We start from the raw sequence: 64052 nt of genomic DNA on the forward strand, positions 1-64052 counted from the left end.
TGAAGAATTTTCAAAGGTTGCACTGGTAAGAGAAGAACCCAGAATCCATTGTACCTGTTCTCCACAGAGCTGAAAGGTACTTTGAAGGTCGTTCAATCCAACCTCTTTACTTTTTGCATACAGAAGCTGAGAGCAGAGTGGAAGCCTCAGAGTAACCTCTCTGCCATCCTTTGCTCAAGATGGAAAGAGAACCAATGTGTGTCCTTCGGGAGAAGACCTTTTTTCTTTGGCCATGGAATAGTTGATGCAGCACACATCAGTACCCCTCTTTATGGGGGTACAGAGTAGATAAGGACAAGTGATGCGCTGAATTGATCTGGGGGCAGAGATTGCATTGCTATGCCAGTCATGGGAGCAGCTGGATAAAATTAACCAGAAATGGAAGTCTGCTGAAATTGACATGATGCATAAAGTAAAAAGAGAGAGAGAGAGAGAGAGAGAGAGAGAGAGAGAGATAAAGAAGGAATACAGTAGAGGGAGGAAGAGAAAGATATGAGGGGAGGGGAGAGAGAGAGAGAATGAGATAGAGAAATTAGGGCACCTAGCATACCTGAAGCATAGGAAAGCAAATGAGTGAACTTGGGAGCAGCAATATGAAAATGGGCCATGAGATGATGTCCCTTCACTGACGTCCTTGAGACCACTGTGACTAAGGGCTACACTATGATTAAGTCCAGGACTATGAGTTACAGCAGTTCTCAGAGTGTGGTCTGAAGACCCCTGTGGGTCCTTGAGACTCTTTCGGAGGGTCTACAATGTCAAAACTATTTTCAAATAGTTAGATGTTTTAATTTCTCATGCAGTAAATATCAATAGATATAAACTACACAAACAAAAGCTCTCTGGGAGCTCAATAATTTTCAAGAATGTAAAGTTTGAGAACTACAGAGCTAAGATAACTCCATTAAACACTAAGGGAGAGAAGATTACTATCAGTTGGAACTGTTTCTTTTATTTGTTTCTGTGTTTCTCTGTTAAAAGTTTTGTCAGTTTGTAGATAAGCATTGTAGAGCATCAGAACCCTTAGAAAAAGACATGAACCACACCTGAATATACCTAGGAGCTGAACTCTGGATGAGTTCTGAACCATTAAAGATTAAGAGAAAAGCCAGCTCAAAAATTGAAACAAGTTCAAGGGAACTCAGACCTTGAACCACAGATTACACAAATGAGGAAACTGAGGCCCAAAAAAATGAAGTGATGTACTGAAGAGACAGGAGGTAGCTAAAACAGATCGAAGATCCAGATCTTATGACTCTGAGTCCAATTACTCTTCCTATGATATCACACTAGAGCCAAATTGTCAACCACAGCTGGTAAATCCATCCAGTGTCTCCTGATCCTAGGAACTTCCTTTGTGTGTTTATTCATACAATTATTTGTTGTTTAGTCATGTCCTATTCTTGGTGACCCCATTTGGTGTTTTCTTGGCAAAGATACTGAAGTTGTTTGCCATTTCCTTCTCCAGCTCATTTGGCAGAGAAGGAAACTGAGGCAAAAAGAGTTAAGTGACTTACCAGTCAGACAGCTGACTGTGTCTGAGGTCATAGTTGAACTCAGGTCTTCCTGACTCCAAGCCCAACACCACTCTATCCACTGCACCACCAGGTGTGGCCTCCTCCATAAAGCCTTCCTTATCTTCCTTGCTAAAAGTGTTCTTCCCCTTCTAAAGTTTTCCTATAACACATCTGGATCTTTTCCCCAACACCAATTATTTCCCTAACACCAATTATCTGTGTACATGTTGTGGTGTCCTTTGCTACTGGCTAAGTAGGTTCATCGAAGGTAGAAAGTATAATTATTTTATTTGTATATCCCTAATGTCTAGTGCTGCACCCCTGTATGTAATAGATGTTTATAGTTAAAATTTATGAACTATGTGTGTGGGGAGCTGCAAAGTGGGTGTTTAGATGTATGTTTCTGAGACAACAGTGACCTCTGCTGTCCACGCTCACTGCACAGGTTGATTCCATAAATTCTGTTGTGATTGGCTCTTCCTATCTTCTCCTCCTATTAGTAACTGGAAGATTCTTCCTGAGGGTAGCTAAAATTTCTTTTGTAAACTCTCTCAATTCCTTCTTAGTTCTCAATTGGTGGTGGATATCAGCAAATCCATGGTCTGAAGAGATAACATTTAGAGAATTTAGGACCCAGTTTCCTTCACCCAGCCAAAACTCCCTCTAACTGTGCTCTGTGAATACTATCTTGTTCATTTTCCCTATATGACTGGGGAGATCTTTACTGGGTAGCAGAGGTATGCTGAATGAACTAGGATGTTTCCAAGCTTCTTATGCAGTAAGCTTTCTCTCTTCTCCCAGACCTTATTACACTCACTCAGCTAAGAGAACCCTAGCCTGTCAAAGACATTTCTTCTTAACAAAATATCTGATTGTTCCAAATACATTGCAGATGGCACACCTTTGGTCCCTGATAAGAGTTCCCTGTGGGAAGATTGCTGGCTGGTGATTAGACCTATTTTGCCCCGTGGGTTATCATAGCAACCAGGAGGTGGGGGTGGGCAGCAGCTATTTTCCTTGGTTAGTAACCCAAATGCTCCAATGGGCAGGTGGTTAAAGTTTAATCAGCCACTGGTAGGAAAGGGGAATTGGGGGTGCCACCTTTACTCTTCCATTTGGAACAGTGTGGAGTGGGACTGTGTAACTCTGTGTCATTAGTGAGGGGAGCTATGATGACTTTGCATGAGAATTGCTCCTGGAATGGTAGCCAACTATGGAGCCCACAGCTGGTACTGGTACTAGGCATCCCTCAGGTAACTCTCAACATCCTGTCCCTGGTCTCCAATGGGGTGGTCATCATAGTCATCTTGGCATCCCGTGATCTCCACCATCCCATCTTCATGCTCTTTGGTAACCTGGCCTTGTCGGACCTTTTGTCCAGCTCATCTGGCCTCTGGATCTCCCTGCTATTCCTGGCCCATCCAGACAATACCATTCGTGGTTCCCGTGATCTGCTGATACCATATGCTCTTTATGCCACCTCAATCTTTTCCACCATCTACAACCTGGTCAGTATTGGCATGGAGCGGTACCTGATGGTGGTGGGTGGGGGACTGAGGGCTCCAGCTAGGGTGTCCAAGAGAAAAGCAGTGACTGTGGTCTTGGCTAACTGGGCCCTTGCAGTCACTCTGGGTTCACTACCTCTGCTATCCTGGAATGTCCTGGACAGTGGTTGCCAGCCTTCGGAACTTTATGGTCCCTTCTGTATAAACTACCTAATCTTCATCACCATCCCTCACTGTGTGGTGGCCTTGGCTCTGCCCCTTTTCAGCTACCTGAACATTGTGTTGGTGCTGAGGAAGCAGGAGGCTGCCATGGAGAGTCATGGAGGAGGGGGGTCAAGATTAGCTGAGGTTCCAGTGGTCCGGACCAGCATTGCTATCTGGCTGCTGACTCTGGCTTCCTACGCTCCTTTCTTTGCTGGTGTTCTGGTGGATGTAGCTGCCTGGCATTGCCCTGAGGATTTATATCCTGGCTTCTTTGTGTTCCGAAATGTGACTGCCATTATGATCACCCTCAATGCCCTAGGGAACCCTGTGCTCTACACTCTCAAGGTTAAGAGTCTGAGCAGCAAGTTTCTTCTCCTGTTCTCTAGGCGCTCTCCCATCAACCAGATACAAATGCAAGACATTAGGGATGTTAGGCACATTAAACCCTGATGATTATTCCCTCTTCCAAAACTGGATATTGCCAGGAACAGAAGGGGGTGGGCATCATCTATACTAGATTCATTCTGAGGCAGGGGATTAAGAAAGGGAGGAGATTCCAAATTGTATATAATGCAGAGGGGACATTCTTCAATTATCTTGGTAGGATTTAATAATCACAACTAATCTTTCTCATAGTGGGGGTGAGTTAGGGATCTATGTGCTTCTTCTCCTTGCTATTGAGAAGTCCATTTTGGCCGTGTAGGCAGCAGGGACAGGGGTTAATTTGGATATAAAATGGAAAGGATTTGAGTCACTTAGGAGAAATCAGGTTGTCTCATCATTTTGGTGGCTGCTCCATACTCATTCAAATAAAAGCCTGCAGTGTGTGCATGACTGAGATGGACAGGGAGCCCTCAGGATTATTGACATAGTGGACTGAATTCAAGGTCACTTTAACGTTTTGATGGAGAATATGAAGACAGAAGGAGACAATAGTGGAAGGGATTTTTCCACATATACTAGATGTCTCCTAGATGACCTCTCCTTGCCTCTGCTTCCAGGCAGAGAACACTGGACATAGTTCAGCACTCGAGGGGCTGGACAGCTCCCATCTTACTAGTTGGGCTGGAGGAGTTGCAGGCTTGAGTCCTGAAGTAAACAGAGCCAGCGGCCTGAGGTACCTCACACTTCTGCAGTATTCCTCTCCACTCCCAGTGCTTTTGGGAAGGGACTGTGAGGGAAAGGGGGGGGGGGAAGGGTGTCTCCAGGAATTGAATGTGGGAGAGAAGGAGAGAGGGCAAGGGAAGTCTGATTCTCCAGGCCAGATGCCTTCCCTTTTGTTTGTTCTCTCTAGACCTCACCTTAGTATTTTTCGCTCACTCTCCCAAGAATAAATTTATCTCCTCTTGATACAGTTGCTCAGCACACTCCTTCTATGAGTTCCAGGAGCTATTTTCTCAACTTGAGTAGGTTCCTGGCACTACAGCCAGAAAGCACCTGAGATAAAGATGAAGAGAACATAACCCAAATCTGATTTCTCTGGGCCAATGTGGACCCTGGGAATTTACAGTGAAGACCACCAATTGTATTTTCCTGGTGGGAAGATGAAGGTTAGATTTGGTGGTGCCTTCAGTCAAAAGAGTAGAGCTGAATACTAGTCTCTAAGGTATTTTGTCTTGATGTCCCCAGTCCTACTATTCCCTCCCCACCCCATCTCCCACATCCATCTACCAGGGATTTCTGTCCTTGATTGGGGTGGGGGAGGGCACTGGAACTCAGGGACATGCTTAAGAGGCAAATCACTCTTTCCACTCACTCCTATGTATGCCTGTATTTATTTATTTTTGGACTTGATCTGTGACTTCATTGGTGTAGGGAGGTCCTGATGAGGAACCTTCATGTAAGCAGATTGGCACCTTCTTGGCACTTATAGTCTTAGCTTCATGAGGGACTTTGAAGGGTTAAATGAATTGCCCCTTGTATCAGAGGCAGGATGTGGACTCAGATCTCAGTCCAGTTTTCTAGCCACAACATCTAGTTAAAACAGGTCACAGGCAAGTCAGGACATCTGTGATGTCATTGGTCCTCTCTGATCATACAGGACAACAACAGGACAATGTTGAATGGCTTTTAGCCACAAAAGAGGAGCCACCCAAGGGGAAGTGAGTGGGATGGAGAATACTAGAATTCCTAGAGGGAAAGGATTTTGGAGACTGTCTAGTTTAAATCCCTTCTTTTTACAGAAGATGAAACTGAGTCCCAGTGAGGACCTAGCTCTTTAAAAATGATATTTTCAGCCTATTATGACGATGAGTGAGGCTCTAGGCATCCCACTAAAGTTCTTGGGCAGTAAATAGCAGAACCAGGGTTCAAATTCAGGTTCAGCTTGGCACAGTCAGTGTGACTTTGATTATAACAAAGGAACAGTCTTTCTTTTAGGTTTTTAGTGACTGGTTTCGTTTGTTTTTAAAAAAAGTCAGTGGAGGCCTTCACCTCATTCTTTCCAATCTATTGACCTCTCTGATACCTTCCAAATTCTGGAAGCCTAGGGATCTACTAAGTGCCAACAGGTGGAGAATACAATAGTCCCCATTTGTAAAGTAAGGATCAGGAGGGATGGGTGGGGCATGAGAGTTAAGTGGCCTGAGCACTGCATAGGAACAGACTTGACAGCAGAAGAGAAAGTAGCTACCCAAGTATTTACAGCATTTATTCTGCACAACAGAGATCATTATCTCCAGCAGATGGTGAGTGTTCCCTTGGATAACTTTCTTTTCTTCCAGGAAAAAAAAAATCACCAAGCCTCTGTCTTCTGCTCTAGTCATAGGAGCACTCTTAGTTCCTGCCTTCCAGCCTCTCTTGGAGATTGGACAGAAGAGGGGCTATGGAAATGTAGAGGTGCCACCATAAGCAAATAACACAGAAGGAAAGACCCAAGTCTTTCCTTGCCCACCTTCATTCCTCCTCCCTCCAGGTTTGAGTCCTTCACCTCAGTTTTCTCAGAGATGGTTGAAGAGAAGGGACTTACGGGAGCTGTCACCAATTCAAGAAGGGAAGGTCCATTTTGGGTGGCCTGTGTGACAGTCAGGGTCCCACTCTAAATCTTGGCTCTTCTCTAACTGGCACACCCAAGCAATGAAAGCCCAAGGAGTGTTTTTTTTCCCAGGCTGGATGTACTTGTTTTAGTTTCACAATCCCAGAGGGCTCTCTCAAACATCTCTCTAATATGCCCCCTTCCCTTCTCTGACACTACCACCATTCTAGTGTTGCCCCTCATCAGCTCCCCTCAATTATTGCAATAGATGACTTGTGGGTTTGCCTTCCTCAAGCCTTTCCCCAGTCTAATCCATCCTCCATTCAGTCACTAAGTCATTAAAGTGATTTTCTTATAGCACAGGTCTAATCATGTATATATTTGTTTGCACGGCTCTCCCTTAGATTGTAAGCTCCTTGAGGGCAGGGGCAGTATTTTATTTCTTTTTGTATCCCAAGTACAGCACTGGGCACATAGTGAATACTTAATAAATGCTTATTGATTGATTGGAGAGGGAGAGACAAAACTCAGTCTCGTGTAAAGACATATGAAATGAATATATAAATCATCCTTGAACCTAGTCCAAGGATGCTCTTCCACCAAAGACGAGGGGAGGAAGCTTAGAGCTGCCCTGATCCCTTGGCTGTGTTCTTTCAAAGTATGTGCTTTTGGAAAAATCTAGATCATAGGATTTAAGAGATGGAAGGGACCTTAGAAATTTAATCCAACTCTTCATTTTAGAAATGATCCTTCCACAACGCTCTCCAGAAACTCATCATCCAGTCAGATGATTACAGCTGTGAAACACCGTCTTGGTACCCCGTGTCCTTGGGACACCCCTCTCTGACTGGAGGAGGTGAAGGGTGAACATAGGAGACCTCCCAGTTTCTCCATTTAAGGAGGGAGGGGGTCCAGGGCAGTCACCTCATTTCGCTCCCTTCAATCATGCCCTGGGGCCAGGTACCCTAGCCCTTCCCCCCTTTCCGGCTTCCATTAGACCGTGAGCTCCTTGAAGGGCAGGTTTTCTTTTGTTTTTCTTTATGTCCCCAGCTCTTAGCACAATGCCCGGCACACTGTAGGCACTTAATAGATACTTAATGACCTTCCCTATAGCCCATCTCAAGATCCTACGAAACCTATTAGGTCTCTCAGTGATCCACAAAACTCCGGAGGGATTTGCGTACTTTTTTTTTGCCTTTTTGGAGGGCAGTTGGGGTTAAGTAACTTGCCCAAGGTTACAAGGCTAGTTTTTTTTTGTGTGTGTGGGTGTTAAGCGTCTGAAGTCGGAACCGAACTTGGGGACTCCTGACTCCAGGGCCGGAACTTTACTCACTGGGCCACCTTGAGGTCTTCTAAAGAACCACGTGATCGAATTTCCTTCTACCCGGCCCACCCCCGTGCAAGATCGAATACTTGGAGCTATACTATCTGGGTCTATTAGGTGGATGTAGCGGGCATCGATTCGTTTGGGCTAGCTCTGGCCTTGTCTGCGCCCGGATTGGAGAATATGGAAGAAACAGATCACGCACTTCCGGGTTCTCTCGCGATATACACACCTTGGGGGGCGTGGCGCGGAAGTCCGGCACGCGTTTGCGGCCGAATCCCGGCGGCGGCTATGGCTTCGCGAGGAATGCCAGGTGTGTGTACCGTGTGCGAAGAGGCTCCAAAGTACCGCTGTCCCGCCTGCCGCGTCCCTTAGTACGTGAGGTCTCGAGGTCTCGTTGGGGAGAGGGGAGAGGAGTGGGGAGGCCCTCGTGGGTTGTGGGCAGGGACCTGGGTGGTTCGGGGGAGGCGGCGGCAGTGCCGGGTCCTATCCCCAGAGGAGCTCACGCGGAGGAAGAGGCGCCCTCCCTCCCTCCCTAACCTGCCTCTCCCTGGTTCTCTTGCAGCTGCTCAGTGCCCTGCTACAAGAAGCATAAAGGTAGGGAGGGGTGCGACCCCCCAGCAGACCCCGTGACCTCGCCCTGCAGCCCCGCCCCCACCCTGTTCCTCTCCTATTCTTTCTCTGGCCCTCGCCGTTATCTCAGGTCGCTTCTTTTCCTTAATTCCTCCCCTGCTCTGTCTGCCCATTCCTGTTCCCTCCACCCTCTCCGCTCCCGCCTTTCCCTCTCCCATCATCTCCTGTGAAGTCTCCTTCGTCATCCCTCCCCTCTCCTGTCTCTCTTCCCTTCTCGCCCTGTATCTTCCATTCTCTCCTGTCCCCTTAGACTTTCTTCTTCGCTATTCTTTCATCCTGTCTGTAGCTTTTTTTCCCCATTCTTTATTCCATCTCTGTCCCTTTTCTGCCTTCCTTATTTCTTTCCTTCCTTTCCTCATTGTCCCAAAATCACAGAATCAGTGTCTTTTGCTGCCTCTCTCGTTTTGAACTGTAAATAAGTGAAGGCTGTCGTTCATTCCCTTTCTGTTCTTTTTCCTTCTCCTTCAAGCCATCCAGGCTCATGCTTTCATGGGGTTTGCCTTCTTTGTAAAGAGACTTTGGTGTTTTTAATTTTTCCAGAGCAATGCGTCTCCAAACCCTCTCCTGTTGTGAAAAATGGAGACTCAGATACACATCTCATGAAAATAAAGATCTTGGAGGACAAAGGTGAGTGATTTTTTTGGAATGGTACAACTGGAAGGCTTAAGGACTCAAGGGAAAATTTGACAGGAAGAAGATAAAAAGAGTAAGTAGAGGAGAGAATAACAAGCATTTATAAGATAAAATTGTGCCACGTTTTTGTGGCAGGGAAAACTTTTCAGGCAGTGCACAGACTGGATCAGGAGCATCCAGTGTGAGGAAGCAGACCTGTACCTGGGCTTTAGAGAAGACAAGAAATGTGTAAAAAAAAAACTAGAGACATAGAAAGGAGCCAAGTTATGAAGAACTCTAATTCCAGCTAGAGGACCTGATATGTGATCCTGGAAGTACTAGGGGGCTACAAGAATTTGAGGGGGGGGAGTGACATAGATCTATGCTTTAGGAAAACCACTTTGGTGGTGGATGGAATAGCATGGGGTGAGACATGGGGAGGGGAGACCAAATAGGAGGCTTTTGCAATAGAATAATGGAGACCTGAATTTGCTTTTATTCAGAGGGGAATGAAGGCAGGACAGAGAATTGAGAGAGACAAGGCTGTAGGATGAGATGGGATCAGGATCATTGGTCAACATAGTTTTCAAAAGTATGAGAGAAAACTTTAATTCTGAAATGCTGTGGAAAGCAGAAAAGGGCAGAAAAATATTCAGATAGAGGAGAGGAGTTGAGGAAGCTCACATCTGATGTTTTAAGTAGTAGGTAGTAAGGTCACCTGCTGGGAAAGAAAAGGATAAAGGGTTTGGGGGGGTGTTTGAGGAGAGAGGTTTGGTAGACTTATTGTAGTAGTCATATAGTAGATGGTAGCAGGATAAAGAGTATTAGTAGTGGAGATGCCCTGGCCTAGATACGGGACTGTGTCCATTCAGCTATCTGGGCCTGGAGAAATCAGTTGAGAGTAATTCCCAAGGGTTCAGAATTGGTAAGGTTTGGCCAAAGGTCCTGGGTAGTGATGGATTCAGGGGTTTCAGAGAGTGAAGATTGGCTGACATTTTTCTTCCCTTTCAGTTAAGGAATTGATGAAGGGTCCCATGGTATATTAGATGCCCTGTGCCCAAAGCAAGGGGTTGTGAGAGAATTGTGGGAACTAAGTGAACCATACTAGTCTGTGACCCAATTCTAGTTCTAGCTTAGTATCTTTTCTCTTTAGTTATTGGGGTCTAGTCCAATTTATGTTTAGTGAGAAAGTTTTGTTTAGTTATGGGAATTGTGAGAAAACTTTATTGCATTGTTTGAAGCAAGCCCTGCATGGCTAGGAGGCTGGACCACACCTCTACTTGTTTTTTTTTCTTCTTATTATTAAGCAATTGGGGTTAAGTAACTTGCTCAAGGTTACACGGCCAGTTATTTCTGGGTGTGGTGCTGAGTGTCTGAGCCCGGGATTCGGTCTCCAGGTCGTCCCAACACTGGAGCCGGTGCTCTTACTCGCTGAGCCACCTGGCCGCCCCTTACACCTCTACTTGTTGCTTAGAACCCTTAAGTAAGGACCTGTCATGCTGACCAGAAACCCAGTCAGATTCAAAGATTGATGTAGGGAGTTTTCTTGCAATTATTCATCTCAAGCAACTCATGTCTTGTCTGAAAACTGACCCAATACCGGTCAGTCGGTTACTGTTTCTTTATTCCCTTGATTGAATCCAGACATTTGTGGGGAGGGGGGAATGGGACATTTTTTTTCTGATTTTGGGGAATTACACCTGTTTGCTTTCCCCCTCCCAACTTGAAAAGCCCCTAATCTTTCCTCCAATTAGAAGTCAGAATACTAATCTCGTATCTTGGTTTATATCCTATTGTTTGCTTTATTGCACAAAAAATTGTCTCCTCCTATATATGGGATCAAGTGCCAAAGCTGAGGACGCCTGGTTCTGATTAATTTGTTGTGTACCTGGCATGCATTGCTTACTAAACTGATATGCTCAGAAGCTTGAACTCTTTTCCCTCAGTTATTTCAGGTTTCACTTGACACAGGTGGCAGACATAAAGATGGAGAGTTCAATTAAGTGTTTATTGAGCACCTACAGAACACACCTGGAGCTCAATGTTATAAGTGCTTCAGTGGGACACACAAAGTTCAGGCCTCTCCCAGGAGGATAGCAGGAATCGTAGGGTGGGCGTTCTTGCTAGGTTGTCCCTCTAGGAAATTTGTCCTGATCCTCTAAGCTGGGTATTCCCTTCTTCCTCCTCAGAATTTCCTGAGGGCATACATTTGCATATTCCTTTGCTCTTTTCACACTTTACCTTGCATTCATTGAATTGTTCTATCTATCTGTTTGGATTGTAAGTTCCTAGAAGGCAAAGACTTTTCTCATCCCTCCAACTTCTAGCATAGCGACTTATACCTATACTTGAGAAATGTTTATCTGTTGAATATGTTGCATTGCTGACTCAGTAAATATATACTGATGTTGTTGGCTGGAATGCAGTAATGTTAGCTTAAAATTTTCTTTCTTCCTCTTTTTAAGAATTGCTGGGAATAGTATCCAAAATATGACTGTTGGTGGGGATGGAGCTGGATTTGAGTAGAAATTCAGGGAGAAATACGCTTGAATGTCACAAGATACCTTCCACCCATAGAACTTCATGAGGCTGAGTACTTTGGGTTCATAGATTTGTAATGTTTGTTCACTGTCCATGAGCCCCCTTGGAGTCATAGGATCATAGAGTTAGAGCTGCAATGGACCTCAGAGGCCATTAAACTAATATTGTTTAATTTGCTTTTGAGAAAACTAAGGCCCAGGGAGTTGATTGTGAGATTGTACGGGTAGTAGCTATCAGAGGTAGGATTTGAACCTACGTCCTCTGAGTTCCACTATTCTTTGCAGGAACCTTCTTTTGATAATTGCAAGTGGCTTTGAATGTTTCCATCTGTTTATCTGGGGGGAAAACTGAACAAATAACAAACATGTTTGTTCTTAGGTAATGATTGGTCAGTGGCTGATATTCTGGACAGTGATGATGAAAAGGACAGAGTCTCTATTCAGAAGCTGAAGGATCTGGGTAAGTCCATGTCATATATCACAATAATCTTGTGTGTGGTTTTGTAATCTGATGGGCCTATAGCATAGATGTTTGCATGTGTTAAGCCAAAGCATGACTAATATCTATGAACACAGAACAATTATTGACAGATTGCTTAATTAGGCTCCTCTTTATAGCTCTCTTGTAAAAAGCAACTGTTTGTTATAATTACATACAGACCCTGTGGCTTCCTGAGAAATTTCCAAAATATATTGCCAGAGTAGCTCCCAGTGAGAAATGACTTTCCGTAGTACATTGGAATGGACACTGCCTATTTGTGTGACATTGGATGAATTACTAAATCTGATCTCAGGTACCTCATCTGTGAAGTGACGGCGTTAGAACATCTAGATGGCCTCTGAGGTCCCTTCTGGCTCTGTGATCAGTGATCCTGGCAGAATATACTTGTGACATTCAAGTGTATGTCTCCCTGAATTTCTATGATCACTAAAGGGACGAAGACCTTGGTTTATTAAGCAAGTGTATGCTAGGCGTGTCAGAACCCAATTTAGTTCAGTGAATCGTAAATTATAATGCTTAGCATATATCTCAAACACCTGTGGGTTCCCCCTCCCCCAAAAAATCAGTGAGTGGGGTGGCTAGGTGGTGGTGCAGTGAATAGAGCACTGGCCCTGGAGTAAGGAGGATCTGAGTTCAAATCTGGCTGCTGTGTGACCTTGGGCAAGTCACTTAATCCCAATTGCCCTATCCTCCCCCCTCAAAAAAAGCAAAAAAAAAAAAACATCAGTGAGGATACTACCCCTCCCCCTTTGTTCTCTCACACATTCTCTCTAGTTTATTTTTAACATGGGGTACTGGTTCACAGCAATAAATTCCAAATCAGACTTAAAAGTTCTATACCACCTCCCCGGTCCCCCATCTCTCCCCTTAGCCAGTGGAACACAAGCATTCAGATTCAGTCCTGCCCTAAAGATAACAAGTTTCTATTCACATTTAGCGTTTGTGGGTTTGGTGAGGCAGGATAATGTTGGAGGAAGTCCAACTCCTTCACTTCAGTAATAATGACCAAGTACCTTCACCCCCAGCAACTGTCACATAGTGTTACCTTCCTTTCTTCCTTACCTCACAACTGTAAGGAGGCCTTGGAAATGAAGTAATTTGTAAGGTGTGTAAGGTCTTGTAAGTTGTTAAGCCTGCTTGGGCACACCTGGCCCCAGCACTGAGAAAAGACTGTTTTTTCTGGAGATTGAAAAGGGCTATATCTGCAATAATAATTGCTTGCTAAATAATACTTGCTAAATGCCAAAAAAGGAGTGAGAATTGGCTGCTGAAATGGTAGAAGTTGTGATAGAGAACAACTTTAAAAATTTTTTTTGCTTGATACCCAGGTGCTTTAAAAAATTTTTTTATTAAAAAAATTACCTTTTATTTTTTTACAGACACTGAAAACAAGATCCTTACTTTAAAATTATCCCATTAGTCTTGATGTTTTAATTTTTGTCTTGTGGATGTTGCTTCTGATATTGATGGTTAATCTTGGGACATCTGGTTTCAACTTCTATGTGAATGTTGTAATAGGGGACAGGAGGCCAGGTGGTAGCCATGTGTGATTAAAACTTTATTCCTAGTAAAAACTGCGTATTTTCTTACATTTGAATCCTTGAGATTCCAATGGATGGGGTAGTGCTTGCAACTCTATTGTGTTTTTCTTTGACGTTCATTCTGGTCTGTTTTTCAAGGGGACTCTAAGGAATTAAGGAACTTACTGACTAATCCCCACCTCCGACAGTTGCTGGTCAGCATTGACCAGGCAGAAGACAAAGAGACCCTCATGAAAAGCCATATGCAAGAGCCCTTATTTGTGGAGTTTGCTGACTGCTGTCTTGGAATTGTTGACTCTCCTGAGAAAGAAAACACTTTGGATGTAGAGGGGTGAATTGTACTTGCTATGAGCTCCTGCAAACATGGAGAAGAAACTGGGCAGCATTTTGGAAAGAGGAAACCAGAGGTCGGTCCCATCACTTGGGGTTAGAGTGGAGGCTGGATCACAGGCTGCTTCAGGACCTGATGGACAGAGATGTCCCTAGGGTAGGGGCTCAGCTGGCTCTAGTCCCAGCTGACCTGGGACTCTCCAGCCTCTACTTTTCATCTTGCCAGTGAACACAGTGTGCTGAAGCCCAAAAGAGGTAACTTATTTGGTGGAAAAGAAAGACTATTTAATAGTAGACTAGTTCTGTAGAAAGTTTTATTTGTTCATGGTACACATCAAAACCTAGAAGAGGGGTTTGGCAAAGTTTTCCTCTCCTACACATCTGAGTTAAAAACATCATCAGCTTGGCCCAGCTTGTTCCTGGATGCAATTAGTAATGCCTTTTAAATAAAATGGACAGTTATTGATTTTAGTGCAAGCTGTTTTCATTTTCCCCAGATCTTTGGTATAGGACAAGCTAATCATTTGAAGTAACTTTAAATAGTGTCAACATAAGACTATTATTTAGACTTTATCAAGTAATAAGTCTTGCCCTGATTTAGGCCACATTCCCACCACCTTCACCCAGCACGATTTGCAGAGCTGAGTGGCCAAGTTCTAACTTGACTCAACAGGAGTAAAGGACATACATAAGCATTGTAGGCTTAAGGAGGTAGGGATAGCCCCAGTCCTTATGAATCCTGCTGCACTGTGCCTGGGAAGTATGAGCCTGAAGGCCAAACTGCCCAAGGCCCTCATCACTGCCAGGGCAGCTTAAAAGCTAGGCTCAGAGGGAGGTATAATCAAGGTCCCTGGAAGGGATTAGAATACTGTGTTTCACAAAGGCCGAGTCCCAGAGGAAACAAAGTGCAGTGCACGGAGACTTGCCCTGCCTCAGAGGCTGGGCAGGTGCCAAGGCAAAAAGAACATCACACTGGAATCAGTCTGTGTCTGTCCAGCAGGATTTGATTAAAGCCAGTGATGTTGTAGTTTTGTGGCTCAGGACTGATGTTGGCGTAGAGCAAGGGGGACTTCTTGCAATGAAACCTGATGGAGCCCTAGGGAGACAATTAAATGTCACTTGGTTCTATTCCCTGGAAGAACACAGGCCCAGACCACCCACGTTCCAGTCCTAAACCTTCTGTACCACATCCCAAAGGATGTATAGAAGACAATCCTCTCCCCCCCTCCCCCTTTATATTTTCACACCCTTGTAAACAGGCCCTGGAGTTCTGCCAACTCACTCTAGTCAAAGTAGCAAGAAAAATTAAATGACTATTCTCTCCTATTTTACCTCATTAGTCTTAACAAGTAAATGAAAGCTCAGATTCATTTTGCCAGGCTAGTATAACCTGACAAAAGTCATATTCCAGCCATCTGCCCAAGACAGGAAAGGACAGTTGGGATTCACAAGCTGTGCTTCTGTATATTTTATTCTTACTAATTTTTCTGTGTGTGGGGGAGAAGGTAGTATTTTTACATGAAGATATTTCACTTTGATAATGAAAACATTTGTGCTTTCCACAACCCTTAATAAAGTGGAAAATGGGGTAGGGAAGCAGTTAGCGCTACCTTCTACATGAGGGCTGCTTTCCTGATCCTCCCAGGTACCAGGGCCTTCTCCCCCATTAATTTAACCAACCAACAAACTACCCTACGTCTATTTTTTATATACTTCTAGAATGTAAGCTCCCTGAACACAAGGATTATTTCCCTTTTCACAGTAGGCACATTAGTAAATAGTTATTGAGAACTGGGGATGTATTAGGGGAGTACTGAACAGTTTACCAAAAAACCCCAAACAGCTGGAGTTAGAGACTTTGTGTAAATTCTCAGCTGTAGATCTGGAAAGGAATCAAACCTGTATTAGGTGAAATGCTACAAATAGGCATTTCTCCTTTAAGGAAAAACAATCCCTTGTCCTGGCATATAATTTCTTTAGTTCTCTCCTAACGGGTTCCTGGAATTTGTTGTGTGCTCTGTGTCCAGAGAGTGAGCCTATCCAGAAGCATTATGGCTCAGTGGCTAGAGTGCTGGTCTCAGAGTTAGGAATTGAGTTTGAAACCTGTTTCAGACCCTTATTAGCTGTGTGACCTTGGGCAAGTCACTTAACCTCAGCCCCAGTTTGCTTATCTGTAAGACTGGGATAATAATAGCACTTACCTGCTGGAGTAGGTAATGTAATCAAATGCTCTGCACAACTCACAGGGTCATACACATGTTAATTATTATTGTTATTAGCAATGCTTTTAACCTTAGCAGTAGTACCCACTGCCCCAGGGTGGTCATGGGATGGAATCTGCTCCTCTCCTGTCTGTTTAGTAGAGAGCTCTTCCTTACCTGGGGCAGTGCTCTGATGGAGGTGATGCCAGCCTGGTCATGCTGGGTGGCCTCCACCTTGTAGGTGCTGCTGTGACAAGGAATTTGCAAACAGGCCTGTAGGGACAGGTTCCTCCGCATCCCGATTACACCCACAGGTGCATTTGACAGCACGAGTCCCAGGGGCCAGAGTTGGATGGTCTCACGTGAGGGCCATGGCAGTGTGGTGGGGAGTGGAGAGTAAGGCACTTTGGTGAAGCAGTTTTCTTCCAAATCATCCAGTTCTACAGATACTAGGGAATCCATTTTGGCCTTCAAAGAACACCCACACAAGAAGCCTTTTACCATCACAGGCCCTTCTCCTGCCTGCTACTATCTTCTAGTATATCATTTAGCAAATCATTCCAATATCCACGATCAAATCTTTGGGTGGAGTTAGGAAAGTGGAAAGTTAGGCCACTCTTCATGGGGTTAGGGGTGCGTCAGTATACTGGGCTGTCTGGGAGTCAGGACACTAGAGATGTAGCTCTTCACCTGCCACAAAGTATGTGGCCTTCTTCCCCCTCTCTCCTCCCCCCCACCCCAGTTTCCTCGTTTGTAAAATGAGGAAGAGTGGATGAGGTAATCCCCAAAGTTCTTTTCCATCTCTAAAACAGGATTTCACATGGTGGCCTCGGAGAAAAAACACTGGATGATGTACATCCAAAGGGCCTGTGAAAGGCCCCAGGAACCAACCAGAACTCCTCTTCCAGAGTGATGGGCAAGGCTGGGCACAGGGGAGAGTACTTACCCTCCATTTCCGCCAGGCACGCTTGATGGAGGTCGCAGCAGTATGCAGCCTTTGGATTCTTTTCCGTGTCAGCCAGGAGCGGGTAGCTAGTGGATTTGGTCACAAACAAGAGGAAGGAAATAAAGGGCTGTTCACTATCTCCTGAAGTTGCTATTTGTCAAGGCTTGCTTCTGTTGTGATAGTACCTTACCAGTAAATCTTATACTTGATGCCTCAGGTACCTACAAATAGTTGTCTGGGGGTGGGTTGTAGCAGGGTGCAGTGGTCCTGGGTTCAAATCCCACCTCTGATACCTACCTATGTGACTGGGTAAATCACAAACTCTCTTGGGTCTCAGTTTTTATCTGCAGAATGAGAGGGGTTGGCCTAGTTGGCCTCTGAGACCTTATCTGGCTCTAAATCTATGAGTTTGTCATCCATAAAGGGAAAGAACATGCCAAGGCTTCTGGGAGATCTGGTCTGTGGACCAAGGAATCCAGATCAGACTCCTCTGAAGCTGCCTAACCTAAATGTAGATGGACAGGGTCGATAATGAAAAGAGCACATTCTACACTCCTGTCAAGGACTCGAGGTGGCTGTGTCCATGGAGCAGTGGTGCTTAGACTTTCTTCAGTGGGGATCCCTGCACTTTTTTTTTACTCTACAAGTGGTGGTTGGGAATCTACCACTTCTATTTAGAATTTTATTTTTCCCCAGTTACATGTTAAAACAATTAACATTTGTTTTTAAAGACAACTTCTCCCCCTTCCTCCCCCACATCGAGAAGGCAAGCAATTCAGTATGGGGTTATATGTGCATAGTCATGCAAAACAAACAAGAAAAAAATTGAAGAAAAATAGTTTAAAAAAAGTATGCTTCAAACTGTATTCAGACACCACTTTCTCTAGGGATGGATATCATTGTTCATCATTAAGTCCTTCAGAGTTGTCTTGGGATCCCTGTACTTTAAACCAGGGGTCCTTAACCTCTCTTGTGTCCTGCTGATTTTCTCTTATGAATGAATGAATGAGGAGCATTTGTAAAGTACTTACTATATAGTAAGTAAGAGCTTTATATAGCTGAATTGAAATCATTAAATGCATAATGATGAGACTCATTGCAGGAGGAATATCTGACTTTTTACCCACAACTACTGGCAGCAGCTCTGGCTAAAGACTCCCATGGAAGTTGGTTCCCTGGAAAGGCCACCCTGAACACTGATCCAGGCCCCATCCCAGCTGCTGGGCCCTACCTGCTTGTAGAAGAGTGGCTGCCTGTTTCTGCTTCTCCATCTTTCTGTGCTGGTGCCGTCGCCAACAGAACTGGATGCATCTAGCACACTTATTCAGGGTTTGCACTCGACGGTGTTCTAGCAGCTCCAGCTGTGGGGACAGGAGGAGGGAGAGACTGTAAGGAAGGCCAAGGTTTCTATCCTGATTAGAGGGAGTACAACTCACAGTTAGACAAGAAAATTAAGGGTTTTTTCATCTTAGAAAACTGACTTTCATATACTTTGACCATTTATCAGCTAGGCAATGGTACTTTTTCTTAAAATTTGATTCAGTTCCTTATATATCTAGGAAATGAGACCCTTAATCAGAGAAACAGGCAGCAAAAATTTTTCTCTCAAATCTACTTTCTTTTAACTGTAGCTGCATTGGCTTTGTACAAAAACCTTTTTAGTTTTAGGTAATCAAAATTGTCCATTTTATCATCTGTCTCCTCCATTTTGGTCACAAAGTGTTCCCCTACACATATTTAAGAGGTAATTTCTTCCATACTCCCTCTAATTTGTTATCTTACCCTGTAAGGGCTTTTTCAGTTTTCAATCTTATGTAAAAATGTAGCCAGCCTATCAAAGAGGTGGGATCCTAGAGAGATACTGCTAAAGTGGCTGGCTAAATCTGGACCTTTTTTAAATTGGTTGCAGCAAGGGGAAAACCCTAGAAGACACAGCCATTTGTAAAAGCAAAAAGCTAGAAAAAGAATTTATGTGCCCCATAAAAGAAATAGTTGACTAAGACAGATGAATGGAATGGAATGTCATCATGCCATAAGGAACAGTGAATATGAAGAATTAGGATACATGGGAAAACTTGCATGAAGTGATAGTGAAGACAACAATGAACATGATGATATATACATTAAAAAGCAGCCCTACTCATAATGGCCAATGCTTGCTCCCGATGGGTTAGAGGTCCAGTAAATTAAGGAATATGATTATTGTGATGTAGATGAATAAGAAATTCAGAGGCTTGTGGGAAAATTGCATGAATTGATACAGAGTGAAAAAAGTAGGACTGGGCATTTGGGTGGCACAGTGGATACAGCATTGGCCCTGGACGTTGGGAGGACCCAAATTCAAATCCAGCCTCAGACACTTCCTAGCTGTGTGATGTCGGTTAAGTCACTTAACCTTAACTGCCTCCAAAAAAGAGAAAAGCAAGGCCAGATGAACAATATATACAACAAACTACAATAAAAAAAAATCTCAAAAGGCAACTGAATTCAGCTTAAATGAGGGGGCTGCAGATGCCAAACACAATCAGACATGGCAACTGTGGTTGATTTTGCTCTACTGGTTTTCTTTATTACAGGAGGGGAAAGGTATATTGGGAAATGGTCCATTTCAAATGGACAATTCAAAATGGTTCAAAATTTCCAAAATGGAAATTCAAAAACTTCCCACAATAACTCAAGCACAATATTTAAAAAAGGTAAACTATAAGAGTGAAAAATGAGTTGCACACATTTGATGTCAGTCATAATCAAGCCATTTTGTTTTAACTTTTTTATGGGAAGATACAATGGGATGGTGACTTTTTTAGGAAGTGATTGTGTCAGAACAAAAGGTTATCAAGAAAGGGAGCAGCCTTTCTTGCTTTTTGTTTTATTGATGCCTGTTTTAATATCACCTTCATTTCCCAGTAAACCTCTGACCTACCAAGATTTAAATAAACAAAACAAACCATTTCAGTAAAACCAGCCCTAACACATACTTTTTTACACCCATTGTCCCCTCCTTTCAACAAAATGCAGATGTCAACATCTCTCTTTGTTGGGACAACTTCAGGAAGGTGCTGTCCTGTGTGTGTGCACCCATGTCCCCACCAAACTATCCCAATGTGTATGGAATTATTCCTTCAATGCTGAACCAACCACACAAAGGGTGTTTGATTTCATGTTGTCTTATATTGGTCATTGCTGCACGGATATAAATTATTCCTCCCCAACTAGACTGGCGGCCTCTATATTACTTTGGCATATGGCAGGTACTGCACCACCGACTGCACTGACTTGCTGACTTGATGTCTTTATACTGGATTACGAAATAGCGTGTGTGTGCTTGTTTGTGTGTGTACATGCACACACATGTGTAATCCTTTTGGTGCTAGGGCTATGCATTTATGTGAGAATAAGAAAGGGGAAAAATGACTAAGGAAGCTGTGTCTTACTGCTTTAGGGGGAAGAGGCCCATTTAAAAACTGGAGGGATTCCCGGACTTCTCTTAGTCCTTCTCTCCTGCTTTCTCCCCACTCCTTTTTCATTCCTCATTTTTGCAGCTGCCCCTCATCCTCTGCCCATAGAGCTGCAGGGGAAAGTACTTACCACAGAGTCAGTCATGAAAACCTTGGTTCTGCCGCAGTGGATTGGGCTGGGAGCCTGCCTGGCCTCTAGGTGGTCTCTGAGAGTAGCCACTGTTGGGGGTAGAGTCAGAAGAATGTCCCTAACGAGAGATTGAAGCATGGCATCCTTCTCTGGGGTTGGCTGCTGTCCTGAAGACCAAGAGACAGAAACCTAGATCAGCCTAGTTCAGTCCAGCAGTAACAGAGACTCCATCCATGTCCACAAGGTTAAGAGTACTGGTTTTGGGGAGGATCCACACAGGACACAAGACTCCATTTTCTGAACAGAAAGGCAGGAAGGCAGCAGGGGTAGGGCCCTGGCTGCTCGGAGTCTCTCCAGCCACAGCTGTCTCTGCATTCTGCTGACCTCACTCTTTGTTGGCTTGCCCAAGGTACCTGGCCATCTCCAGCCACAACCATGTTCTCTCTTACAAGTCAGGCTTGTAAAGTGTTTGGACCCAAGACTGCCACTGAGCAGTGCCATTCTACCCAAGAATCCCAGCCAACTCAGCCGAGTTGTGGGCCAAGAGCACCATCACACAAATGGAACAGAAGCTGAGCAAACCCAATATTTCTGCCCCTGCAGCTTCTCCACCCCCTGCACAGACTGGAAGATAGATGCACTAGAAATTATAGTACTTTGGGTAGGGCCTGACTGGCCTAATTCACCCAAGACTGACTCAGAGGGAGACAGAGAGTTAATTACCTGATCAGTCTGACCGCACTTAACACCATCGCCTCTTTGGAGACAGAGTGGCAAAGGGAGAAGCCGTGGAGGAGAGGCAGAGGCGGCAGCAGGAAGATCCTTTAAAACTAATGGCCAGAATGGGGTTTTGGCAAGAGAGACAGAACAGGAAGGCAGACTATGGAGAAAGGAAAGGAGAGAGAGAGAGAGAAAAAAAAAAGCAAGGAGAGTAATATAAACCTTTGAAAGATGACAAGAGAAAAACCTTAAGTTTGGTGACCCACATCCCTAGCAAAAAGAGGGCTCCAGCAGTCTCAGAAGAGTCACTGAACCCAGAAGTGGGCATGGGCCAACTACCTAAAAGGGGTAAGGAGCAAATCACCCCATTATTACTAGCCCTGGTGGAGATGTGGTCTCAGTGCCAGAGCTGCAGTTGGTCTCAGGGTCCTGTGGAGACTGAAGTGGGACATGGCTCCAGGTTCCCCCAGCACTCACCTGAGTGCTCCTTTGTGGGCAAAGAGCTGGGCTGGAGTGGGTGGGCTGGGCTGGAGGAGGGTCTGGGCTGGAGTGGGTGGGACTCTCTCAGCAGGTTGTACCGTTCAAGGAAGCTTTGAAAAGAGACCCTGAGAACCAAAGGGAAACCACATCAGTCATTTTGTGGGATTTCTGATTAGTGAGAATTCGTACTCTACTCCTATGAGCAGTGAAGGGGACCACACACTAGCTAGGCCAACCACCAGCAAAACTGTGAATCTTCTCTATGTCACCTATGAATGGCCAGCATTCAGCCTCTGCTTAAACACTCCTCCCAAAAGGCTTAGAGGGAATTACAGGATTTCAGAAGAGAGGAATGCTTGTAAGCAAAACCAGACACTGCTGGGGCTGCTGCTGCCTATTGTGGGGAATGGGAAATCAGGGATGTTCTGGCCTTAAGGCTGCCAACAGGTTCTTTGTTTAACCCTCATGATACTCCCATACCCTCACGTTGGCACTTAGGCATGTATATGTAACTATGAGAAGTTCTGCTCTACCCCATCTGCTCATAACAAGAAGGCTGACTGGTAATGCACTTCAGTGGCCTCTGGGTGATCCAGTCTGCTCTTAGCTTTGAACTGCTGTGGACATGCTTCTTTTCCTAAAGCCCTTCTCATGCCCAGGGCTTCCCCCCCTACCAGCCCTGCCCTCTCCATCTCTCTGGGTTGCCCCGGATTCCCAGGGTTTTACCTCAGCAACAAGTTCGTGTAAATATCATTGTGGTTCCCTAACTCCTCCCCTCTCCCACACCCCCCTCCTGATCCTGTGAATTGCCACAAATTCTCTCAACAGAGGGGTTTAAAGTAGAGGCCAGGGCTTAAGTGTTAGGTGGGAGTGGGGTCCCTAGAAACCTCAATGTCTCTTAACTCTTCCTCTCCTTCACTCCCCCTAAATCACCTGCCAAGTCTTAATGACCACCCTCACAGCATCTTTGCCATTCTCCTGGCCACCACCCTAGTTCAGGCCCTCATCTCCTCTCTCCTGGACTACTGCAATAGGATCCTAACTGACCTCCAAACCTCTAGCTTCTTTTCAATCCATACATCCCAGAGCTGCCAAAATACCGCTGGGAGATGCTGACCATGGAATCAGGATATGTGACCCAGGGTTTACAATCCATCCTTCAAGCACTTATTAGCTGTGTGATCTTAGAGCAGCAGTCTACAAAGACCTGACCCCAACAGGTGTGGACCCCAATCAGGTGGAAAGAGGAAACATCCCACTCAGCTCAATACCCTTTCAGCCAATCATGGGCTTGACCCCTCCTTCAACCATTATGGCTCAATACCTCCCCACTCTCCTCAATTGCTGGCTTTGTGTATAGGGAAAATTCTCCTTCTACCCCCCATCCTCCCGCCCCCCATCCCACAGTTCACATTGTGGCTGCCGCAGTTACCCCAGCAGGTGAACTGTGCTCTGGGGCTGACAAGTGAGTCAGGCAACCCATGCCTCCCCACTCAGTGGCCAGTTTTCCAAAGGATGAGTAGGCCTACAGATGGATTTTGATCTGAACCTTGGGAATTCATTACATAATCTCCAAACCTCTTAGTAAATTCACTATTTTCCTCAGGAGTACCACCAATCTTGCAGTCTCCTAGGCTCTCAGCCACCTTCATCCTTGGGGTCCACCCTCAACTGAGACTTTCTCTAAAGAGATCAAGAATCTCTTAATGTACCCAAGACCTAATGGTCTCCTTTCAATTCTCCTCCTCCTTGGCCTTTTGGCAGACTTTGACACTGTCAGTCCATCACCCTCTCCTCCTAGCTACTCTCTCCTCTCTGGCCTGCTGAAAACTTCTATAAGTATATTACTTATAAAAGTTCCTATTTTCACACAAACCCAGAAACGCTATTTTCCTAATCAGTTTTACAAATCTTCCAAATGAAGAGCTACAGTGGGTCCTGAATCCATGTTTAAAATGTCAAAATGTAGAACTTACTATTTTTCAGGAACAATTTTTGACATCAGTGAATGTGGAAATTTACTAACTCATTTTCAACAAAAACCTTTGCATAATTGGTAGATGGGGTCAAAAAGAAGTCGATAGCATAGCTAATAATGCACTTTTCTTATCTGGATCCATGGATCTTTGTAAGATACCTTTTCCTTTACAATGGCCATTAGAACCAAGTATCAAAATAAAATGAAAAGGAACAAAGAACGGAATCTCTGAAATACTGTTGCATGAAGTGTAACCAAGTTTTTTTTAAAAAGCATTTTCAATAACAATGCTGTCAACTAAAAATATCTTTTATTATTTTAGTGAACAAAAATATTTTTGTATTGTTAATAAAATACAATTTTCAAAATGTTTCCATCTTTATTTTCCTTTTTTATTTGCAGTTTTTGTATATATTTTATAATGCATGTGATTATTAATACAGGAATAAAAGCATGTAATTTATAAGTACACATGTATTTGAGGGGCATATGGCTTGAAAAGTTTTGACTGGAGCAATGATTGAAAAAAGTCTTAGAGCCTCAGTGTCTTCCTTTGAAAATGGAGATAATAGTTAAGACTAGCTATGGTTACAGCACTTCCTTGGGGCTCAGCTCAGGTGTCACCTCTGTGAAGCCTTCCCTGATGCTTCCCCAGCTGGAAGGTGTGCTCTTCTAACTTGTTTTCCTAAAGCACTCTCAACATCTCTTTGGCTCAGTCACACAGACCAGCTTTACACTCATCTGGGTACATGACATGTACCTGACTGTACGCTGAAGAACACTAGTGGCTTGAGGGTGAGGACTGGGTCATCTTTTATATACTTATCTCATACAGAGTGGGCGCTAAGTATTTGGTGTTGGTTTGAACTCACCTGATAGGAAAGCCAGCAGCACTGATGTGAACAGTCTCCACAATGCCACAGGCTTCAAGCTGGCTCAGGACCTGCAAGGCATATGTCAGACTGGGGGGGCAGAGGAAGAACAGAAGCAGGGAGGAGGGAGGAAGAAGAGGAGGAGGAAGGACGAGGAGGAGGGCAGAGCTCCCTACAGTCACAATCACCTCTTTTGTCTGGAACCTCTGGGCATGGCCTTGGCTGTTGGGCTTGATGCAGCGAATGTAATGGGGTGTGGTGCTGTGCAGGACCTGCATGAGCTGCTCCAGGGAGCTCTGTGGAGACACCAGGTGAAGGGAGAGAGAAAGGGCGGCTGGATAGGGCACCAGCAGCTGCCCTCATTTCCCTCTTGGTTCTCTGCCCCTCACTACCCTTGAGGTACTTTGAGTCCAACCCTCCAAAGAGCTGCTAGGCATGGCCAAAAGAGCAAGCAACTACGGCATGATGGTTTTATTCCTGGGATGCTTCAGGACAAGCCAAACTCTCTGCCTCCCTCCCCCCACATCCTGCTCTGCTGCTTTGTGTCTCTCTCCTCCCTCTCTGCTCCCCAGTTGCTCCTCTGCTGCCCCCCCACCCACCCATCCCTTTGCTCCAGGTCCCTCTCCTCCCTACCCTGCTGCCAAAGTTGTTCCTCTGCTATGCTCTTCCCCTCCCTCTCTATCCCCCACCTCCAAGCTGTTTTTCTTTCTCTGATATTTATGTCCCCTTCCAACTCAATGGGTAGTTCAGATTTACAACATTCCCTTCTATTTGCTTCATAAGTATCAAGAGTTGTTTTTGTCCTTCCTCTCCCAAGGAGACCATTACTTCTAGAGGGGAAGGGGGTTTTCTCTTCCCTTCTTTCCTCAAATCCCACCCAACTCCAGGCAGTGGCTAGGACACCATGGAGCTCTGCTCAGTAAATAACTAGCTAGTTGTCCTGGAGTATCTGGGAAAGTGAGATGAAGATGGGAGCCCAGGAATGTTCCAAGACCTTGGTATTACCAGGAGGCATGGAACCCTTTAAGCTCCACCAGACCTACCTTGAACTTGGAGACCACAGTAATCACAGGGGCTCTGCTCTGGCCCATAAGGTCATTTAGTTCCTTTTCTTGGGAAGGAAAGAGTTTCTGGAGCAGAGAGTCCTGGGAATGCTGCAGGAGTCGAGTCAGCTCTGGTGGAACTGGATCCTGTGGGGGAAGCATAAGGAACTGATGGCCAAGGATGACCATCCTCCCCCCCAGCCTTCTGAACAATGCTGGAGATCACAGGGACCTCAAGAGGCCATCTAATTCAACCCCAGGACCCCAAGGCCCAGAGAAGGGCCTAAAAAGAAGTCAGTTTTAAAGCAAGTAACAACTGGAAGAAAAACAGAGACCCTGCAGGGCCAAAATCCATGCTTGTCTAGGTCACTGGAGGATTTCTAGGGACCAGGAGATAAGTTAGTGGTGTGAAAGTCCCATTGTACTTTGTCTAGCTCAGACCACATCTGGGAAATAGCATTCTCATCACATGCCATCTCTAGCGGAGCTTCCCCCTTCTTCGGCTTCTCTGGCCAGCCACATATCCTGACTTTCCTGGACTTTTCCCACCACTCTTCTCCCCCTCTCCACTCCACCTTCCTTTTAGGTATTGTCTTCTTGTCTTTTCCCATTAGAATAATAAGTTCCTTGAGGGCGGGGACTATCTTTTTGCTTGTATTGGTATTCCCAATGCTTAGCACAGCACCTGGCACATAGTAAGCAGTTAAATACTTGTTGACTTAAATTTGACAAACCCCTACCACCTGAAACTTTCCCAGACTCTATGATAATAAATTCCTAGCTGCCTAGAAGTACCCTCACTGCCAATTTCCATTCTTTCATCCTCCTCCTTTTGAAACTCACCTCTCCAATTCTATTTTCTCCCTCATTGTGCCCTTTGGAATTCCTATTCCGTATCTAACAAACTTGCTTTCATTTTGTCCTCTGCCCCCTTCCATCATCGGGCTCTCACAGGTCCTGGCTTCCCCCTCCTCACCTGCTGTGGCCCCCATGGTACCTTGCCATCCTCTCGTTCTGCCCTCACCCCTCTATTACACTGATCTTGGAGGGGAACTCAGAATATGCCCTGCCCCCTAGCTCCTCTTCCAGATTCTCCCTATGCCAGCAGCCTCACTCTATCTAAATGTATGCCCCAATCTAGAGAACTGTGGCTGATGCCTGGAGTTTGTTTCTCAAGCAATTCAGTACCTAACTCTCCTCCCCAACTCCTGCTCTAGGGGCATCTCAAATGTTCATTGGATACTCCTTTATACTCCGAAGAATACAAGTTCCTCGAGCTCCTCTGTTGGTCCCACAACTTAAGGCCGTGTCAGCCACACACAAAGGCAGCCGTCACCTAAAAGAGTTTTACTTTTATGATCAAAACTAAAAAGCATTTATCTGAACACAGCTCTCCCTATGCCTTCCCCCTTCTAGACCTATTCTAAAACCTCTCTCGTTCTTCTTCCAATCCCTCCATCCCTACAAGCATTTCCTAAGTCCTCCCAGTCTGGAGCTGATGGTTAACCAGCTGGACTCCACACCATCTCTATCTACTCTTGAATCTCTTGTCCCCTTGTGTTATTGCTGATCATGTTTTCCCAAACCTAATCTCAAATTACTCCTACCACACCCCCCATCCATTTCTACTCATGTGTTGTCCACTAGAGCTAGAAGGCACACAACCATGCTAACACTACAGATTCACATTATCCAGCTTCAACTGGGTCCTCTTTCACTGCAGCAAAGCAGTCCTTTTATTTCTCCCTACTTGATTCCTTAGCTCATTCCCCACAAAAATCATTCCTAATCTCTCTCCTCAAGCTCATCTCACCTTCCCCTTATTTCAATGGAGGCCCCTGCCTCTTACTGAGAAAACTGAGACCCTTTGATGAGTTGTGGGTGCACTTCTTTTCCTTTTCATCTCAAAATTCTTTGCCATCAACATCCTTTGAGGTGGTCCTTCTTGCCAAGGCCCGTCCTTCAATATGTGCCTGAATCACCTTTCTCAAGACTATGCTCTCAATCATCTACTTACTTCCTCTCCTCTCAGCCCTTAACTCTCTGCAGTCTAACTTCCAACTTCACTCAATTGTAACTGCTTTCCCCAAAGATACCATTGATCTCTTCACAGCGAAGTCTGGTGTTTCCTCTCTTTTTAATCCCTTGCTTCATTTCTTTCAGCCACTTGTAGTTCTAGTGACCAAGTCATGCTTTTTCTCAGAATCTCTTATTATAGAGGCTACTCTCTTCTTTGGAGTTTACCTCTGGACTATTTTTTCATTTCCTTCTGTTTGTTCATACTTCCAGCCTCCAGATGTTGTGCCCTCATTAAAGTGAGTTAGGCCTTGTTAGGTCCTGTAAGCCTGGATGCCAACACTGCAGTTGATCCAGTTTAGGGCTCGGGGGTGGGGGGTGGGGTGGGAGGGTTGGTTATTAGACCCCACCCTCTGCCTTACTCCCTGATTTAGGCCTCAACCTCCTGGTGGTCTCCTGTGGTCCAGCCTTGACTAGCATTTGTCTTTTCCTTATACAGTAAGTCCCTAATCAGGATTAGATTCTTTCCCCTGGAGTGGTTCTGGCAGGTCCTAGTGGTATTAGACTGTTCTCAGGCGCCCTGTATAGCACTCTTGACCTCTCCTTGCTGATGCCTAGCACAGAGTTATCTTGGTTCCTGCAGGCAAGCCTGGTTGGTCCCCAATTACTGGAGCTCCGACTGCCCTGCAGACCCCCTGTTCAGAGCACTGGCTGGCTCCTAGACTGTTCATTTTCCTTAGCACAGCTTCTCTCTGCATCTCTGTCAGCTTCAGGCTGGATTACTGCACATATGCTGGCTTCCCAGGTGTAACCCCTTTCTTCCAGCTTCCGACCACCTCTTTGTGCAGTTCTGGACATCTCCACAAGGACTTTCCTGAGCCTCCCCAAATTAACCCATACCTCTCCTCTCTCTATGTGTACACCTCATCACCCTGGAATGAATGTTAGTTCCTGGAGGGACCAGCCTGTTTCACATTTGTCCTGAGCCCAGGGCAGTGTCTGGCACAGAGCAGGCACTTAATAAATGCAAACTAACTAACCTGATTCAGTTCTGGGGCCCATATTTTAGGAAAGATGTTGACAAACTGGAAAGCAACCAGAGTAGGCTGACTAGAGAGTGTGCCAGATGAGGAACTAGGGATGACTGGCCTGGGAAGAGAAGGCTCGGATGGGCACAAGACAGCTTCTGCTAAGTGTATAAAAGGCACATTAGATGTGCTCTGCTTGGCCCAGAGGACAGGACCAAGGGGAGTGGGTGGAACCTCTGGGAATTAGGACAGGCAGCTAAGGGAGGCTGGAGTGGCCTTTTACCAAATGTCCCCATGTAAGGAAGCCTGAATAAGTACCCTTTAGGGATCTGCAGAACAGACCTAAGGATGGCCTCAGAGATCCCTTTCACCAGTGGGCATTTGTGAAAACCCTCTGCAAAAAGTTCTATGTAGGGGCGGCTGGGTGGTGCAGTGAATAGAGCACCGGCCCTGAAGTCAGGAGGACCTCAAATCCGGCCTCAGCCACTTAACACAAATACTAGCAGTGTGACCATGGGCAAGTCACTTAACCCCAATTGCCCTCCAAAAGCAAAACAAACAAAGACAAAAGTTCTATGTAAAGGTCACTACTCTGAGTACTCTTATTATCCCTGTCAACAAGACAGAGTTGAGTCCACAAGCCACACCTTCTGAAATCTTGCTGCAGGAGCCTCCCCTGCACCCTCAACCCCCCCCCCCCCTCCAATAGGGCAGAGCATGCACAGTCTCAGGCCACTCATTCCGTTTCTTCCAGGGAAGAAGCTGCCCTCTCCCCTCCAAACAGATGAGAAATCCACCCTCTCTGCCCTGTGCCCGAAATATCCAGGTTTCCCTTGCTGTTTGCTGACCTTATTTTTCTCTACCATGCCCTCAATCTGATACTGCACAGGGCCAGCATAGTGGGCAATGATAAAGTTGGGGTCTTTGCTGAACTTGTTTCGGCTCAGGCTGGCATTGCTGGACAGGGCATTCTCAATTCGGGTCTGGAGCTGGATGGCATTGGATAGCCTGTTGAGACGACATTCCTGCACACAGACAACAGGGCTGGGTCAGTGAGGAGAATAAGGGCCCCAGTAAGAACAAGGACACTTTACATTGACATTGTGCCATTACCTTCTATGATTTTTAACCAACTTTCTTTCCTTCCTTCATCTCTCTCATAAGTGCAGCAGCTGGTCCTGAGCCAACCCCACTGCTGACAGACAACAAAGCTCCCCCCTGAGCAGCACCTCCTCCCCACCCTCACCCTGGGCCTTACAATACTGGATTTAGTGTGGATGCCTACTTCATTTGGCCCACTGAGGCTCAAAGCTTCTGAGCTCAAGTGCTCCCCCAGCACAGTGACCATCATCCCCTTTCCTTCTCACCTCATTTATGAGGGAACAGATGCTGAGAGGGCTCCCTTCAATCAGGTCCAGGCAGCTCTGGTTGTCCTGGTAGCTGATGAAGGACCACTCCAGCCCCTCAGCAGCATATTCCTCCTGGTGCAAAAGAAAAGCAGGGCTGGGGGTGAGCCTGGGGAGGGGAGCAGAAATGGCCTGAGCTTCTGCACAGGCTGCCTTGTGCTCTAGCCCACAGGGAACAGGCCCAGTCAAACTTGGGCACTGAAGGAGGCAGCAGTCAGGAGCACAGAGACAGTTAACGCCACAGGCCAGCTGCCCTCCCTGCACCGCTCCCCCACCCCTGCCCATGGCTCTGTACCCAGCAGACAGTGAGGGGCCCAGAGCTGCAGAGCCCCAGGTCAGCTGCCCTCCCTGCACCCCTTCCCTGCACCTTCCTGCACCACTCCCCCGCCCCCCTCATTCCTCCCCCTCCCCCGTCAGCTCCATACTTGCTGGGCCCGCAGGTAGTGAGCCACAAAATGCTGCTGCAGCTTCTCGTTGGCATAGTTAATGCATAGCTGCTCCAGGTTGTTGTTGGGGAAACACTCAAAGCCATACACATCCAGTAGCCCTGAGGCAGAGAAGGGCACAGCAGCAAGGTGTAGGGGAGAAAGCCCATAATTACTGTGGAGGCCGAGAGGACAGCTGCCTCCCCAGAGTCCGTGAGTGCAGCCTGACCAGCAATGCCGCAGCCAGCCACAGACATGAGCCTGGTATAATGGTTCCCAGAGTCAGTGTGAGCACTTCTGTTCTAGGATGCATAAAGCAAACCCTGCTTCCCCAGAGAGAGCACCTTGGCTCTCTGTCTGCCCAGGGCAGACATCGGACACCTAGGCTTCTCTGGGGAGTTTCTACCTCAAAGCTCCCACTCTGCCGTGAAGGCAGGAAGGAGGAGGCTGGTAGTGCTGCACTGCCCAAAGCATCAGGACCCAATGCAGGAGTTTGTAACCTTTTTCTTTTAAAAATCATGGATCCCTCTTCAGAAGAATGTTTTAAATGCATAAAATAAAGGACAGAGGGATTACAAAGGAAACTAATCCTACTGAAACGCAGCTTTAAGAACAGAACACCCCCTCCCCACCCCAGAGTTCACAGACCTCAGGTAAAGGCCCTCTGGGACAAGGGGTACAAGGTATGGGAGAGTGGAAGCAGCCCCGGACCTGGAGCCAGAGCACCTGAGTTCAAGTTCAGATGATTTTGGTAAAGCACTGTCATCTTCTCTACAAGATGAGCGGGTCAGGGTCCCTGCCAGCCCCCTGTTCCTAAGACGAAGGGACCCGGGAGTCAAGATGAAGGCTCATACCTGGCTTCCTGTTTTCCTGTGGGTCTATAGAAGCCCGACACTCAGCCAACTCCACTCACCAATACCTTTTCCTTTGGTTCTCCTCTTAATTCAATACATTTTTTATCAAGTTTTCACTTTGCCAGGCACTACCCTGGTACCAAGGATACAGCAAAAACATACCCCACAAAATAGTCTTTGCCCTCAAGGAGTTTGTATCATACTAGGTACTAGGAAGATAACATACATATGTTAATTAGCAAATATGGAGGGGAGGAACAGAACTTGGAGAAATCGAGGGAGGCCTCTTTGAAGGAGGTGCACGAAAACTGAGCCTTAAAGAGACTAGTGTTTCAAGAAGTGGAATTGAAGAGGCACAGGGGAAGGCAGAAATGTGGAGCAGGAAAACGGGAAGTCATTCACGAGGAACATCAAATGGGTCAATGTGGTTGAAGCAGAGAGCACACGAAGGCAACTGTATGTAATTTGTCTGGAAAGAGACACTGAAGCCAGATTGTGAAGGGTTTTAAATGCCAAGCCAAATTTGTATTTTTGTATCTTAAAAGGACAGGGAGCCAGCGAAGCCTCTTGAGTCACAGAGTGCTGTGGCCAGACCTAGGCTTTCTCTTGCTTTGTTAAGTGTGTGGGAGACTGATGAGACTGGATGGAGGCAGGGGCAGTGACAGAAAAGTGTCTAGTCTGGCTCCTGGAGTGGGCTTGGTAACCGCGCACCCTGAAGTTGTGCTGAGATGACCCTTCACCAGGAGAAGGCCTTCTGAGGCTGGGCCCTTCTGAGAGCTGTGTGGAACAGAGCTGGGAGGGCCACAGACCCAGGCTTTCAGAGCTTGTCACCATGCCTCTTCCTCCCCCTCCGCTCCTTATATGCACCCTGTGGCTGGGCTACCGGGCCTTCCTTACTGCTGTTCCTCACACAGAGCTCCATCTCTCATCTCCACGGCTTTGCAATGGCTATTCCCCATGTCTTGAGTGCCTTCCCCTCATCTCTACCTCCCTTAGCTTAGAGACTCAGCTAAGACCCACATTCTGCAGGGGGCCTTTCCCAGTCCACCCAGCCGCTCACACCTCTCCCTCGTCTTCTCCATAAAGGCCTCGGGTGTGCCGCTCTCCCCCCATTGGAACAGGAGCTCCTTGGGAGCAGGGACACTGTGTTTTGCCTTTCTTTCATACCCTCAGCACTTAACACGGTGCCCGGCACATAGAGTAAGCCCTTAATAAACGCTCATGGACTGACATCTTGCAAACGGGGAAAGTGAGGAAGTGACTTGCCCAAGGTCACTTAGGGAGTTTGGTGGCATGGCTGGGACTGGAACCCGTATTTCCTGACTCTTGGTCCAGTGCTCCTTCCAGTTTCCTGACACTGCAAAGGCCTTCCCAAGGGCCCTTGCCTGGGGAGGCACTGGGGGCAGCCGAGTCAGAGGAGAGGAGGCAGAAGAACAGTACCAATGAAAGTGGTCCAGGTGGAGGGCTCTGCACAGATGCTTCCATTGATGACCGACACCAACCAGTCAAACAATCTGTGGAGGGGAGTGATGGTGAGCTCTGAGGGCAGGGGCTCTAGTGAAGCAGTGTACCCTGGGTAGGAACAGCGCTTCTGGTTTCCCCAATGTCTGCATGACTCTAGAGTCGAAGCTGTTGGCCAGAGCTGGGGGTAGGCTGGCCCACTCACCGGGCGTAAGTGACTTTGGCCAGACAATCTCTCCTGATTTCACATTCAGCACGGGAGCAGGGCTTCCTGAAGACCTGCTGCTGCTTTCCGGCTGTGATCATTCGGACTCGGAGTGTCTCCAACAGCTCCTCCTTGGGGATCTGGAGCAGAGAGGCCGCGGTCACCACAAAACCTGGTTTGGGGACAATAACTTTGGTCATTTGCGGGTAGGGCACTGGTCAGGGAGGATGACAAAACCCCTAGGCCCATGCTGGATATGCAGGTCCTGGAGGAGTTGGGGGAAGGAGCTCAGATACCCCTGTAGCCCCCCTGTGAAGGGCCCACTCCAGCTGCAACTCATTATCACCAGGCCACTGCCCGGTATGGCAGACTAGAGGAATAGTGGGAAGGACTGGAGATGGTGTTCTCATCGCTCATTAGAAATGGGCACCCAGTCAGGCTTCCAATGCCACTTCTCTCCCCACCCCCTTTTCCCCAATTCAGCATCCCTCCCCTGACATCAGCTCTCCTTGCCCCACCCTGCAGGGCACTGGCTTGCTAGGCTCCAAGCCAGACATGTCCTATCTCACTGGCATGCAAGCTCAGCTCTTGGGAGCTACCCCTGAGCTCTCAGGGGCCCCAGTCAGGGGCAGTGAGCTCCTTCCCCTCTTACATTTAGCATCTTCCTGTGGCTGGCAAACCTGGGATTCATCCTCTGAGTCATCAAAGTGGATATTCCCAAGGTGTAGCAACCCTGATAAGACCTGTAGGGACAGCACAAGAGGAAGCTCAGGTTTGTAGGGGACTGTGCCTCCTAAGGGGCAACCAAAGCCTGGCCCAGGAGGAGAGGCCCACTTCAAAAGCCTCTGTGTACTTGCACCTCAGTTCTAGCGTGCGATGGTGGACAGCAGGAGGACCCTATGACCTCTGGCTTGGGGAAGGGAAAGGAAGGAGATTCTCTGATGCCGGGGCAGGTTGATATTGCTGCTCCTGTCTGGTCAAGTCCGAGGTGATGCCTTTTTTAATCTCACTGATGGGGGGTGTGGAGCTGGGGGACAGGGGGTGTGCTGTCCCTCTCTTGCCTCCTCTCCATCACTGTGTGCCTCATTTCTGTAGAGATGCAGACAGAAAGAGCTTGATAGCTACAGTGATGGGCTAGGATGCCTCCTAGTAGATGCCTTACTGCTCTCAATCAAACGAAGTATAAAAACCCTGTAGACATAACTACTAGAACTAGCTAGTTTTGTCTCTTTTTTTTGAGGGCAGGGCAATTGGGGTTAGGTGACTTGTCCAAGGTCACACAGCTAGTAAGTATTAAGTGTCTGAGGCCGGATTTGAACTCAGGTTCTCCTGATTTCAGGGCCGGTGCTCTATTCACTGTGCCACCTAGCTGCCCAGAGTTATCTAGTTTTAGGTTCTTCAGGCCTACATCCCCCAGATCTACCACGTCCAAGGGGCCAAGAGCATGATCCTCTCATAGCCCTCTGACTTCCTTTCTTGATAAAACTCCTCGAGGACCAACCACATCCAGTGGGCAGTATTAGAAACAATTCAGAGGACACACCCCCTCTGCCCTAAGACCAGTGTTGGACCCTATTCACGAATGCCATGAACCTGTCCTATGGCATCTGTCTGCTCCTCTGAGTCTAAGCCTTCTTGTACTGGGCTTCTGCTACCCATAATCAGGTAAACTCTGCTCATTTTAATGACTGCTTAGCCCCAGTCACTGCCCAGCAATCTTTACTGGTCGACTGACAGAGAAGCCTAGAGCTCCACCTCTGGAGTTCAGCCATTGCAGCTCACTGGATGGTCCAATCACCTCCAAAGGTGCTAAGTCCCAGGCGCCATGTTAGGAAGGGAGGTGTTTCCAACTGTAGTCTCCTGTCTAAGGGGTATCTAATCTCCTTCCCCAAATTAAGTGACTCATTTTTCTCTCCTGACCTTAAAGATGTTGTTCTGTGTGGACTGGTCAATGCCCAGGTGAAACATTGCATCTCTGGTCACTTCAAAGCTGTCCTCTGGAAATAAAACAAAACAAAACACCCATATCAGACATGGACTTCACTTACACTGTCCTAGAACCAGCCCAACACCTCTGGAACTCCTGGGTCCCAGACTTGAGGAGGCAGGGGGATGAGGACTAGAACCCCAAATCCAGATGCTAAATTACCCCATGGAGTCTGGGTAGAGCAGGCTCAGTTCACATGCCTGTTGCCACACCAGGGCCCAGAAGCCCAGAGCTCTCCCTACCTTCCAAAGTCCTCTCAGAGTTGGGCAGCCAATGGAAAGCCGTTCCCTTGGACAGGTGCCACTCTAACCTTTCACTTGAACTGGCTCCTTTGGTAATCTGGGGAACCAGAAATGTGCCAATGAGATGCCGGGACGGATAACTACGTGAACTACACAGACAAGGGCCTGTGGGCAGAAGGCTGATGTATGCACTGCAGGGAGGGCACTGTACGAGACACCGAAGGATAAAAATGAAAGGAAGAGACAGATCCCAGTATCACATAGGGAGACCTTCTGATCCACATCCTATTCCTGATGTGCTGAGCAATAGCTTGATAAGTAATCTGAGGCTAATCCCTATCATGATGCCATGGTCTTATTTGGCAGTCATTCCAAAGTATATTCTGTCTTTTTCCAGCAGTTTCTTTCCATCTGTCTCTAAACATACATGGTCTTCTCAATACTAAAAAAGCTTTTTCTTGACCTTTCTAGCCTCGAGGTAGCTACAGTTCCATTTCTCTCCTTCCCTTTCTGTGGTCAAACTTCCTATCTGTACCCAACAGTTCCATTTCTTTTTTTTTTATTTTAATTTTTTGCCTTTTGGAGGGCAATTGGGGTTAAGTGACTTGCCCAAGGTCACACGGCTAGTGTGTCAAGTGTCTGAGGCTGTATTTGAACTCGGGTCCTCCTGACTCCAGGGCCAGTGTTCTACTCACTGCACCACCTAGCCGCCCCAACAATTCCATTTCTTTACTAGGCCTGGGGTCTCCTCCATTCCCCTAAATTATGGCTTTGGTCCCACCACTCTACTGGATCTACTTTCTCAAAGGTCACCCAGGATGCATAATTAATAAATACAAGGAACCACCTCCTTCTTGCTGGACGCTTTCTTCTTTCCTTTAGCTTCAGGCACCATATTCTCCTTGTTCTCCTTCTGAATGCATGATGTGAGTATTACCCAGGGCCCCTCTCTCACTATGTTCCAACTACCACCTCCATGGAGATGACTCATAAATCTGTATCTCCAGTCCACAACTTTCTCTTAAGTTTCAGACTCACCTCTCTAATGAGCTACAGGACTGTTCCCTTGGTGGTCCAGATGACTGCTCAAAACGGAGCTCATCTTGTTCTCTGCTACCACCATTTACCCAGTCTGCCCATTTCTGCAAGCTTGGGGTTATGTTTAGCTTTTTCTCATTTAGCTGCCAACTTAATTTCACTTATTTTTGCACCATCTCCTACACCTATTCCCTCCTTTTTTTTTTCTCACTCCCAACCAGCCTAGCACAGGATTTCATTTCCACCCACTGGGACTACCACAACAGCTTCCTAACATGCGTGCTTGCCTCGATCCTCATTCTCCTTCAAGTACCTTTAACATAGCTGCCATAATGTTCTTATTTTGGCACAGATCTAGATGCTAATGTCACTCTGCAAAAAACTATCTTCAGTGATCTCCACTAAATCTAAGGAATAAAGTTTCCATACCTTTGCTCAGCTTTCAGGGCCTCTCACAATCTTCCCATTCATAGGATAATAAAGCTGGAAGGGATCTTAGTCCAATCACTTCACTTTTTCCATTAAGTCCAGTTACTTTGTTTTACATATGAGGAAACTGAGGCAATTAAGAGGCCTAGAGACCTGCTCAGGACTGCATATTTAGTATTTGCACTAGTGATTTGAACCCAGGACTTACTCACTCGAAGTCCAGTGGCTACACTAGTCTCCTATCCCTTGCCGCCCTGCTTTAGAGTCATATTATTAATTTTACCACGAGTTGCTTTACATGCACCTCACACTCCCTGTGCTGTGCCCTTTGGTGCTTCCCCCAGCCCATTTTTCAGCACCTCTGAGGGTAGGGACTGTCTTTTTAAAATCTGTATCCCAGAGCTCAGCACAGTTTTTGGCATACAGGAGTGACTTAAATGTTTATTGACCAATGACTATTACCCTGCCTTATAATCTACATTCTAGTCAAACTTTCCTGTTTCCTGCTCCTGAGCAGGCACCATCCTTTTACACCTCCATGCCTTGCTCAGGCTAACGTCTATGCCTGGAATGTCTAAATTTGTTCCCTCCCCCTTTGCCTCAAGTATTCCTATCCACCTTTTATAGGTCATCTAAGATGTCACCTCCAAGAAGCTCTTCACCTGGCCTACACTGTCCCTTTCCCTCAAGTCTTCAAAGTACTTATGACTCACTTATGACAAGGGGCAGCTGGGTGGCACAGTGTAGGGAGTGCTGGGCCTGAAGTCAGGAAGACTCATCTTTCTGAGTTCAAATCCAACCTCAGACACTTACTAGCTGTGTTACCCTAGGCAACTCACTTAGCCCTATTTGCCTGAGTTTCCTCATCTGTAAAATGAGTTGGAGAAGGAAATGGCAAACCAGTTCAGTGTCTTTGCCAAGAAAACCCCCAGCCCAATGAAGCCAAAAAGTGCCTGACACAACTGAAAACCAACTTATGACATAATATTGGGTAGTCCAGTCATTTGTGTTCATAGCTTATCTTCCTACTAGTCTGTAAGCTCCTGAGAACAGGGACCTCGTCTGACCTAAACTTTTTGTCACCTCCATCTCCACAATAGCACCCTGTATCCAGCAGACACCTAATAAATGTGGATGAAATATTCTAATAAAAGATTTTTCTTTAGTTAATCCTGGCAATCAGAATCATTCCATAGTCAGGATGATCTGCCCTGAGCTCTGCCTCCTTAGGCCTTATACATTTCAGGGCATTGCTTCTTTCAACACCCATCTGAGGGGAGGGGTATCTCATGAGGCATATGTTCACAATCTTGACATTAAAGGTCTAACAGATGATCCAGGATTTACAACAAGAAGATCTTTATCTAGCCATCAGTCTGCTACTTATCGCTGTGTGACTTTGGGCAAGTCACTTAACTACTACTACCGAGTCTTAATATTCTCACTTGCAAAACCAGAATAATATTTGTCCTCCTACATCACAGGTCTAATCCTGAGGATCAAATGTAAAGAACCTCGTAACTAGAATGTGTAATTTAATGTCAACCATCATTACTATTAAATGACATAAGTTAATCATGAGTAGATCTATATACAAGTATTAGGAAGAACAATGGGACAACAGAAGTAGCCAGAACCAGTTAGAATTTGTCGAAGAAAATTTCCTCTATGCCCAAAGGGCTATCCTTTAACCCAGCAATACCACTTCTTGGGTTGTATCCCAAAGAGATCATAGAAGTGGGAAGAGGCCCCATATGTACAAAAATATTCATAGCAGCTCTTTTTGTGGTGACAAAGAATTGGAAATCAAGGGGATGCCCATCAACTGGGGAATGGTTAAGCAAGTTGTGGTATATGAATGTAATGGAATACTATTGTGCTATAAGAAATGAGAAGCAGATGGACTTCATAATAACTTGGAGAGACTTATATAAACTGATGTTGAGTGAGAAGAGCACAACCAGGAGAAATTTGTACACAATTACAGACACAACATATGTGTAACGATCAACTCTGATAGATTGGGCTCTTCTCAGCAATGCAAGGTTACAAGACAATTCCAAAAGACTCATGATGGAAAGAGATCCAGAGAAAGAACTATAGAGTTTGAATGAAGATTGAAACAAACTACCTGCTCTCTTTCTTTTTCTTGTTTTGCTTCCTCTTTCTCATTGTTTGTTCCACCAGTTATAATCCTTCTTTACAACCTGACTAATGTTTAATGTGAAGGTATTTGCAGATCCTATATTTAACTGCATGCTTCCATGGAGGGGAGGAGGAGAGGAAGGGGGAGAAAATTTGAAATTCAAGGGATTGTGGAACTGCATCTTGTAAACTAAAAGTAAACAAATAAATTAATAAAAAAAATTTTTAAAAAAGAAAATTTCCTAAAGGAGGTGTCTTGAAATGCAGGGTAGTGGGGGGAGCAGCAGGTCCCTTTAGGGCTATTGAAATCAACAGCTGTGAAGTAAATGGCAATGAGCGTCATTACTTACAGCCCCAGGACAGGACCTGGACCCAGTGCCCAGCACAGACCTGATAGAAGATATGAAAATTCCTCTCCAGTGGAGCCTGGTAGGCAACTCGAGTTTTCTCCAGGAGGTACGTCTGGACAGAGGCCCCAGTGATCTGCTGAGTTCTAGGGAGTAGAAGGTGGAAATGTGGATGCAAAACCCAGAAACTGCTAGCCCTCATATGGACTGACCATGATGATCCCCACCAAACCTGTAGATGAGACTGGAGTAAGCAAGGTAAATGCCCCTATCCCTCAAAGTGCTGCATGCAAAAAAGGTGTAAAGAGGGTCACTTTTCCCATGTGAATTTAGCAATGCATATACTTTAGTGCCAGATAATCCTGCTCTCCATGACACAGATAGATCTCTTTTGTGATGAGCCAAGCCATACATTTCTAGTGAAGGCCTGAGGCCTCCAGGTGACAGCAGCATCCTGAGCATACCCAGGGCACACATGTGCCTTATATAAGCCACAAGGTCCAGAACGCAGGACCAATGGCTGGAAGCAGGGGGAGATCAGGGCTGGGGGACCCAGAGCTTTTAAGCAAATAAGGACAGAAAGAAGACCTTGTGAGCAAACAAGGACCTGAAAAGGGCAGCTCTGATTTCCTATAAAAGTTCTGCTGGTTTCCTCTTCCTCCAGACTCCCACCCTTGTGCCCAAGTCAGACAGCCTCCTTGTTTGGAGGGAGAGCAGCTCAAGTCAAAGTGCTGTGTCCAGGCAGCCTGCTTATCTGCAGAATAAGGGTCATCCATGGCCATGGTGGCCAGGACCCTGCCTTTATTTAGTGGTCCTGTTCTGGGTCCCTAGGGAGCACTTCCTTGGTTCTCTGATCCCAGCAGATAGTACTGCCCCTTCCCAGGGGTGACCCACAGTACAGCCAAGGACAAAGGCTGCAAACCACACAGGATCCCAAGGCCTGTTTTTACCTGTTCAGCTGGAGCTGGATGTATTTCCCAAAACGGCTGCTGTTGCTATTGCGGAGAGTACAAGCATTTCCTAAGAAAGAAGGAAAAGTCACTGATATTCTCTCTTCTCTAAGTCATAGCTTCTTGCCCACCAGTCCATGCTCCTTTTTTCATCTGTACCTTCCTTCCCTGAGGCCCAGACCTTCCAGCTACCACATCCCAGGGTGAAGTAAGTGGTAGGATCCTCTAGGCCCTAGCCCTCCAATGCTCCCTACCCTCTATTCTGAAAGGACAGGTCTGGAGCAGAGGAGGGAAGGTTGCAGAAAGAGAGATTCAAGCTAGATAAAAGTGAGGACTTCTTGACTAGCTGAGGCAAGAAAGTTCCCATTTCTGAGGTGGGGAGGCATAGCCTTTAAATAAAGGATTGGTTCAGGAATAGTTGTGTTCTGCTGCCCAAGGAACAGCCAAGTTTCCTCCTCAAGGTCCCTTTCCAGACCTATGGTGCTGTTATCATTGCCAACTACAGAGATATCATTGTGCCTGTGTTTGTCTAAGCTGGGGGAGCCCTGGGTCATGGGGCTCCAGGGTCCTAGAGAGAGCAGAGAAAGGCTGTGTCCCCAGAGAGCTGGGGAAGGCCTGATGGTGTTTACCAAAAGCCTCCATGACTGGATTAGAATCCAGGACTCTCTTCTCGATTCTCTCTACTGTCTCATGTGTCTCCTGAGAGGCAGAGGAATTGGCAACTGTGGCATAGAACTTCATCAGGCATCGAGATGTCCAAGTCTGTAAAAGAAGACAGTCTCATGGTGGTCATGCCCAAGAACCTCCCCAGGCCCTGTCATCCATCCGTCTGCTAACAACCATTTATTAAGCACTTATGTGCCAGGCACAGTGTTAATATAATATAATACAAAGAAAGGTAAAACCCTCGTCCCTGATCTCAAAGAACATATGTTCTTAACAGACAATACGTAAATGATCAGGTATATACAAGCTATATACAGAGTTGATGGAAGGCATTGGCAGCTGTGGGGTTGGGTGGGGGGACCAGGAAAGAAAGGCCTTCTGCAGAAGGGGTGACATGAGCTGAAGCCAGAGAAACAAAGAGGTAGAGATGAGGAGCAGAACATTCCAACAGGAAGGACAGCCTGTGCAGGAACAGGCAAGGTCCACCCACACGGGTGAGCTCTGGAGAGGAAGCTGAGGGCCTCTGAGGTCCTGTCCTAGATTTCCAGGTCCTCTGGATCTCTGATCTAATGACCCCCAGTATGGAAGCAGGAGGGTTTGGGCACCAGAGCCCTGCAGAGGGGCATCAGGAGGGCCACACTCTAGTCTAGCGAAATTTACTGGGTGGCCCTTTTCAAGTTACTGAAGCTCTACAGGCCTGTTTTCTCACCCTAGGAGATGGGCCTGCCCAGCCCACTTCTCAGGAATGTAGAAAGGGTGTGGGGATCTAATGAGATCATAGACTAAAAGGGAATTTTAAAAATCAAATTACTCTGGGGAAAGTAGTCCAGGTGAGGACAATGAAGGAAGCAGGCAACCTGGGCTGGCAGGGCCTCTGGGGCAGGCCTGCTCTGACTGGTTATGCCACTCTCTGGCTTTGGGCCTTGTGAAACTTTTTCATTTCAGCTCTGCTGGTACTGCCAGCCAGGGGCCTCCACCTCAAGAGTAACACCCTCTCAGTGGTTTCCTCCCACCTTCATCAGCCCTTCCCATAACCTTGGAAGCTTGGAATCTGGTTGGGAGGAGGGGAACCAGCCTGTCCCCAAGGATAATAATCCATAACCTGCTAGGTCATGATATCACAGAATGCTAGTACTAAAGGGTACTTCAAGGTCATCTAGGTCAACCCTGGTATAGTGCAGGTGAGGAAACTGAAGCCCAGAGGGGGAACCTAACTTGCTGAAAATCACACACCTAGTGAGCAGCAGAACCAGCCCGGGACACAGGCCTCTCCTGACTTTCAGTTCTTTCTAGGGTACCTTGTAGACAGTAGATAGAGCCCTGGGCCTATGGTCAGGAAAACCTGAGTTCAAATCCAGCTTCAGACACCTCCTAGCTGTGTGACCCTGGGTAAGTCATGTCATTTCAGTTTGCCCCAGTTTTCTCAACTATAAAATGGTGGTAATCATAGCACTAACTGCCCAGGTTGTCAGGAGGATAAGATGAGTTCTTTATAAAGCACTCAGCACAGTACCCAGCACATAGTAGGCACTGTATAAATGCTTATTCCCTTCCTGACTCTCCTGTTATAGGGTGGATTGAACATGGAACTGAGAAAGTGTCAGAGATACCCCTAAAAAGGGCTGGAGCTTCCACTGTGGGCAGACAATCAAACACCAAGGAGAACGACGCATGTCTGTTACCTTTCCTGCTCCACTCTCCCCACTGACAATGATGGACTGGTCCACAGGCTCCAGCAAGCTCCTGACGTTCCTGTAGGTTTGCTCACCCACAGTAAAGATATGAGGCTTTAATTTCTGAAATACCCAAGGAACCCAACACATTAAAGGACACACAAAGTAACTCTCTTCTGAGATAAGTGATCCACTGGGTGAACCCTGAGGTAAAGCTGCAAACATTAAGTTTATTACCACCCTCGTTTCCCCTGCCCCGCCCAGCAAGAAGACTTCCTGGAGAGATCAGAGACCATCCTCCAGCCTCCCCAGGCTTGCCCATCCCCCTGCTTCTTCCTCCGCCTGCTACCAGAAGTGCAGCTGGACGAAGACAACATCTGTCCAGCTATTCATATGCTGGCTTAGTGCCTTTCCTCCATTTTCTCTACCTCCCCTCTAGGAGCTGTGTTGGTCTGGAGACTGTCAGCTCCTCTGGGATAAAGGACCCCACCTGTGTGAGTCTCAAAGCCCAGTGCATGAGTCCATGCTTGCTGCTACTCTGTGATGCCATGTTACAAACAGGGCAAGGATGAAGGAGTGAGCCAAACTTGCCTGGAGTTGAGGTGCCATGTGGTAGTCCCTCATCAGCTCAGGGCAGTAGAGGTAAGGGACAGGTTTAAAGGGATTCAGAGCCACAAGGGTGCAGCCGGCATTGGTGTAGAACACATCCACTTGGTACCTCTCCTGCAGACACCTCAGGACTGAGACAGATGCACCGTTAATGGAAGCACCCGGAGTGTTTGAGTGAGGGAACACATGCAGAAACTCCTAGAGCTCTCTAACCCATTCTCCCCCCTTCCACAATTAGTCAAATGCCATTTTATACACTCTTCCCGGCTGATTCAGCTCAGATCTAATGAAAACGAAGCCCACCTAGAAATGGCCCCAGCCCTGTAAGGCCCAAGTTGGGAGAGATGTGCATCAGCAATCCTGGCTTGGGATTCTGGGTCCCACCAGCCTGGCCTTGGGGCAGGATAAGCCTAGGGAAGATGGACCAATTACTCCTAAGGCCTCCCACCTCATCACCTTGGTCCCTACCTGTTGCTGGAGTCACAGGGTTCACTTTCGTGAGGTCGTCCAGCTCAGCCAATTGGAGCTCACTCCCCAGGAAGACTTGCAGATCTTCCTTGAGAGGGTCACTGCCATAGGGGAGAGAGCTCATTTCTTGGCCATTGACCTGGAAAATACAAAGGAGAAAGCAGATAATGTCATAGCCCTTGCCTTTCCTCTCATTAGTGGGAAAGGCTCAAGGCACTGTTATAGGCTCTGACCAGCTCAAACTCTTGTATGTGTAGACCATGCAAACTGACCAGCAAGCCACAAGAACCATTTGTACAAAAACCCAAACCAACCCAGTGTCTGGGAACCTTTTGATCTTCTGTCTGTAAGCAGGGTTGGCTGGCAAATAGATCAGGGAGAAGAGGAAAAAGAAGGGAAGGGAAGGAAAGAAGGGAGAGCAAGTACAAACTCTGAAAAGTTTATAAATGAAAACCCGTATTCCTCCACAGTTTTCCTAAAGAAACTGCTTTATTAATGACCTCCCCATTTAGCTGCTGGGGCCTAGAATTAGCCCAGCAAGTCCCCTTCTCTGATTCTGTATCGAATGGAGGAAGAACTCAGCTTAGGGGGTCTTACAACATTATCTGGTAGAGGCAAAGTTCTCCTCTCTCCCCCATCTGGTTGCTGACATTCTACACGTTCCCATCTTTCCCCCGCTTTGAGCCAATCTCATCCATACCAGTTCATTCCCTCCCTTCCCTCTTCACTTCATTTTGGACCCCAGGAGTAAAAAATAAAGGAATAACTGCTTTCCCAGAAATGATGACTTAGTAGGAAGAGAAAGAAACCCAAATTTGGCATGTTCTCCCCATCCTGACCTCCTGGAATCCTTGATCCCTTCAACATGCAAGTGCAAACTTCCCACACAAAGCCTTATCTGACTACTAACTACTCTTCCCCCCAAAAAAACCCAAAAAGTTATTCTGTAATTTAAAAAAATCTGAATACATGTGGCTTTCTCCTGGTAGAATGTAAGCTTCTTGAGGATAGGCTGTTTTCCTTTTTGTCTCTGGATCCCCAGAGCCCAGCAGAGTGCCTACTCTGGGGTACGTGCTCAAGAAAGGCATAGGAAATTGAAGTGATTAGGAACTAAGGTATTCAAATCTGAATGCTGAAAGTCAAAAGCAGTTCAGGTTAGGCACCTACAAAAGTATGGCAGGTTGGGGGTTGGTCAGCTGTTCTGGCCCCTAAATTCAAGAGACCAAGACAATAAAAGGCTCCCTTGCGTAGGGACATGGGTAGTTAGCTCTGCTATCTGTTCCACAAGCTGTTCGAAAGCTTGTCAAGGGACCTTGCTGATGAGAGTATGGATAGAAGTGGGCACATCTCTTCCCACTGCAGTGTGATGGTATCAAGCTAATGGTGACAGTCTCAGTTTAGAGAGGACTCTGCAAGCCAATGACTTTTGTCTAGAGGTCAATTTCCTGCCCTTTTCAACAAAGCCAGGTTACTTCCTACCTTCCTCTCTTATTCTTATCACTTTAAGATTTGGGGGCAGGAGTTCAAACAGATGTCTGAGGGTCCTTCAATTTTGACAGCCTATTTTCTGATACTCTTTGTAAATGTTTCTCTCCTCCAGAACTTGTCCAGTTAACACAGACCATCCCCACTCCAACACTGGCTTCTCCGATGGTTCAATGAGCTGAGGAGGGTGCTACCCACCCGTTTTCCTCTTTTTCTCCACAACAGGGTATTCCCTTCCTAGCATCAGCAGGGAGAGAAAGTCACCCTGAAACAGGACAGGGGAGCCCCATGACTCCCAGAAGACAATGTTGGTCTTGTTCCCCATGGCCTGGGATGGTTTCGGCTCTGAAAGGGGTGGAGCCATACACATACCAGTTAGATCAACAGCCAGGTTGGGTCCTTTCTAAGGAATGGGATTCGACCAGGATCCTCTTGGGGTTTTCCTGAATCTCTTTCTGGAATGAACCTTGCAATGCTGGGCTTCTTGGGGACCAGACACATCTAGGTGCAAATGGTACATTCTCTATTCCAAGTCTTTTTTCTGGATATGCTGCCTCTCAGAAAAAGGACCTGCCAACCCACTGTGGCTGGACATAACCCTTTTACCACTCCTGAATGGAGGTGGCTTTAATTGCCCATTACATATAGATCCCCCTCCAGACATGCTTTACTCTCTATATCCTTGACAATCATCTTGTTGCCATCCACTGTATCAACCCAATCCCCTTCAGCTCTGGAACCAAAATCAAATCAACTGTGTCACTGCTCCTGAAAGGGGTACGGCAATCTACTTCCCTATGGCTCCCAGAGTAACTTACTAAACTCAAATATCCCTCAGGGTCACCACATCCCCCCTATGTTAGACTATAAGCTTCTCAAGGGCAGGAATTTTCTCACTTTTCCTATTTGTATACCTAGAGCTTATTACAGTGCTTGATAAATGCTTATTCATTCATTCACTATGGCCCAATCCCAATGAAAACCAAAAGGTTACTCCACATCAGAGCACCATGGAGGTATAGCAAGTGAATCAATCACCAAAAGAAATGATGACAATAGCAGTAATGGGTAGAATCAACCCCAAATGGTTCATTTGCCACTGTCTCCAAAGAGGGTCCCTGGCTACCTTTTCCCAGGCAGTGGGTGGAAGTAGGGGATTAGAAAGGTCCTGGATGATGAAAAAACCAGAGTTGAACAGAAAATTTGACATTCAGATACAAGAAGCAAGAGAAGCTTGAGAAGGTAAACAGGTAAAAGAAATCATAAGAAACTTATCAAAATTGAACTATTAATATTCCTACATGGATAAACGATAATTGCAACTGATGAAACTTTTCTCAGTATGAAAATAGTTGAAGGGAATAGAAATATATATATGTATATATATATATATATATATATATATACACACACATACATATATATGTCTATATTGGAGGGTATACAGGTATATAAATACATATGTGAATGTGTATATATATATATACAGGTATATATAGATAGAGAGCACAGGACCAATTTAATAGGAAGGGATGATACTTAAAAGGTGAAATGCAAGGGAAAAATGGTTACAATGGAGGGTAAGAATAGGAAGGCAAAAGGGAATGGGTCAACCTTATTCTCATTGAATTTGGCTCAGGGAGGGAATGAAATACACACTAAATAGGGTATCTCACCCTACAGGAGAGTAGGGGGGAAGGGAATGAGAGGGGGGATGATGGAAGGGAGGGCAGGCTGGAGGGGAAGGGAAGTTGGAAGCACCCACTTTTGAAAAGGGACAGGATCAAAGTAGAGAATAGAACAAGTGGGAGGTGGGATAGGAGGGAGGGAAATATAGTCAGTCTTTTACATTGTATCTACTATGTTAATGTTTTGCTACACACAACCTATAATGAACTGCTTATCTTCCTAGTAAGGGTGGGTGACAAGGGAGGAAGGGAATGAATCTCAATTTCAAAGTTTTAAAATCAAATGTTTAAATATATATACATATATATATACTATTATTAATACTATTTTACATGTAATTGGGAAATAAGATATACAGGCACTGGGGCATAGAGATGCACCATGCCCTACTGGAAAAGTCGAAGGGGGTATGGGAGAAGATATGGGAGAGAGCAGATTAGAGGAGGGGATATCCTGTGGGACTGCTATTTTGGGGTGGTGGGTAGGGGAAAAATGGGGAGAAAATTTGTAACCCAAAAATCTGGTGGAAATGAAGGATGTAAATCATAAGTTAATAAAGCACTTGAAAAATGGGAAAAAAAAAAAAAAGAAGTATGGGTATGCAGGAACCCCAGCTCTGGGTCTTGAGAAACCTTTACCACAATCCAGGGTGGTTGCTGACCTATCTGCTGCTTCTGGTACCTCACACCACCCCCTCAGAACTCAGCCCCTTACAGTAAAGCTCTCATCTCTACTGAGCTACAGAATTACTTCCTACAAAGTGTCCCCAACACCCTCCTTAACCACTAAATCTAATGACCTTGCTTCAGATCTCATCCCCTTGGATCTCTCTGCAGCATAGAACACAAGGAAGCACCCCTCTCCAATGGGATACTCTCCTTGCAAAGCTTCTAAAACACCCACCATTCTTCTGACGCTCCTTTTTCACGCCCTTGCTTTTCCTTGAGTCCCTTCATAGGGTCACTCCTCAAGTGTCTTCAGCCAACCTCTTTCACGTCCATGGCATTAACTACCAATTTTGGGGGAAAGTGCGCCTCATGTCTACAACTCCAGCCCCGACCACCCCTTACCCCGCCTTCTTTTAATGAGTCACCTGTGTTTTCTAGCTGCTTCTGGGGATACTTCCACCCAGATGATCCATGGCACTGCACCCTTTGGCTGGTCCCAAATATTATTTTTTCCCATCAGTGACATGCCCAATTTCATTCCAAGCCTGTGGTATCTTTGATGACTCTTCTCTGTCATCACCCATGTCAAATTAGTTGCAAAGGCAAACCAATACAATACTTTATACAATACCTATACAATATCTTAAACACTTTCTGCTTCTGTTCCCTCTATTCTTTTCTCATGTACCACTTATTGTAATAACCTCTTAACTGGCCTTTCTACTTCCCCTTCCCTCCACTCCCTTCCACCCAACCTTCATACCACTGTAGAATAACATTCCTAATATTACTATGCTATAAGAAATGATGAGCAGGCTGATTTCAGAAAAACTTGAACTTATATGAAAGGATACAAAACAAAGTAAGCAGAACCAGGAGACCATTGTAACAGCAATATTGCACAATGATCAACTATGAATGACTTAGTTATTTTCAGCAATACAATGATTCAAGATAATTTCAAAGGACTCATGATGAAAAATGCTATCCCAACTCCAGAGAAAGAACTGATGGAGTCTGAATGCATATCAAGATACACTATTTTTCACTTTCTGTACTTTTTCTCCCTTTGGCTCTGTGTCTTCTTTTACAACATGGCTAATATGGTAATATGTTTTGTACAACTGAACATGTATAACCTATAACAAATGGCATATCAGGGAGGTGAGGGAGGGAGAAAATCTGGAACTCAAAATTTTAAAAAATGAATGTTAAAAATTGTCTTTATATGTACTTGGAGGAAAAAATAAAATATTATTAAAAAAATAACATTCCTAAAGTACAATTTTAATCGTGTCACTGCTGCTCAAAACCTATTGTCTACCAAATAAATCCCAATCTCCTTCCCCAGAAAGAAGACCCCTGCAAAATGATGCCACTCTGCCTTAAGATCTCACCTTACAACGCTCTTTTCTGCACCCAAAGCTCTAACTGAAATGAAGTTACCTACTTTCCCCATAAATAGCCAGCACCTTCTCTCCTTGTTGTCCTTACTTTTACTGTTTACTATGTTTCCCAAACCCCTCACCACTGATACCTACCATGTGCTGGCAGCCTATCCATCCCTTTGAAGTGAAGCTTGGCATTGAGATTCACCTTCTGAAGATGCTCCCTTGACAAACATTTCTTGTTTTGTTTTTTAACACTGATATCTACCCACTACACCTTTGGATCCACTAGGGAGTCAGCACCAAAGTGGCTGCAAACTTCACTGTCAGCTGCCAGTGCTCTTAAATCAGAACAGGGAGCATCTTTTTCATAGTCCAAGAAAAAGTTTTCTCAGCCTGATCTACACTGAATCCACCTCAACCAAAACAGACATTCTGGGAGAGGAGAGGTCAAGGATACCAAAAGTAAGGAGCTGATGAGGATGTCTGTCACACCTAGGTTAAAGTCACAGATTTTGCTCTTTTCTAGGAGCCCTAGCCCTCTATTGTACAGATATTCCTCAAACTCAGGGAAAAATGGGGCAGGGGCTATTAAAGATCCCACACAGAACAAAGTCAAGAAGGATGACTGAACTGCCTGAGACCATACACTGAGTCACATTGACCTAACCCAGATCTCCTGGCAGTTGACTAATTCCTTCAGGTCTCAAGGCTACCTGTGGAAGATTTTATTTTTCATTAAGAAAAAAGGAGAAAAGGTTTTCAACATTTCCATGTCTACAGCTCTCCCAGGGAAGATAAGGTCTTTTTTGTCACTCATTGGAAGGTACCCTATGGACTACTGGAAAGAACATAGGACTAGAAGAAAGGTAATCTGGGGTTTGGCTCTGGTTTTCTAATTATGACCTGTGGGACCTCGGGCAAGTTATTTCCCTTTCTCCTTGGCCTCAATTTCCTCCTCTGTAAAATGAGAGGGTTGGTCTAAATGATGTTGAAGGTCCCTCCTAGCTTTAACAGTGCATTGGTTTTAAGCATCACCTATCCTTAAATAATACCCTCTGGCCCTGACACCTACAGGAGACCAGTGTCCCTTAAAGAAGGACAAGGCAGAATGCAACTGTTTTGATTCTTGTACTAGGAAGGGTCTCAGGTTGTGACATAAGTGAAGCATGAAGCTCTAAACCAAATGCAGCAGAAGTTAGGTAGAGCAGTCAGCAGAGACACCTTCATGATTTTTAAGGATTTAAAGTCCCTGGAATGGGGTCTAATACACATTTGGGACTTTCTGCTCATAGGGACCCCATTCCTTTCTCAATTCAACTCAACATTTATTGAGCATTATTAGCACATGCAAAGACCTCTGGAGCTAGATGCTGCAACCCAAAGTCCCTGATCTGAAGGAGTTTACATTCTACTAGAGAGATACAACTTGTATACAGACCAGTCAGAAAAATTTCATTTGAGGAGGGAGCCAATACTAACAACTAGGGAGAACTGAGAAGTCATCTGGTAAGATGATAAAGGATTCTGGAAGGTCAAGATGACAGTCGGGGAGGAGATATGTTTCAGACATGAGTCAATCTGGACAAAGGTGCAGAGAAAAAATGGGGAACAACAATTAGGTAAGTTTGACTGTAATATAGATTATGCGAAGTGAAATAATATGAAATAAGCCTATAAGTAACTCTTGCTTTGAAGAGTTTTATGCTTAGAGGCAACAGGAAGCCTGTGAAGGTTCTTGAACAGGGGAATGGCATAGACCCATGCTGTAGGAATATCATTTTGGAATCTATGTGTGTGAAGAATGGACTGGAGAGGGAAGAGACTTGAGGCAAGTAGAACAACTGGAGGCCAAGTGAATAGTCCAAATGAAAACTGATAAGGGCCTGAGTGAGAGTGGTGGCCATACCAGTGAAAAGAAGTGGATGTATACGAGAGATAGTGTAGAGATACAAATGACAAGATGGCAACTGACTGGATTATTTTTCCACGAGTGGAAAATTTCCCAACAAATCAGAAGCTGTTTATCTTGGAGCCTGCTGTGGATATGGGTACCAGAAATGGTGTGCTTTTCCAAGTAAACCCATTCCAGGCTGGTACTTGCCTTTACAAAATAAAGACAACTTCATTTTGTTATTGGTTCCCATAGGCTCCTCTGAGATCAGCTGCATGACTGCACATCTCTGCCATTCTGGATTTGGGGATCAAAACATGACCTCCCCTTTGCTAGACAGAGTACAATGTAGGCCATTGCTTGTCACTTTGGAAGGGCACTGCCTACCTCTCAGGAGCAACTGACCCATGTTCAACCACCATTCACACAGAAACCTTTTTTACCTTCTTCAAATTTCTCATCTGAATATTTGCTACTACCACCAAGAACTGTACCTATGAGCAGCAGCTCCAGGGCCCACCATGGGAATCCCCTTCCTATTCCTAATGACTAGATCAAGCCTCGAGGAATGAGTTCATACCTTCCTTCTGCTTGGGAATTCATAAACAAGACATTTTGTTTCTAGTAACAGTGAAAGATTAAAGATGAGCACAAGGGGGCGCGGCTAGGTGGTGAAATGAATAGAGCACCAGCCCTGGAGTCAGGAGGACCTGAGTTCAAATCCAGCCTCAGATACTTAACACACACACACACACACACACACACACACACACACAAAACCTAGCTGTGCGACCTTGGGCAAGTCACTTAACCCCAACTGCCCTCCAAAAAGCAAAAAATTAAAAAAAAAAAAAAGATGAGCACAAGGTTATAACCATTGAGTGCCTGGACAGCTCAGGCAGCTCCTGGAGGCCAGAATGGATACTTCAGAACTAGGTACTATCAGGGAGAGGGTAAGGCATTTGAAAGTCCTTGTTAAGGTGTGAAAACTGAGCCCCTGGTACTCATGTCTACTGGATACCTTGGGCTTAAGCCATAACCCACCCAACTGTAAAACAAAACACAAATGCTCATGTGCCACAAAAAAACAAAATGTTCTAGCACTTAAAATGTATATTTATAACACAGTGTTAGAAATTGTCCTTCAATTCCCCTTCTTGAGTATTGAACCCTAAGCAGATGCCTTCTCATTAATGCTACCTGAGGGTTCTATAATCTAGGTTACCTGCTGCAGCATATTGCTTTGTTTCCAGCTGGGGCTTTGGGTCACCAGATGAAGAGGATTTTATGATTCTGAAAGTGGGACAGCTGCAACATTGGCACAGTGAAGGGATTTGATCTGGAGGAACCTGTGTAAGGTCAACTGGAGCACCTGAAAGAAGAGAATGGAAACGAGGGTAAATATCAGAAGATCAACGTGTGTCTTCCCATACACAAAAATATGATGAAGGCATGAAGAGTTGAGCTCAGTTAAGACAGTAATGACAGCTTTACTTGGGGATTCTGAATCAAGAAGGTATGCTGCTCTCCAGGGAGGTTGGGAATGAGGTCAGTGGCCCAGCAACAAGAAGTCAGAGAGTGAGAGTCCTGCAAATTGCCAATTAGGGACCTGGGGAAAAATATTTATGAGAGTCCTGCCTGAGGAAGCTTATGCTATTCTTGCCCAGAACCAATGCTACTGCCAAGAAGGGTTCAGGGTAAATCCTCCAGGTCAGCATATCAGGAGAAAAATGCTTATCCCTGCCCCAAGGAACTGTGAGAAAGAAATGTCAAGAGCTGTGGTGGCCTTCTTTGTGGGGAACTGGACTTAATATCTGATGATCTGGTTTTTTTGAGCCTCAGTATCCTCATCTGCAAAATGAAAGGGATGACCCTGGTGATTTTTTTTAAATTTATTTTAAATTTATTTATTTTTTGCTTTTTGGAAGGGGAAGGCAGGGCAATTGGGGTGAAGTGACTTGCCCAAGTCACACAGCTAGTAAGTATTAAGTGTCTGAGGCTGGATTTGAACTCAGGTACTCCTGACTCCAGGGCCTGTGCTCTATTCACTGGGCCACCTAGCTGCCTAGGCCCAAGTGATTTTTTAAAGTCCTTTCCAGCTCTAGGGACAGGGGAGAATCATAGATAAATAACTCTGGATCATTAATAACAGCAACAACTACAATAATTCCCATTTCTATAGTTCTCCATGGTTTACAAAGTGCTTTCTTCTCAATACACCTGGGTAGTTAATGTACACATCTCCACTTTACAAATGGGGAAAGTGAGGCTTCGAGATGAAAAGCGATGGAAATGCCACTGAGTTCCAGTCTCCTGACTCCAAGTCCAGAGCCCTTTCCACTTCTTCAGCATTCACCTCCACCCCTGGCCTCAAATGCTGAGTTCTTGGCCAAAAGTAAAAGCTGAACTTTATGTGGGTATTGCTTTCCTCTACAAAAAGTTGGGAAAAGGAATAAAGAGGATATCTGGCCAGTAACTTTTTTTTGGTAAGAAGCCCCAAGTGTCCAGAAGAATTCCCCAAAGATCCGATGGTCATAGAACTAGGACTGCAAAGGTCAACTAGCCCAATCCTTTTATTTTACCAGGTGAGAGAACTGAAATCCAAGACAGTTAAGTGATTTGCCCAAGGTAGTAGCAGTGAGTGTTAGAGCTGAGACCGTCCTCTGGACTCCAGATTAGGCAATTTCAACCGCAGTTTCTCCCCCCACACCTTCCTTTCCGCCCTCAGAAAATCAATCCTCCCAGATAATCAATCTACCATTCACGCTGGAGGGTGGAAAGGGCACTAGAGTCAATAACAACACCAGGGTCCTTTCCTTCCTTTCTATCCTTCACCCGAGATCAAGAACTAGGGCAAGACTTGGTTTGGTCATTAGCAAGATGAACACTCTCTCACCTAGCCCAGCCCACCTTCTGGAGGTGCTGGGTGGGTGAAACTAACTGGCTAAGACCTTAAGGTGAGCTTCCTTGGGTTCTCCCTGCTCTGGGTTGGTTTGAGCAGCAGAGGAAGACTACTCGAGCAGGGAGCAGCGCTAGTCACCCTCAAAGCATTCCATGTGGGCAAAGACAAATCACTGAAGGACAAGCACAAGGGCAAGGGGCAGCAAAACTGACCGTCAATCTCTCTTCCTACCAGCGGGTCTAGCTGGGTAGAAACAACTCCAAGGGCCTGGTAGGGATTCCATCTGGGGAGGCCACAGCCTTCAGGGCACAGGGCAGGACGGAGGAGGAGACCCCCCCTGCCCTCAGGCTTCCACCTCCCATCCCCCGCCCCAGCCCGTATCTCGACTACGGGCTGTGCCTGGGGCAGGGCGCAGTTCCCTAGGAAGCACCTGGATGAGCTTCAGGTGAGGCAGTCCTCTGAAGTCAGATCCCCAGCCTCTCAATCCCTCCAGTCCCCAGCCCTCGCTTCCCTCCGTCAGAGGGGATCGCAGAGCAACGCCCGGCTTTCTTCAGCCCCTCCCCCCAGCTCGGCCAGCCAGGGTCTCCCCCTGCTTCCCACCACACACACCTAGGCCAGCCTGGACCGGGCGGGGGAGAGATGACCCTGCAAAGTCTTCGGCTCCAACAAGGATTTCAAGCTCCCTCGGACAGAGAAGGGACAAAGAACCAGGGAGGAAAGGAAGCGTCCCAAGCTCTCTGGGAGAGGTTCTTCCACGCTCCAGTCACTCCCAGGACCGCGGCCCTCCCCTCCTCCAACCCCTTCCTCAGGCCCAAGATGGGGGGGGGGGGGAGATCTCCCAGTGGGGCCGGGGGAGAGATTGATCACTCACCGCCTCCGTAGCCTGGGCCGGCATTCGAGTGGACCCCGGAAAGGCGGTGGTTCAAAAACTAAGGGAGCTGGGGGAGGGGTCCGGCTGAACTGGGGCTGGGGGGAGAGACAGAAGACGCCGGTAGGCCCCGCCTCTAGGCGGGGCGTGCCCACGTGGCGGGCGGCGCACGTGGCCCTCTCTGCACTTGGGAGGACCGAGAGGGAGCAGGTTATTTTGGGGCACTGAGGGAATGGCTGAAGGGGATGAGGAGGTGAAGGAGGAAAAAAGATGAGGAAGCGTTCCAGAGGAAGAGCAGCAGAAGCGCGTCTGAGATCTGTGAAGAGCCAGTGATAGTCTAGGCATAAATGAGAGAGGCTTTCTTGGGTGTTGTGGGAGGTGAGCCAGACTCCTGGATCCGCCCCTAGCCTCCGAAAGGCGGGCACCGGGCTAGGACTCTGGCCTTCAGTTCAGGCTCTGCGGCTTCGCGGTCCTCTCGGCGGCTTAGGTTTTTGGCTTCTGGCGTCCTAGACTCGCCCAAACCCGCGCGCCCCGAAGCGGGAATCAGGACCGGATGTGCTAGGAGAGGGAGGAAGGACGGGGAAAATAGAAGAGGGAGATCCATCCCCCGCTCTCCGGTAGTGTGTGGAATCGGGCGGTCTGGACAAGCAGGCTGACTCAGCAGCTGTCGAAAGCCGAATTACGGAAGGGAAGGCTTGGCCTAGCTGTTTCCCCCAGCCCCGGGAAGAGAATGCTTCTAGTCCGGCGGCTGCTTTACCTGCGTGTTTCCCAGAGTCTACAGGTCCTTCCTCTCCCCCCTTCCCTTCATCCGATCCCTTGTATCCCTGAAAAAAAAGTCCGGGCTTAAACCAAACCCAGTGGTGGAAGATAAAGGTCAGAGATGCAGGTGGGGCTGGTGGAGGTTCCAACGCGCGCGCTTGAACGGGAGGGTGTGTGCTGGTGAACCTGGGGATCCGGGCAGCCCTGCAAGATTTGGAGGTGGCTGAGTATTTCTTAAATAGTCCAATTACAAAGATTGGGAGCAGGATCATATTTTTTAAAAAAGGTGTTTATTGATGAAGGTCATAGATTTTAGCACCAGAGGTACCTTATAGAGATCCTCTAGTAAAACACCCACGTTTCAGGAAGGAAGAATCCGAGGGCTAGTTAGTGAAAACTTGTTCAGGGTCACTCAGAAGGTTACTGGACGAGGAAGCTATTCCCCTACAGAATGCTCATATGCCAGTGGTACTCTGTGCCGTTTGTATTTGTTATTGCAAATATTGTTCTGAAATGCTTAAGAATTACATTTTAAAAAGTAAATAATTTTGCAAAGATATAAAGTACGATAGAATTTCTGGAATTCTATAGAATTCTATCCATACTCCATGCTTCAATATATAATCTGAGATCAGGGTAAGGATAGGAATTCCTCTAAGCTCATCACATTCTCATTGGGAGAAGAGTGTGATGTACGTGATTTAATAAAATTACTCTTCCCTACAAAATGTTAAAAGCTAAAGTTGAAAATCGCCAACCTAATAAGGGTCTTCAATAGACTACAATTCTCTTTGGATACTGACTTTTAAAATTATACCGTGAAAAACTAGTTAACACTTCATGTTAATAGAGATTTATAAAGCTCTTTAAAACTACCCTGTAAAGCTGGTAGTGCAAGTGTTACTTTCCATATTTGACAAAAGAATAGAGGTTCCGAGAGGTGGTGACTTTACTAGTAGAGGGTTTAAGATTTACTTTACAACTATTAAGTGGAGCCAAACTTAGTTATAAAATGTCAGGTTTGATTTTGGAGATTTTGTTTAAAAGAAAAAAAATCATAACTTGAGTGTGGTCATGGATTAGGTGATTTAAAGTGATCTTTTCGGCTCCAGTATTCTGATTGTCTAATTTGAATTCATTACATTAAAAAAAAAAAGAAAAGCTTTACTATCCACTAATGCCTTTTGTCTCCAAAGTTCAATTAACTGCTGAACCTATCCATATTCTACAATATATAATCTGAGATCAGGTTAAGGATAGGAATTCCTGTAAGCCCATTACATTCTCATTGGGGGAAGAAAATAAACATTTATATAGACACCTACTGCATGCCAGGTGCTTTGTTATTCCTTATTTTACAGTCAAGGAAAGTGAGGCAAATAAGAGGTTAACTGACTTGTCCAAGGTCACACAGCTAATAAGTGTCTGAGGTTGGATTTAAACAAGTCTTCCTGACTCCAGGCCTAGTGCTTTATTCTCCATCCACTCCTCATTACTAAAGTCACATCATGTATACATATAGATTTTTAGCAATGGAAGGCTTGACCTTAAAGATTTGGTCTAGCTCCCTTATTTTATAGATGATAAAGGCTACAAACATAACATGACTTGCCCCAAGTCACAAAACTTGTCATAGCCTTCTGTATAGATGGGTCTTTTACACTATAACTATTAATATGTAATGTACATATATATAAACACACACATGTAATTGAGTTCATTTACCTTTACTATATTATGTATCATGAAGTCTTCCCCTCCCAGATTGATTTTTTTTTGAAGACTCATTCTTTAAAGAGGCATATTCACTGAATGGACATTGCCTCACTCAAAGCGAGAACCTGAAAAGACCTTAGCTTAAAAGGGCCAAGGTCTCCCACTACCTTGGGGGCTCCAGCCGTTCCTGTTTGATATCTGGTCACTGGACCCAGATGGCTCTGGAGGAGAAAGTGAGGTTGGTGACTTTGCACAGCCCTCCACTCAAAGTCAGTTGCAAGTTACATCATTTCCCTGATGTCATGGTCCTCTTTGAGAACAAAAGACAAACCACAATCCCTGGAATTTAATTAAGGTTGATTCTGAACTGTTATTATGCACTTTTCTATAGAACAGAAAAAAAAATTTTTCGAAGGGGGGAAGGCAGGGTAATTGGGGTTAAGTGATTTGCCCAAGGTCACACAGCTGGTAAGTGTTAAATGGCTGAGGCTGGATTTGAACTCAGGTTCTCCTGACTCCAGGACTGGTGTTCTATTCACTATGCCACAATCCACCCCAGAACAGAATTTTTTTTTAAATGAGATCTTAGTAGCTGTAAAATGGCCCATTAAAATATTTTAAAATTATTAAGATTGCTAATTGCCTGGTAATATGACATTCCCATAAATCAAGTTGGACATTTGTAAAATATTGTAAATCTCAACTGTTGTTTCTTTTCTGATGATTGTTATCACCTACTCCCTGGATGATATTCTCAGGAAGCCATCCAGTGGAAAGACCAACAAACAGAGAAATAGGCTCTGGTTCCGATTGTGGCTCTACCACTAACTAGCTTTGTAACCTTGGGCAAATCACTTTATCTCTCTAGGCCTTGGTTTCATTGTCTATAAAAAGGGAAGGTTGAGTTAATAGGATGGCAAAGTGGAGTGATTACTATGTTTGGAGACCGATAGCCTACTCGAATCTCAGCTGTTCTACTGATTAATAATTTTGTTACCTTGGGCAAGTCATTTCACCTCTGCCCTTCAGTTTCTTCATCTGAAAAATGAAGAGGTGGAGCTAAGGCCTAAGTGCCCTTCCATCTCTCTTTATCGATGATCCTTTTGATTCAAAGGACACTAAATTTAGTGTCAGTATTGAGCTAAGGGTGAAAACAGATGGATTCTGATTCTGTCATTCAGTTCATTTGCCCAATTCCAAATTTTCTCCTTGTATCATGGTAAAAATTTGGCCTCATAGATATGGAAATTTTATAGTACTGATTTTACTTACAAATTATTTGTTCTTTTTATATAGGAAGAAAAAAATGTCTCAAAGGCAAATGAAGGAGGCCTTTGTCAGCAACCTCAATGGAACCAGCCTACTGGAAATTTCAGCTGGTTTGGCCTTGCCTCCACTCTGTACTGTGTGTAGAGGTCTGATACTCATTCTGTCACAGCTCCACTGTGCAACTCTCTCAAGCAGATGGGGAGCTCATCTCCTTACTGACTTTGCCTTACTTGTAGTGCCCTTGGTAGCTTCTTGCACCATTCTTTCTTCTGTGATATTTCTTATGCCACCTGTCCTAATCATTTTAGGTACTTGGTTGTTCTATGAGATATATAGCAAGAGGACCTATTATGCCAGGGCACCTGCCCAGAAAATCATTGATGCATTCCTGAAAATCAGTGTAGATTCCAGAAACATTCCATCTGTTACTATGTTCCGGGTTTACATCAATTTGGTCACTGCAATCAGCATCCTGGCTGTGGATTTCCCACTTTATCCTAGACGATATGCCAAAACGGAACTCTATGGAACAGGGGTGATGGATTTTGGGGTGGGAGCCTTTGTTTTTGGGAATGCTATTGTTTGTCCAGAGGTTAGAGGAAAACTCAGGGCCAAACAGTCCAGAAGTTATTACCTTGCAAAGCAGTTGTTCTCTGTTTGGCCATTAGTAGTCCTAGGACTAGGGCGGCTAATTAGTGTAAAGTCCATAGGCTATCATGAACATTTATCTGAATATGGAGTTCATTGGAACTTTTTTTTTACCTTAGCAGTAGTAAAAGTGGTAGCCTCCTTACTCTTGATTCTTTTTCCCCTTAATAAATCTTGGGTTGTGGCTGTTATCATTGCCATATTGTACCAAATATCTCTTGACTTTGCACAGCTCAGGATGATTATTTTGCATGGAATTGATCACAAAGGCACAAGGATTGGTTTCCTAAATGCAAACCGTGAGGGAATCATCTCCACTTTTGGGTATGTGGCAATATATATGGCTGGAGTACAAACTGGATTATATGTGTTAAGGGTAAAACCTCTTCTAAGAGACTGGATCAAGGTAGGATGTCATCTGTTATTGACAGCTGCCACTCTCCTTGTGTTTCTTTATATATGTCAAACATATGTAGATACAGTTTCCCGAAAAATGGCTAATTTAGCCTTTTGCATTTGGATAGTTGCTTACAGCCTAACATTTCTTAGTTGGCTGATACTAGGTAATGTGATTTTGGTCTTCACGAAATTCCTGATTAAAGGAGCTATTGTGCCATGTTCTTGGGATCTCATCCAGACATTCAACACAGATAAAAAGCCTTCAGAGCCTCTGGCCCACCAAAATGGAAGAGAGCTGCCAAGTCTTTGTTTAATTGCTGCCATTGACCGAAACCAATTACTTTTCTTCTTGCTGACGAACATTATGACAGGCTTGGTCAACATGACTGTTGACACTCTACATAGTAGCTCCTCTTGGACTTTAACTATACTACACCTATACATGATTAGTAACTGTTTAATTATATATGTCCTGCACATGCAGAATATTACTGTAAAATGCTGGTGATTATTGGGATGAAAATATGATAAACGTTAAGAATGAATTTTTACAACTCAACAATTTCACCTCAAAATTAGGAACTGTCACAAATACAGACAAGTAACATCATGCATTGATTCTTATTTAATATACCTTAACATTGCATATAGTACTGGATGTAAGATGAAGCAGTGCTTCTGAAACTCCCTATAGATTACTTAATAAATTATGGTATTCCAGTCAAGGTGTGACCCTTCATTACAGCTCAATTTTTAAAAAATATTAAAAGACAGTTTTTAGACGAAGTATAAAAGCAATCATTCAAAACTTGCACTGACTGGCATTCTAAAGTGCATAGTACAGAGTGGCATGCAATGAACCAACAGCACAAGGCAGTAATAAGTAAGTTCTCTAAAAATAGTTGTAACCGTATAGTGTGGTTTACATACCAAGTAATTATGAGGCATTAGATGTTTTCCTTTCAGATAGAACTACCAACTGAAAAAGAAATGAGTCTTTAGATAGCTAGAATGCAGTCCAGTTTAATTAAATTGACTTTGGTTTGACACATCCTCTTAATTATTTAACATTACTACTTTCCCCACCCCAAAAATAAAAGCTGAGTTCCCTTGAAAACATTTATAGGCTAGTGCAAAATCTTTTGACTGATTGTAACTTCATATTGGCCTTTTGTATTCCTGAATGAAAATCTGTATCTTTCAGATACATTTTATTTTAAAATTTTCTGTCAACCAATTTAGAATTTTACATTTGCAGAAAACTTTATGTAACCTGAATTATTCTATTATTGAGAGGCATTTATTTTTTCCTCAAAAATAAAAATCATATTAAGAGATTGTTTTTTGTTTTCAATTAAGAATTTAGGCATTTAGCCAATAAAATTGCAATATGTAAATTAAGCAGGACAGGAAAAGGTGATTGGCTCACTTGCTGTCTATGTCACAGTCCCTGCACCCGCAACCAGTCTCTTCATATCGAAGCAGAGGAGGGCAGAGGGGCACTAATCGTGTTGGTCTCTCATTTTATAAAGTAATTTAAAGTAAGTTATCCAATGACTATTAATGAATGTTGGTAAAATAGTATATTTTTTGTTGTCAGTAGTCACTTTCACTCTCCTGTGGCTGGGGGAGGGTACCTAATAAAGTAACTCAGGTTTTCAATTCTAAACAGTTATGGAAAGAAATCATAATTTGAAAAGATCAAAGTGGATTGTCTTTTTCCCCCTTTCACTTAGAAAAATGTGTTAATTAAAACTTGATGAACATAGCTTAGTTATGTACTAACAGAAGGAATAATACACAGATAAGACCTCTCATTTGGTGATTATGGTTTATAGGGAGCCAGGTTAACTTATAGGAGTTACCTTTCTCTTTAAGATCTAAGTGGGGGAAATGTGTATGTATTTTTGACAGATACAACAGAACCTCCCACTGTCAGCTCATGAAAAAGAAAACTCAATTTCACAGATCCTACACATTTGGACAACTGAGGTAATATTACATTCTGCTGTTACATTTTACTACCATGCAAAACAAAATATTTTAACAGTTAATATTACAAACAAAAAGCATAATTTATAAGGAGGGAGGAAAGAACATTATATTAGGAAGAAAATGAGCAGGAATTGTTTAGGAAGGAATGTGGTTTCAAAACTAGGATATCATCCTGTGATCTTCAGAAAATTATTCTTATATGACTTTGTATTATATGATACTCCTGGGTTTACAACTAAACCAGATTTTACCTGTGTGTTTGAGATCGTGTGTGTATGAGTTCAGTAGTCATGGGAGTGGAGTGTGTAATGAGCACTAATATGTTTAAAAGATGCCAAAGCACTTCATTATGGCATTTTTATTAAATGTATTCAATAGCAGAGTCCAGTTATTTTAGACCTGAGTTTGAATACTATCTCTTTTAATTAAGGCTAGTTTGAACTTGAGTTACTTAACCTCTTCTAGGCCTCAGTTTCTTTCAGGTATAAACCTACGACCCTTTGGATTTTGACACACATAATATTGTACAAAGCATGCAAAAGGGGAAGACTACCCAAAACAGTAAAAAGAACTATCTTTAAAACAGTTGAGGAAAGAGTAGTTTTTCCCTAATGATCTGTCAGATGTTTGGAATCTCTTCCAAGGAGATAAATTCAAGATGAATGTCATAACAACCCCCAATTAAAACAAATCTTTATTAATAGTAAGTGGTCTGGTCTGTTGCCAGCCTTATTTCCCACCCCCACCCTAGCCACTCAACCTTGTTAGTTACAGACGCACTCTTTTCTTTTTGATCCAGTTCTTTTTTTTTTGTTTGTTTTTTGGAAGGGCAATTTGGATTAAGTGACTTGCCCAAGGTCACACAGCTATTGATCGTTAAGTGTCTGAGGTTGCTTTTGAACTCAGGTCCTCCTGACTCCAGGCTGGTGTTTATTCACTGTGCCACCTAGCCGCCCCTTTTTGAGCCAATTCTTAAGGAAACCAGGGAGAATGGTGAATGTGCCTTTCCCCACTCTCCATGTTTGGTAAAAGCATGGCTATGATGTTACTCTTTTATCAAAGAATTACGTTGTAAGCTCTGTAAGGGCAGGGACTTGGTTTTTAACCTGTATAATACCATGCATGTAGTGAGCACTCAAAATATCCTGTAAAAGGTGGTAAGAGGCAAAAGCAACACTTTTTAAAAGTCATTTAAACCAGTAATATAAATACAAGTTAAGAACCTGCTCTGAAATCGGGGTGGCATATCATAATCAACTAAATACAGTTGCTACACCTGATTTTTTCCTAGCATCTTTCCCTAAATATGTAGTGAGATGACTTCCCTCCTAACTTCTAGCACCTTATTCTTTGAGAGAATAATCAACCCAACAAGTACTTTCTCCTTTAATTGTCAAAAAGTATTTATTGAATGCCTAAAGGATGTGAAACACTCTCCAAGGTACTAAGGGGCTCCTGTAGACCAAAAGCCAACTCAAATGCAAGTCACAGAAAGCAAGCAATACCAGGCTGAAGAAATTTTAGTAGTCTTAACAAAGATATAAATCCAGATCTTAATTGCCTTTTCTAATTTAGATTAAGTCTCTAGGGCTAGAGGCCATGTTCTTTTCAAATAGCAACTAGCCTAAGTTAAGTAATGTTACTAAAATTAGCATCTATACTGAAGCTTGTCCTTTTCAATCAAAGGTAACCAACCAAAAGAACTTTAACTGATTTAAGTAGATCAACTTAAAAGAAATAGTGATAGCTTCTTAATTGACAGAATCACCTCTAGACTTTAAGTTACGGGTAGTTGTTTCAAGAAAATGTTCAGATTTTTACCAAAATCTAATTATCCTGCACACCAAACACAAAATGCCATTTTGTAGAGTAATAATCATACTGTTCTAGATGCTAAAGTGTGATACAAAAGTTATATGGTAGGATTCCTACCCTCTTGAAGCTTACTCTGTATGTGTGTATCCATATAAAAATATATACAAAAATAGCACATGGCACTCCCAGCTGCCCTTCTAATACATCACTAAAGAGCACAAATATTTATTGGATAATTATACCTTTAGGACTGAACAATGCTTCTTCAAACTTATGTCACCCACCCCACAGTGACCACACAATGTCATAAGTCAACATGGCTGAGGATGCACTGTAGGTTTTTTTTTTTTTTTGCTGTGAATCTCTAAGACTTCATGTGATGACCAAAATAGCTTTTAAAGGTCAGTATCACAGCTCCAAGCTATTCTCCCAGGATTCTTGTATCTGTCGAGTTAGCTACTATTAGGAAAATAGTGGTTATCCTGAAAGGTTTCCAATTTTTCCTTAAAAACAGTCTTTTACAGCAACCCTTAAAGTCCGGTTTCTTTCTGACAGCAAGCACTAAAACTGCCACTGTGGCAGCTCTACTCAAGAAACGGCCAGAAGGGTCTTCTGCCCTTTGCCCAAGGGAATTCAGTGCTCTCTGCCTTCTCGAGTTAAAATTAACCTAATCGGTTTCTCTGACTTACTTAGAAAAAGTAACTAGGTTATTCCACCCCAACCTAGTTTTGGCTTAACACCTATTACCACCTGATGTGGTGGGAATTTTTCCCTCGAGGGCACCTCGGGACATTGATGAAATAAGACAGTCCTAATGTTAACCCCTCTCCATTTGGGTTAAGTCATTTCGCTTTTTCTAGGGCTCAGGGTCCACCTCTCTAAGAAGAGGAGGTTGGATTAGACAACTTCCAAGATCCCCTCCAAGAAGTGTTACACGTGGCACGGAGGCTCCGCAAAGCTGCTCGTTCTTAAGGAGCTGGGAGAAAGGGGAAGGCTTTCCAGACCTTTCCTCACCACTGCGGGCGGGTAGAGCCTGGGAAAGGGAGGGATTCTCATTCCCCAAAGTTCAACTCTCCGAATCCTCCACGCCGTCCCGCC

The 64052-nt window shown here is 45.1% G+C and overlaps 4 protein-coding genes across 10 annotated transcripts; 3 read left to right on the forward strand and 1 right to left on the reverse strand.

Moving 5' to 3' along the window:
* The first annotated feature begins 2689 nt into the window (after positions 1-2689).
* LOC138153693 (lysophosphatidic acid receptor 1-A-like) lies at positions 2690-3676 on the forward strand. Its single transcript, XM_069078033.1, has one exon. It carries the CDS (start codon positions 2690-2692, stop codon positions 3674-3676), a length of 987 nt encoding a protein of 328 aa, XP_068934134.1.
* Positions 3677-7692: 4016 nt separating this feature from the next.
* ZNHIT3 (zinc finger HIT-type containing 3) lies at positions 7693-14153 on the forward strand. Its single transcript, XM_069078142.1, has 5 exons — positions 7693-7898; positions 8090-8121; positions 8698-8784; positions 11689-11769; positions 13491-14153. Exons 1-5 carry the CDS (start codon positions 7708-7710, stop codon positions 13685-13687), a joined length of 588 nt encoding a protein of 195 aa, XP_068934243.1. The 5' UTR covers positions 7693-7707; the 3' UTR covers positions 13688-14153.
* Positions 13980-54510, reverse strand: MYO19 (myosin XIX). 4 transcript variants are annotated; one of them, XM_069078130.1, is made up of 25 exons: positions 54357-54508; positions 51809-51955; positions 43460-43598; positions 42974-43122; positions 42392-42505; positions 40673-40805; positions 40044-40113; positions 39137-39239; positions 35135-35231; positions 34826-34902; positions 33558-33648; positions 32906-33077; positions 32680-32753; positions 30386-30507; positions 29922-30035; positions 29403-29579; positions 25511-25657; positions 24656-24763; positions 24468-24538; positions 21615-21742; positions 20418-20584; positions 18061-18190; positions 16830-16915; positions 16061-16351; positions 13980-14778 (listed from the first exon to the last, which is right to left on the reverse strand). In XM_069078130.1, the coding sequence occupies exons 2-25, from the start codon at positions 51818-51820 to the stop codon at positions 14650-14652; spliced, it is 2901 nt and encodes a 966-aa protein (XP_068934231.1). In that variant the 5' UTR covers positions 51821-51955; positions 54357-54508; the 3' UTR covers positions 13980-14649. The 4 variants fall into 4 exon arrangements, 3 of the variants coding, with proteins under 3 accessions (XP_068934231.1, XP_068934232.1, XP_068934233.1); XM_069078131.1 differs by lacking the exon at positions 54357-54508 and adding an exon at positions 54095-54282; XR_011166442.1 differs by lacking the exons at positions 13980-14778; positions 16061-16351; positions 16830-16915; positions 18061-18190 and adding an exon at positions 21141-21297 and having other exon boundaries at positions 20480-20584; positions 54357-54510.
* Positions 54511-54553: 43 nt separating this feature from the next.
* Positions 54554-60481, forward strand: PIGW (phosphatidylinositol glycan anchor biosynthesis class W). 4 transcript variants are annotated; one of them, XM_069078139.1, is made up of 2 exons: positions 54554-55331; positions 58125-60481. In XM_069078139.1, exon 2 carries the CDS (start codon positions 58135-58137, stop codon positions 59650-59652), a length of 1518 nt encoding a protein of 505 aa, XP_068934240.1. In that variant the 5' UTR covers positions 54554-55331; positions 58125-58134; the 3' UTR covers positions 59653-60481. The 4 variants fall into 4 exon arrangements, with proteins under 4 accessions (XP_068934240.1, XP_068934239.1, XP_068934238.1 ...); XM_069078138.1 differs by having other exon boundaries at positions 54554-55239; XM_069078137.1 differs by having other exon boundaries at positions 54554-55226.
* Positions 60482-64052: the final 3571 nt, after the last annotated feature.

Source organism: Petaurus breviceps, unplaced genomic scaffold (assembly GCF_028583685.1).
Source record: "Petaurus breviceps papuanus isolate PSGF00001 unplaced genomic scaffold, PetGlider_PUasm1.0 91023, whole genome shotgun sequence".
Classification (NCBI taxonomy): Eukaryota; Metazoa; Chordata; class Mammalia; order Diprotodontia; family Petauridae; genus Petaurus; species Petaurus breviceps.

Bases quoted from the DNA above. Each gene is read 5' to 3' on its own strand.
- ZNHIT3 (XM_069078142.1), top strand. From the start codon at position 7,708: ATGGAAGAAACAGATCACGCACTTCCGGGTTCTCTCGCGATATACACA. The intron at 8,785-11,688 runs GTGAGTGATTTT...GTTTGTTCTTAG, and splicing joins AAAGATCTTGGAGGACAAAG to GTAATGATTGGTCAGTGGCT. The intron at 11,770-13,490 runs GTAAGTCCATGT...CTGTTTTTCAAG, and splicing joins TCAGAAGCTGAAGGATCTGG to GGGACTCTAAGGAATTAAGG.
- PIGW (XM_069078139.1), top strand. From the start codon at position 58,135: ATGTCTCAAAGGCAAATGAAGGAGGCCTTTGTCAGCAACCTCAATGGA.
- MYO19 (XM_069078130.1), bottom strand. The intron at 24,764-25,510 runs GTAGGTCTGGTG...GTGTCTCCACAG, and splicing joins CTGTGGTCTCCAAGTTCAAG to AGCTCCCTGGAGCAGCTCAT. The intron at 21,743-24,467 runs GTGAGTTCAAAC...TTTGGTTCTCAG, and splicing joins GCTGCTGGCTTTCCTATCAG to GGTCTCTTTTCAAAGCTTCC.
- LOC138153693 (XM_069078033.1), top strand. From the start codon at position 2,690: ATGACTTTGCATGAGAATTGCTCCTGGAATGGTAGCCAACTATGGAGC.